Source organism: Schistocerca americana, chromosome 2 (genome assembly GCF_021461395.2).
Source record: "Schistocerca americana isolate TAMUIC-IGC-003095 chromosome 2, iqSchAmer2.1, whole genome shotgun sequence".
NCBI lineage: Eukaryota > Metazoa > Arthropoda > Insecta > Orthoptera > Acrididae > Schistocerca > Schistocerca americana.
This window is the reverse complement of record NC_060120.1, coordinates 473,629,439-473,701,527: the sequence shown is the minus strand read 5'-3', so window position 1 is coordinate 473,701,527 and position 72,089 is coordinate 473,629,439. Positions and strand designations below refer to the sequence as shown.

The following is a 72,089-nucleotide window of genomic DNA, read 5'->3' as shown; positions in this document are numbered from 1 at the left end:
TCGAACACTTTCTGTTTCCAGAAAGGCCCTTACTGGACCTGCAACATGTGGTTGTGCATTATCCTGCTGAAATATAGGGTTTCGTGGGGATTGAATGAAGGGTAGAGCCACGGGTCGTAACACATCTGAAATGTAACATCCACTGTTCAAAGTGCCATCAATGTGAACAAGAGGTGACAGAGACGTGTAACCAATGGCACCCCATGCCATCACGCCAGGTGATATGCCAGTATGGCGATGACGAATACACGCTTCCAATATGCGTTCACCGTGATGTCGGATGCGGCCATCATGATGCTGTGAACAGAACTTGGATTCATGCGTAAAAACGATGTTGAATACACCATCGCAGGCCCTCCTGTCTGTGATGCAGTGTCAAGGGTAACCGCAGCCATGGTCTCCGAGCTGATAGTCCAAGCTGCTGCAAACATCGTCAAACTGTTCGTGCAGATGGTTGTTGTCTTGCAAACATCCCCATCTGTTGACTCAGGGATCGAGACGTGGCTGCACGATCTGTTACAGCCATGCAGATAAGTTGCCTGTCATCTCGAGGCCGTTGGGATCCAGCGGCGTTCTGTATTACCCTCCTGAACCCACCGATTCCATATTCTGCTAACAGTCATTGGATCTCGACCAACGCAAGCAGCAATGTCGCAATACGATAAACCGCAATCGCGATAGGCTACAATCCGACCTTTATCAAAGTCGGAAACGTGATGGTACGCATTTCTCCTCCTTACATGAGGCATCACAACAACGTTTCACCAGGCAACGCCGATCAACTGCTGTTTGTGTATGAGAAATCGGTTGGAAACCTTCCTCATGTCAGCACATTGTAGGTGTTGCCACCAGAGCCAACCTTGTGTGAATGCTCTGAAAAGTTAATCATTTATCACAGCATCTTCTTCCTGTCGGTTAAATTTCGCGTCTGTAGCACGTCATCTTCGTCGTGTAGCAATTTTAATGGCCAGTAGTGTACATACACAAGTTTTCTCTCCTAATAAAGTGCTTGCTGTAGCCCCATTGTTGTAAATCAGCATCTGCACAGTGTTTAGCTTACGAAGCATGCATATGCAGCTCAACGTCCGTTATCATCCCAGTTCACACTCACATGTTCAATGTGAGGCCAGAGTGTCCATGTCGTCCATTTACAGTAGCTTTCACTGCACAAATTCATGAAGCTCGTGTTCAGTGGCATGATCCTTTGTGAAATCTTCAATGTGGTGACAACTGGTTTCCATATCGGCGGCCTGAGGAATTTATTTCACCTTGTCGCTCTCACTTATTTAGTAGGGACACCAGCTGTACATCTGACATCTGTCGACAAAGTAATTTTCTTGCAGCTTATACGACATTTTCAAACACAGAAAATTCTTGTCTTTATGACATTGTCGAGCACAGAAACTTCATGTTTTTACAGGGTTGTCGAGCACAGAAAATTCATGTTACATGAAGTATTGCCATCTTTAGTTTATCGTGCACACCCACATATATCACATGCACACTGAACACTTTGCAGCCAGGTTTTTTTTATCTTTTTGCACTTTGTTTTGGAGCATCTTTCATTCAGTTGCATTACATAAAGTTTGTGTAGTGTCCTTTCCACATACCATATACATAATAAAAAAAATTACAAATACAATTACAAAATACACTTGTCCTATTCATTTGCTGACATGCCATTATCGTCGCCTATATACATTATAGTCTGTAACATATTCTGTCCCCTTTCTATATACATATTTTCATTGGTTGTCATTTTGTTTTAGTGTATTTTATTAAATTTCAATTTTGTTACATTATTTGATTCCAATTATACGAGTACACGTATTACTCTCGTTTGGTTATACATTCTTCATATAACATTCATACAATAATAGATTCTGCTTTCCGTTATGGCATGAATTGACACACATTTCATTTCAGTTTACAAGGATTTCTTGTTGGAGCATATTTATCAATTCCAAAGAATTAAAGAACCAAACAATACTCACTACAATAGATACTACGCGCAGCTCAAATAGCTATGCATTGCCTCGCCCCTCTAACATTCTCCAGGAAGGATCAAGTGTTGGGGAATCTTCACAGAAAGGCATTTATGTGCTGTTACGTTAATAGACTTAGCTGTGATCCCAAGAACAAAATAGGTTGTTGTTTATAAACACAATTCAAAGTGCAGCTCAATATCTACTTGTTATATTCATTGTATAAAGGATAACCATTTCATATGCTGAGCTATACAGAGTTGTATCATCAATATGACATGTTATATACAATGAGTGTAAAACAGTGATTACATAAGTAACAAACGTGCATAAAAATTTCAATGTAAACCAGGTGTTTGACACTTTCATGAGTAGTCGACGCTCACAGTAATTAGGGTACAGCCCCTTAATTATTTCGTAGTGCTCGTTAGTTGAGCGTCATAATATGTGACGTAATGCAACTGTTTTCTTTGTCACACGCTTTCACACTACCACATTCATGTGTATCATAAACTTATAACTATATTTATCTGTCACTGCAGTCCTTTCTTGTGTTTATGTGGTACCCAACACTCTACAAGCATTTATCTTTCTTCACTCTCTTTCGATGCATCATTCCCTGGAAAAGAAAAACTTTATACCAACTTAAAACCAAGTCTTCATAGAAAAGTGTATAGTGGATTGGTGGCTACTAATACCTTTTTGACATATTTAGCCATATATTCATTCACTTCAGTATGCAGTCAGCGGCGTGATCCTTTTTGAAATCTTCGATGTATTTTATGTTGTGTGTGTCTCTGCTTACCTTATAAATCTGAAAGATAGACCTTTTATTCAGTTTGCCGCTTTAATGCACTCGCTTGTTTACCTGCAGCAAGACTTTTCTCGTCCATCAAGTATAATAGGTGTGTGCACTTCCAACACTTAAATTTGTAAATATTGTACATATATAGATATAATGTATACGGTAGCACAGCTGAAGTAAATATCTCGATGTTTAGCGACCCTTCCCTGTGTATATAATTCCTTAACATATGTTTGTATGTGTTGATTGTGCAGATAGTCGTAGTTGTAGCACAGACTCATCCTTAATTTTCTATGTCCCTGTTTATGCAATAGGCTTTACTAATGCTAGTGCGGGCTGTAGCTTGTGAAGTTAGTTTGTTTTGGGGGCTCCAACACTTTCAGCTGCACCTGTCTGGTGTGCACGTGCTTGCAGTTTGTTGACTAGCTTGCTCCCCAATGCACAATCACTGTGTCACTCCGGTACCACTTATGACGCGGTCAGTTGTGTACTGCATTGCAAGCTACTGTGTTTTTCACAAGTTTATTTATTGTTTACAACTGAGCTATGCACAGTGTGAAGCATTGGGCTTGGAGTATCGTTGTCTCTTGACATATAAAAGTAAAATTTTTCCTTGTTACAACCACTCATCTTATCGTTTACACATTTGACATATAAGAAAAAATACAAACAAAAATTGTCCTTATCAACTAATAACATAAATTCTGGAATGTGACTTTCCAGCATCCTAAATGTAATATTATTATACATATATACAACTTAGGCAGTATACAGCCCTTCTTCAGTATATAAATTTTCTCAGGTCTTTGTGTGGCTAACAGCCTTTATCTTTACCCTTGTTCTTGTGTGTCTATCTGTTTGCCAGTGGGTAGGGGATTTTGGTAATTATTTATGGTCTGGTGTAAAGTAATTGCCACTTACGGTTCAGTTTTCGAATTTTTGGGGATTTGGGATGTCTTCTAAGTAACACCTTTCGTCCTATATAAAATGGTGGTGTATGTTTCAGCTTTCTGTCATAAATTCCTGTGCTATATTTAGCCCAGGTTTCAAGGTTGATTACTGCTTGTCATATTTTATCATCCAGTGATAATTCTGGTATCGGTATCTTGGGGAGTGGTTTCTCCCACTTGTCTACTTGTTTGCAATTGAACATCAGCTCATTTGGTGTAAATCTAGTTGATGTATAGGAAAGGTTGTTAGAAACTTGCAAGAAGGAAGTAACATATTCAATCCGAACAGTAATACTTGAAATTCAAAGTTCCAGCCACCACATATAAAGGCAGTACACTTCTGACTTTCTTCATGTAGTTTTATTTGCCAATATGAAGACCTCAGGTCGATTGTAGTACGAAATTTAGCATCATGGAATTTAATATGCTGTTCCTCTAAATTGTCTGGATGTGTTCAGACTGGTACAATAATCATATTAATGTTACGTGTGTCAAGGACCAAGCACACCTTGCCATCTGGCTTTCTCATGGGCGAAATAGGACTACAATAAGGGGAAAAAGATGGTTGTATTATGCCGCATTCAATCATCCTGTTAATCTCTTTTCTTACTGCTTCCCTCTTTGTCCATGGTACAGGGTATGAAGTAGAACAAAAAGCTTCAAGAGGATATAGTTCCATTTTGTACACAAAATCCTTAATGGTACCTGGTCTTTTATCAAATACATATATATAAGCAAGTATCAGTTCCCTAAGTTCCACTTGGTGTTCTTGAGACAAGCACTTTGATTCACTTACCTATGTGTGTTACTTTGCTGTCCGAATCCTGCTGTCAGTGGATTATTCGGCTGCCTGGTATTTTTTCGTGTTTGCCAAGCGATCAGCTGATTATTTCCGGTAGCTGGTGTCTGTACATATAGTACAGGCTGGCCATATGCTACATGCCCATTGTAGTTACTTTTGTTACATTTTTGCCCATTTCTTTTATATCTGCCCTTGAATTTACAACTTTCTCCATTGCCGTTGTGATTACCACTAACCAGTGAAAGTATTTAACTTCTCTAAAAGCATGCATTTGTTTTCTGTCAAATGTTGTTTTGGAATATAAGTAGTTTTAACAATACTGCCTTGTAACTTGGCAAATTTTGACTCTAAACTTAACTGTTCTACTCTTAGACTTAACTTTTGTACTTCTGTAAGTAAGTTTTTGCATATGTCTTGCAGTTCACTGACTGCATTCGTCACATTTTTTACTGATGCATCCACTTGGGATTGCGTCTCCTGAATTTAAGAATATGCTTCACTAAGGTTTCATAACTCACCTACCAGTTGTTCCTGTTTATCATCTATGGATGATACTTTTTTTGTTAATGTATTTATATTGCGGGCTATGTTGGTAATTATTTCTTGTTTTAGTTGTTTACCTAGCTCTGTCAATTTCCAGGATAGTTCGTCGGGTAGTTCAATGCTTATTATCACCTTCTTGGTCACTCATAAAACGGTATTTGGTAAATATTAACTACAATGCTTTTGTATCACAGTTCATGAGTATTTTCAGTGAGTGCTTACTCTTCACAATATGTAGAGAACCGAGCGAGGTGGCGCAGTGGTTAGACACTGGACTCGCATTCGGGAGGACGACGGTTCAATCCCGCGTCCGGCCATCCCGATTTAGGTTTTCCGTGATTTCCCTAAATCGCTCCAGGCAAATGCCGGGATGGTTCCTTTCAAAGGGTACGGCCGACTTCCTTCCCTGTCCTTCCCTAATCCGATGAGACCGATGACCTCGCTGTCTGGTCTCCTTCCTCAAACCAACCAACCAACCAACCACAATATGTAGAAAGTGTCTCATAGTCAGGAGATCATAAGATTGCCTAAGTATTAATATTTACTAGTTCATTTAATGTTGTGCAGAGTGCATGTGTAGACTTGTGCTACAGATGTGAATTACCTTTACACCTTGACAATAAACTTGCCAAAAGAAAACTCAACAGTCAGTTTGAAAACACTGCACTTGCTTGCAGTAAAAGACCGAAGTACCTGCGGGAAATACTTGATAGTCTTTCAGAGAGCATCTAACAAAAACAGCCACAAAACTGAGCAACAAACGGCATCATTCAAAAGAAATTTGGTGCAACATGGAGAGTATCCACACCCACCATATGTGGTTCTGCTCTGTGTCTTGTCTTCTCAGCTGTTAAATACTGTGCCCCAGTTGCGTTAAATAGACCATTAGCACTAAAGATAGATGCCTGACCAAAAGAAAGCCATTGAAATGATTGCTGGCATTATCAAATCAACGCCTATGGAATGGCTGCCAGTACTATGCCACATTCCACCCCCTTAGCTATAAGGTATAAATGCTCTCTTGAATGAGTGCAAAAACATCATAGATAATAAAAAACTAAAATAAAAAATCTACCAATCTGGATTTGAATGTCTGTGTGGTTGTCTGTATGAAAGTATGTACTCTTACTAGAAAAAGACAGAGAGCTCAAAAGTTAGTGTTAACTGTTTTCTGTTATGTATTTCTGTGTGCCACACACCAGTCCTTTATATGTAGCTGATTGCCTTTCCCTTATTTTATGTATTTTATCAATCCATCAACATGTTGATAATGCAAACTGTTAGTGACTCTGCTCTAGATGAGCACCAACAATAACAGCAACGCTTGCTGGCGGAGATGAGTTCAATCTTACCAATCAACTAAAGAATGGACTGGACAAGAAAATAATAATATGTCATCTATCACCCAAAAACTACCAAGATTTGACTTGCCCCACAAAATGTGGTTAAAGCTAAACAGAACTAGAACCCAACATGGCAGATGTAGATTTTTTTTACACAATTAGGGTAAGCAACCCCCCCCCCCCCCCACTTGTGATTGTGGAGACCCACAGATCATCAGAAACATCAAAGAAGAATGCCTCACAAGATCATACAATGGTAAACCAGAAGACTTCTTGCTGGTGACTCTTGAGTTAATAGATTACATAAATGCCCTAGACATTTATTTATAAGATTTTATATTGTAAATATTATGCTCTACACTCAGTGTAGTTTCTTCAGTGTGTCAAAAAGCCATACAATACAAAATAAATAAGAGTACATGACAAATACGGTAAACGAAATTCATGGATAAATGAAGGCATCAGGATCTCTAGTATTAGAAAGAGGAAGCTGTACATGGAAGCAAAGGAAACCATAATGTGGAATGTCTCATGCACATAAACAAACAAAAGAATATTTGGCAGAGTAGTTAAATAGACAATACAAATGGCAAACAGTACAGTCATTTCAAATGCCATACATAAATCAAAAGCTGAATGGCAGATGTCAAGACTGAAGAAGGTGATAAGAAAACTAATCATTTTAAACCTAAATTAGAAATTTATGGAGAAACTATAACAATCTCCAGACATATCTGTGAAGAATTCAACAGGTATTTTATAACTTCCAGTGAAATGGATGACTTCTCATATCACATAAATCCCATTATAATGCAACAAAGATCTGGAGAATTTAAATTTACTCATGTATAATACCCTGAAGTGGTTAGCATTATAAATTCCTTTATAAAATCTTAAATCTGAAGGCTGGGATGAAATTCTGTCAAAAATAATAAGACCAGGTTGTCATAATATTGCACCCAAACTCGGCCTCATAATAAATCAATCATTTGATGAGGGCTGCTTTTCTAACAGGCAGGAATATGTGAGAGTCCACCCTATTCAGGAAAGGGGCAGACAAAACAAGACAGAAAATTTCTCCTGGTGTCAATATTATCAATTTTTTCTGAAATATTCGAGTGAACAATGAGTAATCAGTTAGAAAAATATAACAAAAAACATAACATTATTCTAAATAATCAGTTTGTATTTAGGAAGGAGCAAAGTACTCTGCCTGTGCATGTGCATGCTATTAACAAAGCTATCACTGCAATAGGCAAATGCCTTGATATCAAGCTGTGTGTATCCAGTATCTTTTGTGACCTCACTAATTTACTAAATATGGTAAACCATAAGCTGCTGCTTCACAGAATGGCTGTTCAGGTTTCCATGGAAAACCTTTAAGATGGTTCTCATTCTGTTTCAAAAATAGTGGGTAGTTATACAGCAAAAAGGCGAAAGACTGTGCTAGTTGGAAGGAGATACAAGTAGGTGCACCCCAAGGATCCATGCTAGGCCTGTTACTGTTCCTGTATTACGTAAAAAACATCTCATGCACTAGGTTGTTGCATAAGTCTACATCTACATCAATACTCTGCAAATCATACTTAAGTGCCTGGCAGAGGTTTCATTGAACCACCTTTACAATAATTCTCTATTATCCCACTCTTGAAGAGTGCACAGAAAATACAAACACCTGTGTCTTTCTGTGCAAGCTCTGGTTTCCCTTTTTTTATTATGACGATTGTTTCTCCCTATGTAGATTAGATTAATACTTGTTCCATAGATCATGAATACCAACACTTCGTAATGATGTGGAACGTGTCAGGTTAATAAAAGATGTCTGTACAAGGTATTAAATTACACAAAATAGTGCATGACACTAATATTTAAGTTGTCCCCCCCCCCCCCCCCCATTAATTTATATCTATAAATTCAGCCAATGAGTAGAAGGAGTTGTCATCTAGAAATTCTTTTAATTTATTTTTAAATGTTAGTTGGCTATCTGTCAGGCTTTTGATGCTGTTTGGTAGGTGGCCAAAGACTTTTGTGGCAGCATAATTTACCCCTTTCTGTGCCAAAGTCAGATTTAACCCTGCATAGTGAATATCATCCTTTCTCCTGGTGTTATAGCTATGCACGCTGCTATTACTTTTGAACTGGGTTGGATTATTAACAACAAATTTAATAAGTGAATATATATACTGTGAGGATCCCTAGATCCTTAAGTAGATGTCTGCAAGATGACCGTGGGTGGGCTCCAGCAATTATTCTGATTACACGTTTTTGAGCAATGAATACTTTTCTACTCAACGATGAATTACCCCAGAATATATATGATGCCATATGAAAACAGTGAATGAAAGTAGGCATAGTAAGCTAATTTACTGAGATTCTTATCACCAAAATTTGCAATAACCCTAATAGCGTACGTAGCTGAACTGAGACGTTTCAGCACTCTATCAATGTGTTGCTTCCAGTTTAACCTGTCATCAATGGACACACCTAAAAAATTTTGAAAATTCTACCTTAGCTACAGACTTCTGTTCAAAGTCTTTATTTATTACTGGAGTTGTGCCATTTACTGTACGGAACTGTATATACTGTGTTTTATCAAAATTAAAGGGAGTCTGTTTGCTGAGAACCACTTAATAATTTTGTGAAAAACATCATTTACAATTACATCACTTAGTTCTTGGTTTTTGGATGTTATTACTATACTTGTATCATCAGCAAAAAGAACTAACTTTGCATCTTCATCAATGTGGAATGGTAAGTCATTAATGTATATCAAGAACAGTAAAGGACCTAAGACCGAACCCTGTGGGACCCCGTACTTGATAGCCCCCCAGTTTGAGGAATCAGCTGTTGTTTTAACATTACATGAACCACTTGTTTCAACTTTCTGCATTCTTCCAGTTAAATATGAATTAAACCATTTGTGCACTGCCCCACTCAAACCATAATGATTTAGCTTATCTAAAAGAATTCCATGATTTACACAATCAAAGGCCTTTGAGAGATCACAAAAAATACCAATGGGTGATGTCCGGTTATTCAGAGCATTTAATATTTGATCAGTGAAAGCGTATATAGCATTTTCTGTTGAAAAGCCTTTCTGAAAACCAAACTGACATTTTGTTAGTACTTTATTTTTACAAATATGGGGGGCTACTCTTGAATACATTACTTTCTCAAAAATTTTTGATAGAGCTGTCAGAAGAGAGATTGGGCGGTAGTTGTTGACATCCGACGTATCCCCCTTTTTATGCAATGCTTTTACAATGGCATATTTCAGTCTATCGGGGAAAACACCCTGCTCCAAAGAGCTATTACATACGTGGCTGAGAATCCTACTTATCTGTGGGGAACAAGCTTTAAGTACCTTGCCGGAAATGCCATCAATTCCGTAAGAGCTTTTACTTTTCAGTGAGTTTATTATTTTACTGATTTCAGAAGGAGAGGTTGGTGGAATTACAGTTGTTTCAAACGGCACAGGTATGGCCTGTTCTATTAGTAGCCTTGCCTCTTCTAGTGAAGATCTAGATCCTATTTTCTCCACAACATTTAAAAAATGATTATTGAAAATATTTTCAATTTCTGATTGTTTGTTAGTACACTTGTCAGCATCAATAAAATACACTCCTGGAAATTGAAATAAGAACACCGTGAATTCATTGTCCCAGGAAGGGGAAACTTTATTGACACATTCCTGGGGTCAGATACATCACATGATCACACTGACAGAACCACAGGCACATAGACACGGGCAACAGAGCATGCACAATGTCGGCACTAGTACAGTGTATATCCGCCTTTCGCAGCAATGCAGGCTGCTATTCTCCCATGGAGACGATCGTAGAGATGCTGGATGTAGTCCTGTGGAACGGCTTGCCATGCCATTTCCACCTGGTGCCTCAGTTGGACCAGCGTTCGTGCTGGACGTGCGGACCGCGTGAGACGACGCTTCATCCAGTCCCAAACATGCTCAATGGGGGACAGATCCGGAGATCTTGCTGGCCAGGGTAGTTGACTTACACCATCTAGAGCACGTTGGGTGGCACGGGATACATGCGGACGTGCATTGTCCTGTTGGAACAGCAAGTTCCCTTGCCGGTCTAGGAATGGTAGAACGATGGGTTCGATGACGGTTTGGATGTACCGTGCACTATTCAGTGTCCCCTCGACGATCACCAGTGGTGTACGGCCAGTGTAGGAGATCGCTCCCCAAACCATGATGCCGGGTGTTGGCCCTGTGTGCCTCGGTCGTATGCAGTCCTGATTGTGGCGCTCACCTGCACGGTGCCAAACACGCATACGACCATCATTGGCACCAAGGCAGAAGCGACTCTCATCGCTGAAGACGACACGTCTCCATTCGTCCCTCCATTCACGCCTGTCGCGACACCACTGGAGGCGGGCTGCACGATGTTGGGGCGTGAGCGGAAGACGGCCTAACGGTGTGCGGGACCGTAGCCCAGCTTCATGGAGACGGTTGCAAATGGTCCTCGCCGATACCCCAGGAGCAACAGTGTCCCTAATTTGCTGGGAAGTGGCGGTGCGGTCCCCTACGGCACTGCGTAGGATCCTACGGTCTTGGCGTGCATCCGTGCATCGCTGCGGTCCGGTCCCAGGTCGACGGGCACGTGCACCTTCCGCCGACTACTGGCGACAACATCGATGTACTGTGGAGACCTTACGCCCCACGTGTTGAGCAATTCGGCGGTACGTCCACCCGGCCTCCCGCATGCCCACTATACGCCCTCGCTCAAAGTCCGTCAACTGCACATACGGTTCACGTCCACGCTGTCGCGGCATGCTACCAGTGTTAAAGACTGCGATGGAGCTCCGTATGCCACGGCAAACTGGCTGACACTGACGGCGGCGGTGCACAAATGCTGCGCAGCTAGCGCCATTCGACGGCCAACACCGCGGTTCCTGGTGTGTCCGCTGTGCCGTGCGTGTGATCATTGCTTGTACAGCCCTCTCGCAGTGTCCGGAGCAAGTATGGTGGGTCTGACACACCGGTGTCAATGTGTTCTTTTTTCCATTTCCAGGAGTGTATTTTAGCATTCAGAAATTTTGTGAAAAGATTCCGCCACAACAAAAAATGCCTTTATTTTAATGGAGTCCATCCCAAATTCTGTATCATGTCCATGACATTCTCTTCCCTATTTTGTCATAATACAAAATGTGCTGCTCTTTGAACTTTCTCAATGTACTCTGTTAATCCTATCTGATAAGGATCCCAGACAGTGCAGCAGCACTCCAAAAGAGGGTGGACAAGCAAAGTGTAGGCAGTCTCTTTAGTAGATCTGTTATATTTTCTATGTGTTCTGCCAGCAAAATACATAAACACAACAGGTACGCATAATAGAGACTTTAGTCATCGATAATATATTCTCCTTCACAATTTACAACAGCCTGCCAATGCTGCAGTAACTTTTCAATTCCAGGACTGTAGAAATCATGTCATTTTGAGACGAAGAACTTGTTGAGCCATGTTTTGAGCACATTTTCATCCAGAAAGAAAGTTCCTTGAAGGTTGTTCAATAAAGAGCACAGGCAGTGAAAATCTGAGGGTGCAAGTTCATGTGAACAAGGGGTTGCGGAGTGACATCCCAACACAGCTGTTGTATAGTATCTTGTGTCAGTCTAGCAGAATCCTGGTGGGCTTTCTTGTGGAGTAGCATCGCTTCACACAGTCTTCCTGGTTGTTGTTCTTGGATTGCATCTGCAAGACATCTCAGTTGTTGTCAATAAATGTCAGTAGGGATGGTTATACCACGGTGAACAACTCATAGTACACCACACCATTGCTGTTCCACCAGATGTGTAACATTACCTTTTGTGGATACATGCAGGTCTTTGTACGGGGAGTTGCTGCTTTGTTTGGTCTCAACCATTCGTTTGTTTTCCTCATGTGAGCATAAAGATAACATTTCTTGTCACCAGTAATAATGTAGGATAGGACTGGTTGGTGTTGTTTGCAAGCCAGTTGATGATGAGGAAGCAGACATGGCGATTTTTGTGATCTTGACTTGGAGCATGCACCCAATTTTTGAACCTTCCCCACTGCATACAAATTTCACATGATGGTGCAGTGATTACATTTTGTCATATTTGCCAGTTTTCGAATACACTGATGTGAATCATTGTGGATTAATGCATTAAATGATCTTCCTCAAACCCTGAAGGTCTTTCTGAATATGGAGAATCTAAACAATCCTCCTTAAAATGAGAAAACCATTTGCTTGGCATGCTCCATCTATACATGGTGCAAATATTTCTGCTGCATTCGCTGGTGTCACACTTCTACTGAACTGGAACAGAAGAATAGGTTAGACATGTTCCAATTTTTCACTTGGCACTCCATTTTCTAGCGCCCTCAGCTCCACTCACTATCTACAAATGACAAGATGTAAACTTAAACAGCAGCACTGAAATATGAATTAAACATGCTGTTGTTGTTGTGGTCTTCAGTCCTGAGACTGGTTTGATGCAGCTCTCCATGCTACCCTATCCCGTGCAAGCTTCTTCATCTCCCAGTACTTGCTGCAACCCACATCCTTCTGCATCTGCTTAGTGTATTCATCTTTTGGTCTCCCTCTACGATTTTTACCCTCCACGCTGCCCTCCAATGCTAAATTTGTGATCCCTTGATGCCTCAGAACATGTCCTACTAACCGGTCCCTTCTTTTTGTCAAGTTGTGCCACATACTCCTCCCCAATTCTATTCAATACTTCACCATTAGTTATGTGATCTACCCATCTAATCTTCAGCATTCTTCTGTAGCACCACATTTCGAAAGCTTCTATTCTCTTCTTGTCCAAACTATTTATCGTCCATGTTTCACTTCCATACATGGCTACACTCCATATAAATACTTTCAGAAACGACTTCCTGTCACTTAAATCTATACTCAATGTTAACAAATTTCTCTTCTTCAGAAGTGATTTCCTTGCCATTGCCAGTCTACATTTTATATCTTCTCTACTTCGACCATCATCAGTTATTTTGCTCCACCTTTACTACTTTAAGTGCCTCATTTCCTAATCTAATTCCCTCAGCATCACCCGACTTAATTCGACTACATTCCATTATCCTCGTTTTGCTTTTGTTGATGTTCATCTTATATTCTCCTTTCAAGACACTGTCCATTCCTTTCAACTGCTCTTCCAAGTCCTTTGCTGTTTCTGATAGAATTACAATGTCATCGGCGAACCTCAAAGTTTTTATTTCTTCTCCATGGATTTTAATACCTATTCCGAATTTTTCTTTTGTTTCCTTTACTGCTTGCTCAATATAGAGATTGAATAACATCGGGGAGAGGCTACAACCCTGTCTCACTCCCTTTCCAACCACTGCTTTCCTTTCATGTCCCTCGACTCTTATAACTGCCATCTGGTTTCTGTACAAATTGTAAATAGCCTTCGCTCCCTATTTTTTACACCTGCCACCTTTAGAATTTGAAAGAGAGTATTCCAGTCAACATTGTCAAAAGCTTTCTCTAAGTCTACAAATGCTAGAAACGTAGGTCTGCCTTTCCTTAATCTTTCTTCTAAGATAAGTCGTAAGGTCAGTATTGCCTCACGTGTTCCAATATTTCTATGGAATCCAAACTGATCTTCCCCGAGGTCGGCTTCTACTAGTTTTTCCATTCGTCTGTAAAGAGTTCGCATTAGTATTTTGCAGCTTTGACTTATTAAACTGATAGTTCGGTAATTTTCACATCTGTCAACACCTGCTTTCTTTGGGATTGGAATTATGATATTCTTCTTGAAGTCTGAGGGTATTTCGCCTGTCTCATACATCTTGCTCACCAGATGGTAGAGTTTTGTCAGGACTGGCTCTCCCAAGGCCATCAGTAGTTCTAATGGAATGTTGTCTACTCCCAGGGCCTTGTTTCGACTCAGGTCTTTCAGTGCTCTGTCAAACTCTTCACGCAGTATCGTATCTCCCATTTCATCTTCATCTACATCCTTTCCCATTTCCGTAATATTGTCCTCAAGTACATCGCCCTTGTATAGACCCTCTATATACTCCTTCCACCTTTCTGCTTTCCCTTCTTTGCTTAGAACTGGGTTTCCATCTGAGCTCTTGATATTCATACAAACCTTTTTGAAACATGACAATTGATAAATAAACCCATAGGAAAAGGAATACCAACATGCAAAACAGAAAGAATTAATGCATCAGTCTAATAAGATAACCTCAGAAACAGTTTTTATGCAAACAATTAAACAACAGTAGTTTGCAGTAAAAACAACAAAGAACTAGTACAGGATATAAAACAAACTCTTCACGCACTTGAAGCTTGAATAAGTAACAATGCTATGAAATTAGACCTTACAAAAGCACAAATTATACATTTCAGGTCCAAACAAACTGCTGAATATATGTTGCAGTTAAATTATGAGGGTAAAAACTGATCACTGCAAAAACTTGCTGTGGGCTCACAACATGGATTGCTTAGTGAAGCGATTAAACTGTTTTGTTCATGCTGTTAGATGACCCTGGGATTGTCACCCATGGAGAGTGACATGGAATGCAAGAACAACAGTAAACTTGTTTAATTAACCTCTTTATTCCAGCCCTTGGCGATAGTACAGCAGGAACAGGTTGGTGGAAGTGTACAGTTGCCTAATGCAAAACAATAGACGTCTGGCATTGCTGACGGTGCAAAGGGCAGGGCTGAGCATGGTGTCACTTGAATGCAGCTGTTAGTGATGTCTCTGGCTGCAACCATGATGACAGCATGGCAGCACAGCTGACAATTCCATGGGAGCAGCCTTGGCCTCCCTCCAGCGAGCGGGCGGCTCTCTGCTCCAGCGGCGGCTGCTTTCATGACTCAGGGCAGGCTGCCCTGTCCCGTGGTCGAACAGCGGACCCTGTACTTCATTCTAGGATGTTGATCTGGACATCACAGACTTGTTTGTAGCCTGTGAAACTGAGAAGAGAATATTTTAGTACATAAATGGCTGAGTACTTATATGCTCCAGACTATGTTCATTTAAGGCTTAAGGCAAGTGAGGAAAGGCTTCTGTTGTTCCACTAGTGTGTTGTAGCATTGGCTGTTGTTATACCATGCTGGCTCTCTTCGTGATGCCTGTCAGCTGTGTTTTGCTTCGTAATGCATAACACTCCTGCCTGCCTGCAGCTAGCTCTGTTGCAAAAATCAAATGGCTCGGAGTACTATGGGACTTAACATCTATGGTCATAAGTCCCCTAGAGCTTAGAACTACTTAAACCTAACTAACCTAAGGACATCACACAACACCCAGTCATCACGAGGCATAGAAAATCCCTGACCCCACCGGGAATTGAACCCAGGCGCGGGAAGCGAGAACGCTACCGCATGACCACGAGCTGCGGACAGCTCTGTTACAGCTCACTTCTAGTTTGGTGTTCTATTTGTGACTGAACATGGTTGATACTCTATATTGCCCTCTTGTTTATCAAGACCTGGCTCCTTGGGTCGACCAAACTAGATTATCCTTTACACTATAGTTAGTGGCAACCACCCCTTCTGGCTCTGTTTTGCCTCTTAATTATTATTCGGGTTCTCCTTAAACCTGTCACTTAATCTTAGACATAGGACCGATGACCATCGCAGTCTCGTCCCTTTAATCCCCCAAACCAACCAACCAATCTTAGACATATCTACAGGTCGCCTTGCTCTGCTCCTTAATTCAAAACACTGTGGAATTCTCTATTCTAAACTTACAAGCTAAAATGAATCAATTGTCCTTAATACCACTCACCTGTGGGTTCATCTTCCTTCTGCTGTTTTTATGCTCAGAGTATCCAGTAGATTGGAATCTGAACCATGGCTGGGTACATACTCAGTCTTGTGGTTTGTCTTCTTCATACCAAAACAAGGACTGTGCTTAGCAGAACAAGTGCTGCTGTGATGGTTGGTATGTCAATAGTCAGTGTTGTCTCTTTCCAGTACGGATTTTCCTGATATAAATTTACAAACTGCAATAAGGTTTCCAGGGAGACTCATCCCTCCTGCTAGCTCAGAATTGTGTTTATAGACTGCATTAATTCTGGCCATAGAGTTTGATTTAAGCTGGTTAGATTTGCAGCAGGTAGCACTTCCATGGGCTCCTCTGGCCAATACAAGCAAGGCTGCCAAGTATTAAGGTGAGTTATCCCTGAAATTGTGGCGGGCACATGGAACGTATGCCTGACTGCATTGCAGGCTGTTCCATTTAATAACAAACCATGCTCATTTAATTCTAGCATCTTTGCTGATGTAAGCTTCTCCTGCTCAGAAAAACTAACTATTGCTTCCATCTTGTCAAAGGTAGAGTACAACAAATATGCCTTGACCTGCTGAAAGTGCAGTTCTGACTCGATCACTTATTTATTGCATTTTCTTACCTCGTCCTGTCTATTAGCAATTTCACTGTGTAGGAATCCTGCCCCTCTCGTATTACCATATTTGGACAGACTGTGGTTTCCCCTTGGTAGCATTTTTGTAACTTTGTTTCCTGCATTTCTACATATCTTCCCTTATCTTTTGCAATTAATAATCACTGTGTTTTTGATCTTACAAATTTCTTCAATATCCCTCACTTGACAGGATATGGATGAATTCTGTAGTGCTCGTGACATGCTTGTTTCCCTGCCACTGGTACAGAAAGGGAAATGCAAACTTCCGCTCCATCAGTTCTCACAGGTACTGTGGCTACCTTGAAATGAAAAGGTAAGTTTTTGTACTCAGGTTCTAAAACCAACCCCAGCTCCCATGGTAGTTCCTTCTGTACTTTCCTTAGACCATTTAAATACTGCTCTGATGACATCACAACATCACTACACTGGCAGTGGCTTCACCTAACAGAAACATTTTTTTTCATCACGTTCTGTCCTTTGTTGCCAAAAATCAATTATGGCACAATGCTGATAAAAGAAATCTAACCCTAAAATCATGTCATAGCCCTCACTCACATGTGGCACAATCTGTACACATTGTTTAAATCGAACCTGATCCAGGCAATAGTCTGTTTCCACCGATCCTAATGGTGTGACATCTTTATCCCCCACTCCAGGCAGTTTGTATCATGGTGGATCCCATTGCTTATGTTTCCCACCACTACTGGCAACCGACACATGCACCCCTGTTTCCAATAATAACTTGCAGTCCTTATTTCCTACTATTCCTTTTATGGCACAGTCCACCTCTGCATAGATGCATAGCATCTAATCTTACTGGGAATGATCGTAGGTGAACCTGGGGTTTCCATTGGTGTTTAACAGCTTATTCTTCTCCGATCCTCTACCTCTAAGATTATTACTTCCTCTTACTTCATCCATATTACCCTGAGGCTGGTGACACTGCTGCCTCACATGCCCCATTTGTCCACACCTTAAACATTTTATATTTGCTACAAACACTGTCTGTTTACCCTGCATTCTAGTCAACAAATCGATCTCCTCATTCTCTATAGCTAGCCAAACTGTTGCGCACAAATCCATCAGACACTCTGTCCACATGCGTCTTGACATTTCTGTTTGCAACCCTCTTAAAAAAGCATTAAGCGCCCTCTGCTTAACTTCTTGTAAAACAATTTCACTAACTGCAGCATCCTGTCCTCATTCATAAGTGTAGCTATTAATTTTCCTTATCCTATCTGCAAACTGTTCCACAGTTTCCACATTTCTCTTAATTATTACCTGTAATTGTTTCTTATAGTGTCTTGCACTATTTCATTTCGTGTACCTCTGAACTAATGCTTCTTTAAGTTTTTTCAATGTTGTGGCTCCGTTAAGAGCTCCTGTATTCCCTACATAAGTTTCTGCTTCCCCTGTTACTCCATTTTTCAACACTCAATAATTATGTATCAGACCAACCTTCCATCTTGGCAAGATTTCCAAGATCTCTCACAAAGGCCTGCACATCCTTGGTGCCTTACCAGAAATAGCAACAAATAAACTTGTGACTGACACATCTCCACCCCATTGTGACAATTGTGATGATTCTACCAGTCTATTTGAGAACTAACACTCACAAGACAAGAAAACAAAATACATTAACTTAATTCCTACATCTAATCATGAGCCATCTCAACTCCAGGCATTGCCTAGTCATATGTTCCCAACAATTACATGTGCTAATTTAACAATGAAACCAATCAAGTTTTGACAAAATAATTTAACTGGATAGATAAGAAATCTACTCATCAAGTGACACCAGAACACACACATAAAGATAGAGTTGTAATTAGGCAAGATTTCAGAGCCAGTGGCTCTTTCTTCAAGCAGAAGGGTTGAAGGAGAACAAAGAGGTGCGAAGGAAAAGGACTGGAGAGGTCTAGGAAAGGGGGTAGATTTTGGGAAAGTCTCCCAGAACTGCAGGTCAGAGGAGACTTACCGCACAGGTTGAGAAGGAGAGACCGATTGTTGGGGACTACATAAGATGAGATTTGAAAACCTGAGATCTTAAAGATTGAAGGCAGGGCAATACACAAGACAGAGATTACTGCTTAAACAACATGCATGAATTGATAAGAGTGAAGAGGTAAGATCATTGTACGTAACAGAGGTGGGAGGGGGCAGTGAAAAATAGACAGGTAAGACAATGAAACATGTAGAAAACAAAAGCGGAGTGAAGAAATGAGTAATTACTGTGACAAAATGCTGACATGGAAGAAATTAATGTAAAGTAAGGCCAGGTGGTTGTCAAGAATGAAGGACATGTTGTACCACTAGTTCCCACCTTGGGATTTCTGAGAAACTGGTGTCTGAGGGAAGAGAATCCAGATGGCATGTGTGGTGAAACAGGCACTCAGGTCATGATTGTAATGTTGTAGATCATTCTCTGCAACAGGATATTGAGTGTTGCCCTCTGCCTATCCCATTTCATCCTAATTGATAATTTGGTGGTAGTCATGCCAATGTAAAAGGCCAAACAGTGTTTACATAACAGCTGGTATATGATGTTTTGTTTCACAGGTGGCTCTTCTTTTGATTGTATATGTTTTGCAAGTTACAGAGTTGTTATAGGTAGTGGTAGAGGGTGCATAGGACAAGTCTTTCAGTGGGACAGTCACCTGGGTAGGAGCCATAGGGTAGGGAGATAGGGGAAGAAGGAGCATAGGGTCTGACAATAATATTGCAAAGATTGGGAGGGCAAAGAAAAGCTATTCTAGGTATGGTGGGTACGATTTAAGACAAAATGGCTCTCAATTCAGGGCACAATTTTAGGAAGTCATGGCCCTCGAAGTAGCTGATTAATACATTTCAGACCAGGATAATACCGAGTCACCAGTGGTATGCTTTGAAGTTGTTTTTGGAGGGATCAGCGGTGCCAGGATTGGATGTGATGGCCTGGGAAATCTGCTTTTGAGCTAGGCATGGTCAGGTAATTATGTACAGTGAAGGCTGAAGTGAGAATGATGGTGTAATTGCTGTAAAGAGTCTGCATCCGATCAAATATGCTTGCCTTGAATGCCAAGGCTGTATGGGATGGAAAGGATACAGCCATAGAGCATTAGAAATAAGGAAGACAAGTAGCAAATCTATATTTCTTTACATTATAATCCCTGCTGATTATTATAGTGTTAACAATTTAAGAAAGAGGAAGACATGTAGCATCTATTTATGTTCTTATGTTGTAACATGCATGTGTGTGCATGTACATACTTTCTTTTAACATTTGTGTGTATTGCTTTATTATATCTCTGTGTAGGCATAAAGCTGTATTCATTGATAAGTCACCAATGATTCAATCAAATGATTGTAAATGATATGCCAAGTGACAATAAAAATTATTTTCTATTCATGAAATATCATCTGATGTAGAAAATGATGACTCTAGTTCCTACATGGAGAATAGGCTAGTGTGAACTTAATTATTTGTGTAACTGAAGTCCCAAACACCACTCTCTGTAATCATGGTAGTGACAGTTAGAGGATCTGATGATTCATGCAAAATGCTCTGTCATGTTGTAGCTAACATCTTGTCTGATCACAAGACTCATTGCTTATTAGATCATTAACAGAGCATCTCTGATGTCTACCTGAAATCCATTTGTTGGCCACCCATGCATCTGTTGGTATCACAGAAAGATTGACACAATTCAGTAACTGAAACTTCCTGGCAGATTAAAACTGTGTGCCGGACTGAGACTTGAACTTGGTAGAGCACTTGCCCGCGAAAGGCAATGGTCCCGAGTTCGAGTCTTGGTCCGGCACACAGTTTTAATCTGCCAGGAAGTTTCATATCAGCTCACACTCCGCTGTAGAGTGAAAATTTCATTCTAGAGACAATTCAGTAACTGTTGTCTTTATCTCATCTTCCTCACCTGAAGAATACTTTTACCTTAGCCACCCAAAATAATCCGAGATTCTCTGTGGATAGTCCGTATGTGTACTTCCCACACTGGCCCCTGATTGCAGAATAAACTCCTCATTGGACTAGAGAAAAGCTTCCTTTTAAACTGTCCTCAAGTCTTTGTTGGGGAGGCTAAGATCATGTTGATCATGTGATCCATCCTATCCTAGATACTGCCTCTACAATAAAACATAGCACAGTGTCCGTGCAGCATTTAGTTTCACTTAGTGCATCCATTTGGGCAGTATCCTTTGAACACTGTTCTGCCCTTAAAGTATATCCAGACTCATGTTGTCACTGAAGTGCAGGTCATGGAGAACTTCCTACAGAGTAGGAAGCCCTTACACACGAAAAGGGCTGGAGAGCATAATGAAATATTGATGATAGGGTATGGATCAGTAGAGTGTTAAAGTGTGTGCAATGTCACACTTTTCTGACAAGAACCTGTCAACATTTCATCTCTGAAAACAGAGCAGCAAAGGATTAGAGTTCACTGAAAAACCCACAGAAGGGAAAGGGATACAGATCTCTGACTAGGTTAGTGAGAGCTTCCTGGTCTACTAATTCATGAGGTGGCTGATAGAGAGAACATTTAGTGCCGCTAAAACAGTTACAGCAACTATCTGCAAGTTGACAGTGAATGGTAGAAGCAAAAGTAAGGGATATGAGGAATAATCTGGCAGGGTCAAGGATTATTATGTAGTATAAACAAACCTTACTACTCTGCCTTTAGCTCACTTCCCAATGATGTTATCCTTTCTAGAAGCTATGAAATGTGTCACTTGTAAATACGAGCGAAAGGGCATACCCTGTTGTATATCCTGCAACCATTTATGTTCCCCTGTAGGATGGTAGTCATCTTAACTGTAAGAGTTTGTGCTAATCTAGTACCTATTATCTATCCTTTGAAGTGGGCAAATGCCAACACACTGGGGGCTCATGGACTTCTCAGTTTCCTAGAGTGAGCTTTAATCTAGTGTTGGTCTTTTAATGATAGTAAGAAATTCCTTGTATAATGCAAATAATCTAAAAGTAAAAGAGATCACTCACCAAATAGCAGAAGCATTGAATCATCAACAGGCACGCACAATAGAAAAAGAAAACTAGATAGCTTTCAGAGTAAATCCTTTGTCAATCTAGAGTACAAATACACGCACACGCACACGCACACACACACACACACACACACACACACACACACACACACACACACACACGAACACATGCTGGTACCCCTATATGGTGTAAACTGTATACGCATTGCAGTTCAGCATGTGGACTAGGGTGGGGTAGGGATTTGTCAGGTGCGATGGTAGAGCACGAGAGAAGCAGGAGGCAGGAAGCATGATTGAGAGTGGGAAGTCAGCAGCTTAGAGGGACCAGCCAATTTGCTGGCTAGGAATATGGGAGGGAGGGCTGGCAGTTGGATGGGCTAGACATGTGACACACGGGTACAAGAGCCAGTGGGGAGCAGTACATGATGAAGATGACATGGCAACATGGATTAGGAGGGGGTGACAAGATGGAGAAAAGGGAAACTGTTGGGTGGAGGGTGTGTGGACTGAGGCCAGGAGGGTTGCAGGAGCAAAGAATGTGTGGCGAGGATAACTATCATCTGCATGGTTTAGAAAAGCTGGTGGTGCAGTACCTGCATTTCAACAGTTGTCACCCCTTTCACATAAACAATTGCTCCCACCATGCAGCCTGGCCACCTGTTATGGTGTATCTGCAGTGACAAGAACTCCCTTGCCCAGTAAACTGAAAATCTCACGAGAGCCCTTACAGATAAGAATTACCAATCAAACCTAGTCTGCAAATGGATTTCCCATGCCATATCCTCACACATCCCTAATCCTCCAACCAACCAGCTACAATGAGTGCCCTACTTACTACCCATTAACACCCTGAACTGGAACAACTGGTAGAACCATATCCTTTGCCAAGGCTTTGATTATCCATCCTCAAGCCCTGAAATAACATGCATCGCACACTATCCCTGTGGAAGGCCCAGTGCAAGACCTGTGAAATCCACCTATCCAGCACTTCCTACTCCAGCCTTGTCGCAGGGTTATCCTAATCCATCAGAGGCAGGGCCATTTGTCAAAGCAGCCATATCATATACCAACTCTGCTGCAACCACTGCACAACTTTTTATGTTGGTATGACAACAAACCAGCTATCCACCAGAATGAATGGGCATCGCCAACCCTTGGCCAAGAACAAAGTTGACTACCCAGTGCCACAACTTGCAGCTGAGCATAGTATGATCAATTTCAATAGCAACTTCACAACCTGGGTCATTTTGATCTTTTCCTCTACCACCAGCTTTTCTGAACCACTCACACAGGAGTTATCCTTGCAATAGATCCTTCACACTCGTAACCCTCCTGACTTCATTCTCCATTAACCCACTGCCCCACAACCTCTATGCAACGGTTTCCCTTTCCTCTGTCTCGTCACACCCCCTCAATCCATGCCACCTTCATCATGTGCCGCTCCACTCACTCCAGTACCTGTGCATGATATGCCCAGCCTGTGCACCAGCCATCCCTCCCTCCTACACACCTAGCCTGAAAACTGGTTGCTTCTTTCCGAGCTGCTAGCTACCCACCTCTCACCCCGCTTCCTGTCTCCTGCTTCTCTCTCCCTGTACCCATCTCACCTGACACAATCCACATCCCACCCTAGCCCCTAGTTCACCAACTGAACTGCAGTCCCAGTGCCGTGCATCCAGACAGCACGGTGCAGGGGCACAGGTGTGTGTGTGTGTGTGTGTGTGTGTGTGTGTGTGTGTGTGTACTCTAGCTCAGTGAAGGATATATTCCAAAAGCTAGTAAGTTTTCTTTCTTTACGTGTGTGCTTGGCAACTACCCAATACGTCTGCTCTTTGGTGACTGATCTTGTATTGAGTAAGGTAAGTGAAACGTGGTCAGGTGACCTTGACCAGATGGTTTGACATTCTGTTGCTTTCTATAGCATTTATTTTCTTTTTTGGTAATGTTGACATATATGTTGGTGGGATGAATCTATTTGTCACTTTCTGTATGCATGTGTAGCTTACATGTTAAGCCTTGTTGAACCACTGACGCTAATTGTTGTAGCCGGTCGGTGTGGCTGAGTGGTTCTAGGCGCTTCAGTCTGGAACCACGCGACCGCTACGGTCGCAGGTTCGAATCCTGCCTCGGGCATGCATGTGTGTGATGTTCTTAGGTTAGCTAGGTTTAAGTAGTTCCCATAGTGCTCAGAGCCATTTGAACCGTTTTCAAATTGTTGTGTCTAGGAAGCCTGCATACTTGATTTGATAGACAAATAATCGGATGACTCGTATTAATGAGTTTTATCACAATAAGATAAGATACTTCACTTTGATATATATCGCAAGCAAAGGGCGATATGTAATAACATCAGTCTTCTTCAGAATGGACAAATAAAAGCCTGTGCTACATACAGATTCCTAACAAAGTCGCTAACGCTGATGCTGCTATTGAAGTGGCTAACACTGAAGCTGCAATCTAAGTGGCCGTCACCAGTCGGGTGTGGCACTTATGTCCTCTTCATGTAGGGGCCGCTGCTGTCGTGTTGTTGTCCAGGAAAGGAGGTTGGTCAGCGTGTGATTGGCTGACTTCTTCTCAAGGCCTTCTCTTCCCTGGCATTCCTGATTGGCATGCTGGCGCAGACTTTATGCTGTAATATTGCTACCCCCCAAAGGGACAGAATCGTTGTCTCATATGAAACACGACAATGGGGGTGAAGGCAGGAGCAAGGGTATGCATCCACCTCCTGAGGCCCATAGCAAGATGTAGAAGGTGTCGGCTGCTGCAGTCTGGGTGGGTCCATCTCCATCGGTAGGAGGACAGGAGGTGGAGGAGGTGTGGGTGGGTTCAGCTCCATTGGTAGGACGAGAGGAGGTAGAGGTTCCGTCTCCATGTGGTCATCCCGCAGTGTCATGATATGCTCTCTGGTGGCTGCATCGTCCTTGGGATCCATGAATCGGGGCGGGGAGGGGGGGGTGGGGGGAAGAGATACAGAAGGATCACTGTGCAGGCGACAATGAAACTGGTCCATAGTTTTTAATGCTTTCTGCATTAGCTTCATTTAGCAAGGGCACCTCTCATGCATGCTTTAGGTATTCTGGATGAACACTTGGACTAATAGATTCATTTATTATGTTTGTTGACAGGAACCTCATCAATGCCTGCTGACTTCTTATTTTTTAATTATTGAACTGTCTTACTAACTTAAAGCTCTGTTGTGGGAAACATATCATTGTGCTTGTCATGTAAGTCTTTGTGGGTTCTATATGTGTTTATCCTCTGTGGACCTACTTAGCGATCACAGTGTGACACACAAACCAAATGCAAAGGTGGGAGATGAGATACTGGTGCAAGCAAAGCTGTGAGAGCAGGTCATGAGATGAGCTTGGATTGCATAGTCGATCAGCATTTGCCCACGCAAGGCAAAGGTCCCAGGTATGAGTCCTGGTCTGGCATCTGCCAGGAAGCTACGTATCAGTGCACACTATACTACAGAGTCAAAATTCATTCTGGATGCATAAAATTACAGAGCAGGGAGATACTAACTGAAATGTACCTTTCTATCAAATGAGCAATGTGTGAAGCTCTCACTGACTAACATAGTTGAATTTTAATATTATGAGAAGGAAAGTTGATACTCAACCATACAGTGGAGATGCTGAGTCGCAGATAGGCACAACAAAAAGACTCTCACAATCATCATTTGCCTGTACAGAAGTCCAAACTCAAACATAAAAATATTCTTTAACCAACTTGAAGATAGTCTTGACAGTATCAGGGACCTAAACAAAACATTTATAATATGTGGAGACTTTAACAAAGTTTCAAAAGATAGAGATGATCTTATGGCTATTTGTGCAACATACAACCTGTTCCCAATTGTAGATTCCCCTACCAGAGTTACAAGTGTATCCAGCACCACTATTAATATGATACTGATAAACAAGGAAAGCCATGAATATGCAGCTAGAAACTTCAACACAGGTTTCAGTGACCACTGTGCACAGCTTCTTGAATTATCTTCAATGCTGAACTTATGTAAACAAACAGAAACAATAAAAATAGGAAGAACCTTCACTGGAAATTGAAATAAGAACACCGTGAATTCATTGTCCCAGGAAGGGGAAACTTTATTGACACATTCCTGGGGTCAGATACATCACATGATCACACTGACAGAACCACAGGCACATAGACACAGGCAACAGAGCATGCACAATGTCGGCACTAGTACAGTGTATATCCGCCTTTCGCAGCAATGCAGGCTGCTATTCTCCCATGGAGACGATCGTAGAGATGCTGGATGTAGTCCTGTGGAACGGCTTGCCATGCCATTTCCACCTGGCGCCTCAGTTGGACCAGCGTTCGTGCTGGACGTGCAGACCGCGTGAGACGACGCTTCATCTAGTCCCAAACATGCTCAATGGGGGCAGATCCGGAGATCTTGCTGGCCAGGGTAGTTGACTTACACCTTCTAGAGCACGTTGGGTGGCACGGGATACATGCGGACGTGCATTGTCCTGTTGGAACAGCAAGTTCCCTTGCCGGTCTAGGAATGGTAGAACGATGGGTTCGATGACGGTTTGGATGTACCGTGCACTATTCAGTGTCCCCTCGACGATCACCAGTGGTGTACGGCCAGTGTAGGAGATCGCTCCCCACACCATGATGCCGGGTGTTGGCCCTGTGTGCCTTGGTCGTATGCAGTCCTGATTGTGGCGCTCACCTGCACGGCGCCAAACACGCATACGACCATCATTGGCACCAAGGCAGAAGCGACTCTCATCGCTGAAGACGACACGTCTCCATTCGTCCCTCCATTCACGCCTGTCGCGACACCACTGGAGGCGGGCTGTACGATGTTGGGGCGTGAGCGGAAGACGGCCTAACGGTGTGCGGGACCGTAGCCCAGCTTCATGGAGACGGTTGCAAATGGTCCTCGCCGATACCCCAGGAGCAACAGTGTCCCTAATTTGCTGGGAAGTGGCGGTGCGGTCCCCTACGGTACTGCGTAGGATCCTACGGTCTTGGCGTGCATCCGTGCGTCGCTGCGGTCCGGTCTCAGGTCGACGGGCACGTGCACCTTCCGCCGACCACTGGCGACAACATCGATGTACTGTGGAGACCTCACGCCCCACGTGTTGAGCAATTCGGCGGTACGTCCACCCGGCCTCCCGCATGCCCACTATACGCCCTCGCTCAAAGTCCGTCAACTGCACATACGGTTCACGTCCACGCTGTCGCGGCATGCTACCAGTGTTAAGGACTGCGATGGAGCTCCGTATGCCACGGCAAACTGGCTGACACTGACGGCGGCGGTGCACAAATGCTGCGCAGCTAGCGCCATTCGACGGCCAACACCGCGGTTCCTGGTGTGTCCGCTGTGCCGTGCGTGTGATCATTGCTTGTACAGCCCTCTCGCAGTGTCCGGAGCAAGTATGGTGGGTCTGACACACCGGTGTCAATGTGTTCTTTTTTCCATTTCCAGGAGTGTATTTATGGATATATTTACACATTATTATAATGTCATTTCCAGCTAAAAATCAGAAAATCAAGTGTAGTAGGCTTAACAGAAAAAATTGCTGGTTGACAACAGGTATAAAAAAGTCATGCTGAAAAACAAAGATTATATGAGATCTCCAAGTCTTGCATATATCCAATGAATTCATTGCAGATTTCAAGAATTATAAAATGAAACTTAAAAAAGTGATCAAAGAAGCTAAAGTAAAATGGCAAATGACTGCTATATAAATAACTCCAACAACAAAATGAAAGCTGTATGGAGTAAAATGATACAGCAAACTGACAATGTTTCTCCTCAAAATTCCAATATTAAATTGAATTGTAATGGCAAATAAATTAATAATCCTAAAGAAATAGCAAATGTGTTCAATACTTATTTTAACAATATAAGTGAGCAATTAATTACTGAAATCAAACCTTGCAATACAAACTGCCCAGTATCATCTGTAAATACCAACATAAATCCTACTTCACTGTTTCAACCCAGAAAGAAGTCCTGTCATTTTTCAGAACTTTGAAAGTGAGTAATTTCACTGGAATAGATGGCATCCCAGACAGCCTTGTTAAAAAAATGTGGAGATCATATTATTGAATCATTAGCTCACCTTTTGTAATAGTTCCTTTCAAACCGGAATTTTCCCATCACGTCTAAAAACAGCTAAGCTCAAACCACTATTCAAAAATTGTAAAAAGTATGAAGTGGCTAACTACAGGCCCATTGCTCTACTATCTGTATTCTTAAAAATCATAGAAAAAAATTTTCAAAGAAGAGTAATAGATTTTCTGGAAGAGCACAAAATACTATCTACAGCACAACATGGTTTCAGGAAAGGCCGATCAACTGATACAGCAATTTTTGAACTATTAAGTGAAGTACTTCAGAAACTAGATAATGGCGAAAATGTCATTGGAATATGTCTAGATGTCTCTAAGGCTTTTGATATCATAGATCACACAAAACTATTGCCTAAGCTTGACAGCATGGGGATTAGAGGAACATCTGACAACTGGATAAAGTCATACCAAAGTGGTCGAAAACAAGTAGTTGAAGTGCAACATCAAAATTTCATCAAACTTATCTATTTCTGTTATATGTGAATGACCTAAACAAATTCTGCGAGAACATCATCCAGTTTGCTGACAATACAAGTGTCCAAGTGAGTGGGAAAGAAATGGAAATGCTTCAGAATTCTACAACAGAGACATTGAACAATATTGAAAACTGGTTCAGTCACAACAAATTGGTAATAAATGCAAGTAAGACAGTGACACTAATTTTTAATAATGTGATAAAAGGTGAGCAAACTGTTGAGATTCAGATATCTGACAAAGACCTTCAGAATGTAGACAACATTAAATTCTTGGGAGTATGGCTTCAAGATAATCTTAAATGGGGGACGCATATTAAAAAAGTCTGTAAGAAATTAAGCACTACATGCTACTTAATGAGAATATTAGAGAGATTCTGCAACAAGGATTCTCTGAAAACTGTGTATTATGCCTATATATACTCACAACTGAAATGTGGAATTATTTTCTGGGCTAACTCTTCTCTTAGCCAAAAGCTCTTTAGGCAACAAAAAAGAATTATAAGGATAATGGAAGGTGTAAAATGGAACAAAACATGTAGACCACTCTTTAATAGCTAGAAATCCTCCCACTTCCATGTATATATATGTATGAGATAACTGTGTTTGTGAAAAAGTATTCAATGGAAAATAAAACTCTCTTCCATAAAAATGAAAATATGTGCTCCTACAACACCAGGCAAGAAGGGAACTTTCATTTGGAGCCCACCAACACCACCCTGAATAAAAAAGGAACCCTGTATTATAGGAAAGTTATTTATATTAAACTTCCTCCACAAATTAAATCAATAAATGACCTGGCAAATTTCAAGTCAACTGCTAAGGCATATTTGACTCATCGCTGCTTCTATAGCCTCCACAAGTTCCTTCAGTAAGTTTACTAATGATTTTGTCTTTGCCTTAGTGATTTATCATATAAATCTTACTAGAACTTTAATGATTTACCATGTAAATGTTGCTGCAATACAGATATTAATCTGCCAGTACACTACATGCTCTTTCTCCTTTAAAATATCTACTCTTTATTTTTGTACAATATTTGCTCTGAATATTATAACTCAGTGATCATTTAATGTAGAAATAATGAAATTAATGCAAATTTAATATTATATTTTGCTACACATTGACTTGTCCTACATCAGAATGTACTATTTGTGTACTATATGATTACCAGGACCAATAAAACTCTACTCTACTCTAAAGCTTTCGGCCATTAGGCCTTTGTCAACAACACACACACACACACACACACACACACACACACACGACTACAGTCTCTGCCAACTGAAACTTGAATAGTATTGCATGATATCTCCTGAAATTGGAAAAATTTTGGTCACGTGAAGTCTACCAGGAATAAGAAAACTATGGTTAGACATTTATTGATAAGAAGTGGATTGAAACAAGTATAGCAAAATAAAAGCCAAAATGATGAATTCTATCTTCAAATAATGTATCAGAAAGGTAAATGAAGGGAAGTTGTTCCCATTTATCTGCTGTATGATAGCAAAGACAACTGATGTAGTAACTTATATCAGTGATACTCAATAGTTGCTGAAATCACCAAAAATCAACATATGAATTAGCTTCACTCTTGATCATAATTTATTGGAGATCAGTTGACCAAAGAAACATGTCCTGTGATTGGAAAAGAGCACAGATCACACACATCTATGGAAAAAAAGCCACGTAACTGATACACATACTGCAACTTTTTTTTAATATCCTACATCAGCCATGCTTATTAATGTTATTATTCTATAACTTTTTTTTGCAAGTTGAAAATAATGACTTGTCTTAAACAAACATGGATCATCAAAACACTGATTGTGCCAAATCCAGTGTTCGTAAATAACGTGATACCTCTCCAACAGACTAATGATGGAGACTAGAGCCTCCAGAAATGACCAACAGATGACATCATTAATAACACTAACAAAACAAACACTGGATAACTAACCAGAACTCCATGGGAACTCGGAGTTTTGGATGTGGACGATTTCATTACTAATGCCTTGGAAACTTGACTATATGAGATACAAATGTAACATACAATGTACAAACAGATTATAATGAGACACTTGTTTGCTTTGGCAACTCACATTTATACAGTTGCCTTCCAACCTAACAAAAGCCTTAGGCTAAGGTACAGATCAGTTTTTCATCAATGTCTACATTAAAAAAAAGAAAGAATAGCTTTCTAGCATGACACATTGGTTGCCTTTGTTAAATCACAACTGAACTATCACCTTCCAACATAACCCATACCTCAAGCAACAGTTCAGACCAGCCTCTCACCACAAACACACTTCCAAATGTGCAACACAGAACAGCAGTATTGTGATCTTTGGTACACCACCATCTCCAGTAGACCTTTATAAGATTTAAGTGACTGCCCACAATAACTAAATAATATACTGATAAAGAACATGAATGGCATTCCAACTGAAAGGAGAATTACATCACATATGAGGCCACATTAAAAGAATACATAAAGGGCTTGCACAGTTCACTGGATCTCAAAATCTAAAATGTGCCCTTCACAGAAAATGCTCTTTATGCCTCGGATAGAGATATCCAGAGGGTTTCAGTAGTTCTATACTAACAAAAAAGCTTTTGATTCAGTGCCACCCTGATTTCTATTAAGGAAAATACAATCATATAGGAAAGTTATTGCTTAAAATCCATAAAATATTGGAGGAACAGGGGGGGGGGGGTCATTGAGCATAGCCTACAGAAAAAACAGCATGAATAATCAGACTTGTTGGGCAGTGTAACAGAAATTCTGAAAAATGTTATGATTCCAGGCACTGGCTTTCAGGCAGTAACTTATGAATATTCTACAGCCCTCTAAGGTTTGACCCCCACCGACGTTGTATGGTAAATATACAGTTAAGAGTACAAACTAAATACACAGAGACAAGAAAACATTCCTCCACATTTAACTTGTCAACAGAATTAGCAGAAACCTTAATATATGGCACAATAAAATGTACTCTGCATCATACTCTTCATGGTCATTTAATGAGCATAACTGGAGATACTGATATGGTTTCCAAATGTTTTCGGATTGATAACAGGCAGTTAGAAAAACAAATAACCCATATAAAACTAAACTCCGTTCGAAAAGGCCTTGGAACGCTCAACGGAACCGGCCGACCGGCCGCCATGTCATCCTCAAAAACACGTTGGTGGATGCGGATATGAAGGGGCATGTGGTCAGCACACCACTCTCCCGGCCGTATGTCAGTTTACGAGACCGAAATAACCCATATGCTATCTATAAAGGAGACACGGTGTCGATATCAGTTATGATAGATACAGGTCATTTGAGTGAGAAAAATGATGTACGTTAGAAAATTAATTTCTTGGCGGGATTCATTCTTTGTGTGTGGACCTAAAACTGCAACAATATGCTGACAATCTAGTTACTTCAATTAGATACAGGCCCACTACAAGGTTTTCATTATTGTTGTGGTTAAACACATCCTTTTAATTACAGCAAAATATCCGTGACCGGTATTTTAATTCTGCACATACTTAAACACTATAAGTTCAGAAAATAATACAATATTACCCGGGACAATTTTTAGTCTTAACTGTCCTAGCTAATAGCCCGACCATATTACAGTCGCCTAATAATTGTTCCCACTATTTTTATTTATTTATTTTCATTTTTGGCCTGAGGACCATACAGCCAATGATTCTCACTACGTAACATAGGCGATATAAAATATTTAAAATAAAATTTTCCACTACTGCAACTTTGAAATATCGTTAAAGCCAATAATGTACAGTAGTTATTTTAAATGTTATGGATGTCTTACACAAAGATCGAATATGTATCGGAACAGCGTGCGTAAAACATGTGCCGATTATATGGCGTTGCCAACACGGAATTCGTGACATGATTATGTATTTGTACTTGATAAATTGTTATATTGTAGCCTAGATACTCAGTTCACAAAAGTGGCGTGAAAAAGTTACTTTTTCTTGCACAACAGGCATCATTATTTTGATGGGAAAAATCATCCAAATAGTAAATTTGAAAAGCCTCTTTTACACACCGCATTTAATACATGCAGTCAAGTGCAAACTATGGTAATTCACTGACTGATGAAGAACGTTACTGTTATTAGTCACAAACGCTAAGTAAAAACCAGTTATTTCCGACACAAATTTGAAGTCCCACGCTTTACAGTAACTTCTATTTGACCAATCAAGAACAACGTTATTCTGACCAATAACAGTTCGTCCTTTGGAGGGGCACAACCAATGACGATGTGCCTTATTTTGACCAATAGCGAACAGACCTCGAGATGACGCTGTCCAATAAGACGTCATCGTTCCCATAGCGTCGGTTAGTCTTGCTGAGTAAGTAGTGTGTGTGTGTTCGTTAGTCGTGAGTGTTGGATATTGGTGCTGGTGTTGAGAGAATAGGTATGACACAATATTGTGTGTAGTTTTCAATTCTTGGCGTTTTTCACGTTATGTAAAGTGGATGTGGACATTGGTAGTGCTTATACTGTTTGAGTAGTGTGAAATCGTGATGTATTTTCGACTTGTATTATTTATCAACTGACGCCATTGTTTTCCATTTTGCGACATAATTCGTTTTTCCGTATTATATGGAATTCACAGTTGACTTGTTAATAGCATTAATGTGATAAATTTTGCAGTAGAAAATGGCACGTACGAAGCAAACCGCGCGTAAGTCTACTGGTGGAAAAGCGCCAAGGAAGCAGTTGGCGACAAAAGCAGCTCGTAAAAGTGCACCTTCAACTGGAGGTGTGAAGAAACCTCATCGTTACAGGTATGTGATACAGACCATATAATTTCAACTTCCACTTGTGCAAGTGCAACGAGGATGTGGGAGTGTTCTGGACTGTGACAGTACAGTTGTTGCTAGTTGGTGTTAAGGGGTGTGGGGATATAGCATCATTGGCACTCGTTTTACTCTTGTTTCATAAAGTAATATGGACTGCAAAGGGATGGTCACGATTACGTTTTTTGGTGTTTATTCATCTCGTTCTGACACTTGAGTATGGAGTCTAATTTGCAATTAGAACCGAATTAACTTTGTGCTGAACGTAGTGTTTATGAAACTTTAATCTATTGGACTGTAGGAATTTTACGTCAAACTAAAGTCAGACGTCACATTGACATTTGTGGTTGTTTGCTTGGGTTCACAACCTTTTAAATAGTTCTGTTTCTTGAGAATTGTATTGTTCATAGTCGGCCATTTTGTGGGTGCACCTTTGATTTTGTAGGATGCCATGTTGTAAATGACGAAATCATTCCTAGAAATTTTTGTTCACCGTCATTCGAAGAAATTTTCATTTTGACAGTACAGTTGACATCTACGTATTTAGGATCTAAAAGTGCTTCTAAGGTTCTACTTGCTACATGTGAAACAGTTCCTGCTCCTTTCCTACGACGGAAGAGGTCGGTTCGTGACAGGTTGTAGAGGTGGTTTTTGGCGGGAGATCGTTCATGTTTTTCTTTTGGGCATTTGATTACAACCAAGTGCTTTTAATGTGTAGCGTATTTTCTAGAAGTATGTTAGTCTTCAATACTCATTCGCTATTATAGAGCACATGTGTTGCTATGATAAAACTTACTTTTAGTTTAGTAGACATTAGTATAGTGGACTGTTTTTCGCAGGCCTGGAACTGTGGCATTGCGAGAAATCAGACGTTATCAGAAGTCAACTGAGTTGCTGATCCGCAAATTGCCATTCCAGCGTTTGGTGAGAGAAATTGCTCAGGATTTCAAGACGGACTTGCGCTTTCAGAGCGCTGCAATTGGAGCTCTTCAGGTATGCATTGTTGATGCCAGCTGTGATTGTCTAGCATTTGCTTTGGAAGTTGAAATCCCGATTTGCAAAATTGCCTCTCGTGTGAATCAATTATATGTTCATCTGTGTTATAACATGGGAGACTTATAAAATTTTTGTAATTTTGACTAGCTTTACTCGGGCGACTGGTAAACAAGTTAGGCTTGTAGCATATCTGCAGGCATTATGTTAAATGTAATGTGGAAATGCTTTCTCTGATTTGTCACAATTAGATTGTGGGCTTATTTAAGTCTTGTCACAATGTTGATTGCAATCCTGTTACAAATTCTAATTGCAATCGTTTTTGAATTAACTGATTGCAGTAACTTGACTTTTGGCATTAGTGAAATTAAGTGATCAATCAGCTGTAATATTGCTCAGTCTATATTCGAGCATAGAGATCACCCACTTGCCTGTCTTATATGAACTGGACATGGGTTTTGGAAGTGTCTAGAAATTTGGAAGGTTGTGTGTTTTGGAAGTGTCTAGAAATTTGGAAGGTTTTGTGTGTGTGTGTGTGGGGGGGGGGGGGGGGTGTATATATAGTGCGATTCTTTTTTTTTTTTTTTTTTTTTTTTTTTTTTTTTTTTTTTTTTTCCACCTAGTGACAAGGGCAATAAGAATACTGACTAGTGATGCCATTGTTGGAGCCAGTTGAATTATCTTGAATTAGAAGAACCTGCTAGTGATTAGTCTGTGTGATCAAATGGTACATGTTTGTACTTGTGTATGTGTTGGGTATTTGCTTTACACTCTTCGTTGCAGTTTCTTCGTTTTGTGTACTGGATTAGAAAGGGAAATCGAAACATTTCGTGCAAGGTAAGATTGATTCATTCAATAGATGTGGAGGCTGTGTAGGTCGCATTGTAGATTATAAACTAAAACCAGTGAGTTAGAAGTGTGACATACATTGTGTAAAGGGTACATTAGAAAAGGATATGTAGTGTTTTCTGAAAGGCAAGTCTTCAGAATGATTAAGCTTTCCTCGAATCCCACTTGTCATTACAGTTCATTTTCCATGATGCTATTGTGGAGATGGTTTCCATGGTATTAATTCCAACATTTCATTTTGGTGCCAAGATAAAATCATATGTAGTGTAATACTTCATATAAAGATGAGATGACTCACAATCTTGGTTGGGTTATGTATACCCACAAGTGTTAGTGCAATATACAGTAATACTGGAGTAGTACTGAGCAAGCTTGACAAGTAGTTGCCAGTGTTGTGCAGAACATTTTGGGGCTGTGCCATAACTGTTCTTGTCATATTAAACGTGTTTCTCATGATGCAAGTGCTGTTGCGAGGTAAATGTCGAGGAATCATTCCTACAGTGGGCAAGTGAGTGTTTCATACATAGACATGTTAAGAGCTATGGAATGTCACCAACACAAGATCACAGCCAGTCATACTGCAGTGAACTGTAACTGTACTCTGCATCTTGCATTACTTTACATAAAAACTGCATTTTTTTGTTCGTAGTGGATATGAAGTGAAATGGCTTCACTTAAGTTCAAGACTTTCACAAAGTATTGCCAAGTTGTGGAACTGAGGGAATTTTGATTGTGCTGAAGTGGTACAGCCAATTTTTGAATGTATTACCAGTAGCAATAAGATAGTAGTCTGGTTGTAACTTGTATACAATTATTAAAATTGGAGTTGCTTTAATTTGCGTTGTAAAATATTAAGATGAGATGAACATAAACATACTTTGTGTTTACAGGAAGCAAGTGAAGCCTACCTGGTGGGTCTCTTTGAAGATACAAACCTTTGTGCCATCCATGCAAAACGTGTGACCATTATGCCTAAAGATATTCAGCTTGCTCGGCGCATCCGTGGTGAACGTGCTTAAATGAAGCATGATGGCATTGTGGAAGTGCCACATTCCAACCCTGGCAAATTACATTACCAGCTGGTTTTGACTGTCCTAATGTTGAACATAAACCCTTATAACACTGCCAAGTTTGAAGACATTTTACTGTGCACTTCATTTAAAGCTGTAGTGGCTGAAGTTAATGTATTGCTGCAAGTGAAGAAGCCACTATATTTTGTGTCCATTTAGGGTGTTTTGTAAAATGGTCTTGCTGAAGTGCATAAAAGTTCTCTAGAACATGTAATTTCACTAATTGTTAAAGCACAATTTGTGTGTAGTTCTATTTAAGTGACATTGTGTAGTTTGTGGTCTAAACTGTGACTTGTGTAGTAGATGTTAGAATTAAGGCATTTAAGTTTTTCTTGTAGTTCTTATGGTCTTGTGGAGATCTAACTAGATGTAGACGAGGAGTTTGTCTGAGCTCGAGTATATGCATATGTATTTTGAATCTTTATGATCTTTTTACTTTCATATTTTTCTCCAAAATAGTATGTGGTTTACATGTTGACAGTTTGGCTTATTTTTCAGCAGTTTGGAATAAAGCATTAGTATGTACTGAACTCTTGTTTTATTGACATGACAGTTGGTACTTAAAATTTTTTAAAATATAATCTAATAAGGTGGATAACAATCTAACATGACAGCAATGTGTTCTGCTCCTGCTTTTTGAGTGGATTGTCTATACAATTTGTACTTCTGTTACTTAGACAATGTACAACATGTTATTTATTGAACAAAATACACTCTCCAATACGTACTATAAAATATTCCTACTATGCTTGATAAAAATGCATGGGGATTAATTTCCCAAACATTCACAGAATGCTTGTATTGCATTCAGTGAACTTTATACCACTTCATGTGTGGATATGTGGAATAAAGCTAAGTTGCAGATCTTGGGAATAGGCTTCATGCTCGTGTAACTGAAGTATATACATTTAAAAACTGGGTTAAAGGCTTTGTAAATAAGTCTTTGTGGCTACTGTCAGTCTTCACATGTAAACTCAGAATATTGGTTGGCTGCATTTATAAAAATGAAGTGGTAGTGATGAAACTTCTCTAAGCAGCAGCAAAAGGTCATGCTTCTAGTGGCATTTTCTTACGGATACAGCTTCTAGCAAGAATTTATTGCGATTAAATTATGGGGAGAATAAGCAGACTTGGGCTTAATAGTTGGATGGTAAGAAAGGGAGGCAGTAATGGATTGTTTGAAAATCACCCAAAGCAATAAACTTAAAGTGCAAGGGAATTAGTTTAAGAAACAAGGTACACTTATCAGAATGGAGCTCTCAAAAAGATTAAAGTGGTGCAATTTATTTGGTGAGAGAACTGGTTAGGAAATGATAAAAAGTACTGCAAAAGGGTTGCTGCTCGTGCTTTAAAAATCAATAGCAGTGTAGACTTCAATAGCATGTCTACACTTTGGGAAAAGGTTTTAACATAAGGCTGCCAGTAACCACAATTCTCATGGCCTGTTGGAGAAACATCACTATATAAAAGACCAAGCATGTTGTCTGTCCTGAAATTGTTTAGGGTGTTTGTTTTTAAGGGAGTGAAGCAGTTTCACAGCTTAAGATTGAGTGGTTATAATCAGATGGTTAGTGACCAAGCTGAATTTACTTGGAGAGAGAATAGTAATATATGAAATGAGCACTGCACATGACCAGCAGCAAGTATGCTGTTGCATGTCTTTTCCCAGACAAAATTTTGAGATGGCAATAAGTGTTCCTTCAGATGCAGGGTTAGGCATTTAGAGGAAAAGGTATCTTCAGAGGTAGGTATACTACTTATATTGCTGAATTTACATAATGTAAGATTTAATACTGCAGCCTGATTTGGCATATGGCCATAGGTTGAGATGTGCATGTAGTGTTGAATAACTAGATAGTTTACAAAACCTTTACTTAAAATCCTATTTTGAGATAAGTTTTTTACAGAATGACTCATTGAAGGGAAGGTTTTGGTGGTAAAGTGCTATCCCACAAGACCACTTTCTCATATTGTAGGCTTCAATTAAAATTGGTCAAAAGCTTTAAGTGCAATTTATGTAGTCCATATTTCTAAAGGTATATAGTGTACTTTACTGGCATGTGTATGTGGGATTAGCAGTTTCCCAACCTTGTCAGTTTTGTTTGAAAAACTGATTAAAGTAAGTTCAAAGAAATCTTCATGGGCTTCATTCCTAAGAGAATTTGGGGTAAGGCTGGTTTGGACTATGTTTAACATTACACCCTATAATTGCACTTTCTTAAAGTCCTGTTACCAATATCAAGACTTTTTATTACAGGCATGTGTCCAGCAATAGGTGGTAGCTTCATGGCATTGGGTTCCCAATTTATCAAGATCAGTTTTCTTGAAATGAGAGTTGTGTTTAGCAGAAATTAATAGTGCCAGCATCAATGACCCAGAACACAGGAAGATACAAGCCTATTGGAAAAAATGGAGTATGTGTACAAACATGTTTATTTGCTGGCCTTGCAATTTGTAAGCACATTACCCAGTTTTCCATTATATACTTGGCTGTAGTGCTGTAGAAGTGAAACATGAATAGGCAGTTGGTTCCCCACCACCACACACACAGCATCATTTTATGAGCTGACAACACATGGACACAAAGAGTTTTCGCACCCAGAACTAGTTTATTTCCTGTTGATGCTGAGTGCTTTAAAGAAAAGTTCCATCACTGTTGATGCATTTGTCCTGGCTTTCTCAATGTGTTTGGTTGTTTGTTACAGTGAGCTTAAATGGGAATTGGCATGCCATATCTTGCCATTGTTAAATTTACTACCTTTATGTAGCTTTTACTCTGAAGCTTTACACATAGGAAGCTGAAATTTGACAACTATTTTCAGTGTGTGTTTTAACTCATTGAACTAGAATCAGTTCATTTTTTGTTAGTATATTAATGAATTTTTATCCTTGAGAATTTTTAATTAGGGAAAATTTCATGTAAATCTGTTTCAGAGAATAAACCATTAGGTCATGGTTCTGTTCTAGTTCAGTGGCATCTTGTAACTATTTTTATAGCAGTCCTGAAAATCTGAATGTTATTAGTGTTTTGAGAGATATAGGTAGAAGTAGCACTGAATTTATCAAATCCCAGGAAGTGTGAGTAGTCATGAAAATTCAAATATTTTCTCAAAAATGTCTGGCAGAGTAAACAGAATCATATTCTTGTTCTCCTTGCTTTCTTTGTATTGAATTAAGTTGCATACTGAGTAATGCTTACTCACAATTTGTCCAGAAGCTGAAGACTTTTGTTCGTGTTAACATCATGAATAATGTTGAAACTTTCCACGACCTTTAATCCGCCCGTATGGCCATTATTGAATGAAATAATAAATCACTAACTCCCAATTTGTTTTCATCCCAACAAATACATTCTCAGGAACACTAGATCACGTGAGGTGGTTGAATGACATTTGATTCTTAGTATAACAAAGATGACATGTAAGATGAGCAGGGTGCCCCAGGTCTCTAGATATTGGTTTAATTGCTACCATAACAGCCACTGGAATAGAATTCTTGTGGTAAGGGACTCCACTGGGCAGCTATTATGGGGGCTTGTCTGTACTGTGACCAATAATAAATTCCAAGTCACTGACTTGAAAAGTGTAAATTGAATCCTGCAGAAAGTATTTAAAAAAATCATGCACTCCTAGGTGTTGTAAAAACATGTACCAAAAAAAAGGCGAACTAACCACAACAAAACTGCTCACAGATTGAAAACTGAACTGTAGCTACAGCTATGTAGTGATACCAACTGAAAGATCAGTATCGATGCGAAAGTTTGATTATGAACACAAGTTACTCGCAAACCACAAATTACCCATGGGTTGTGTGATCACAAGGAAAATGTTCAGTACTTTAAGGTTTATTATAAAAATGGAATCAAATACAGAAGCAGTTAATTGCATGATGGATTTTGACACTAAGAATGAAAAAGATGTGTTCTTACAGGTACAAACTGAAAGTATTGCCATAAAAAGACGAAGAGGAAGGAAAGACGAGTCTCGTACTAGAGCAGTATTATGTTACAGATTCACAAGCAGATAGATGTGTTTAAGAAAGCCTACCTCAGTGTTTATTGTGTTACTGAATCCAGGGTGAAGATATTGTGTAAGTTGCTGCTTCTTGGCAAGTCTCCTAAAGACCAACGTGGAAGAACGAAACCAGGGAATGCAAAAGAGGCTGATACACTTGCTTCTATTCATGCACATATTGCGTCATTTCCAACTAAGCAAACCCTCTATGGAAAAAACAGATATTTTCTACTTAAACAGTGAAAGCTACACATGAAGTGTTTCTTGTCAAATATCCTGATAATGATTGTGTCTTTCCACTATTATCACAGATATTTCTGTTTGAGATTTGGTAGGCCCAGTGTAGACACATGCATTAGGTGAGAAGAACTGAATGTTAAAGTGAAAAGCAGAGCACTTAATGATTGTGCTAAACGTGTAGCTGCAGCAGAACTAGTTCACAAACGTTGCAGCAAAAAGTTCTACAAAACTCTAGAAGATGCAACCCAGTTACGCACAGAGAGGATTTTCTTGCTTTAACAGTTGACTACATGCGAAATTTATGCTTACCTCAGATACCAGTTCAGGACATGTATTATTATCGTCAGCTGACAATTCTAGTTTTCTCCATGCATAACATGAAAACTAATTCAGTATCCTTCTATATCTACCATGAGGGGCAAGCTGAGAGAAGTCCAAATGAGGTATGCAGTTTTCTCCTCCATTATTTCAATACCTGTGTCTCATCTAGTGTTAAAGAACTCTGGTTGTTTTGTGACAGCTGTCCAGGCCAGAATACGAACAACACTCTCACCACATGGCTATAAGTGCTCAGAGGCGCCTTTTGAACATCAGACTTCTTTTCCCTATCAGACACTCCTTTCCGCCAAATGATAGGGACTTCACAGTAGTGAAAAGACGACCGTGTGAACAGACTGCACAATGAAGGACGTGCGTCAACAGTCAGCTCTAGTGCTAAAGCAAATTTACAGTTACAATCGTTGAAAGTGAGGATGTTTATGATTACAACAAATGGTGGCGACATTATTACAAAAGAAATGCCAATTCCATAGAGACGTCTGTTAAGGACATTCCTGGAGATAAAAAGGTGTCATTCACGGTTTCAACTTTTATATTCACGGTTTCAACTTTTATGGAATTCTGCTTTTCTGCAGAACAGATTGGAATAGTTGTGGCAAAACCATTCATAGGAGGAATAATTCAACATTCTTTCATCCTTGGCCAACAAATCCACACGTCCCTGAACTACCACAGAAACATGCTTATCCAAATGGTGTGTGTCCAATCAATGAAAATAAAATTAAAGGTATATGTAAAATGCTTAAGTACATTCCCGACTGTAATGAATCCAAAGCATTTTATGAGAAAATTGCAGCTTAGGAAACAAAGACAAATGGAAACTGCAATTTCATTTTGTCCTGTATGTTTATTTCCCTGGATGATTTACTATTCCATGTATTCTGAATATGTTTTTCAATAAAGAAAATACATTATTGTGTGTTTATATGCCAGAATTTTATTACATAAGAAGCAAAACTGAAGTTAATTTGAAGAACTACTCAAAGTCCTTTTTTAAACCAAAATTTTAACTTAAGGAATACAAGATCATACTTGTGTAATGACAGTCTTATGTAGTTTCGATGTATGTAACATATAATACAATAATTGCTTCAGTAAGATAATAGACAGGTTTTGGTTGTTTCTGAAAGTGTACCTCTAGGGACTTAAGTCGTTCTGCAAATTCACGATTCAAATATGGTAACCAGTGCCAGGCTGTGGGTGTCAAAAGCCAAATTGAACTTGTTCAGAGTTTCATTACAGTTTGCGGCCATGTTACAGATGGAAATGCTATGTGCTTTATATTGAGCATTTTTCTTGTTTTGTGGAACCTGCCTCAAAATGAGAATGGCTTGTAAAAATCTCATGTGCTGTGACATCCAATATATCTGTCGCTAGGTAAACCTAAGAAAAGCATAAGTTTTTCTGCAGTGTGAAATAACATTTGTAATTACAGGTACCTAGCAAATTGAACTGTGGGTATGCGGAGCGATATCCAAACAGTACGCTAAGATTCCCTCTCTACTTTTGAGCTGATGATTGTAGTTGGTTAATGATTCTGGAACTGTGGGGTGACAAAAACATACAATGAGACTGAAAGCCAATTTTGTTTGATATTTTATTTATTGGTGAAATTCTTCTCAATCAAATAAACCACCAATGGGTAATGATGCTTGTAGCACAAGGTAACAACTTTTCCAAGCTATGTTTATTACTATTGAAATGTGACTTACACACGCATAGCCACAGTGACATCTTGAAGACTGAAACATTTGTGGTGCTGCACCTACATACTCAACAGTTACTGTAATTGGGGTGCACTTTACAGAAAGGTAATATGTGAAATGTGTTTGACCTTAATCATCAGCACACTGCGATTATTATTCTATTACTGCATAAGTAGATCATATTTTATCATAACAAAGAATGTATGACATTTGGTTTCATTACATTGATATTGTGTGCCTTTCAAGAACTCTGAAGTCAGAAAAAAAATGTATTTTATATTAGTCAACCGCATTCCTCATGATTAAAATTTGCATTTCTGCTTGTCTTCCATATTTTGTGGAACTCATTCTTCTCTTCTCATTTTTCTACAGTGGCTGTTTCTCCAGGTGCATTGCTATTCTTATATTTTCCTGTCCTATTTTATACTATCAGAAAACTTGCCACACTTAATTAACACAATGATTGCTGTGTGGTTGCTGGCAGCCATTCCGGGCTGCACTGCCAGTGGCCTCATGGCAGTCACTTCGTTCAGCACTACACAGGTGCAGTCTTTTCTGGCAACCAAGTTAGGGTCAAGTTAGCTTTCCATAAAATATTGGTCTTTCGACTGCTTAAAACCATTACATGTGTTTGAATATGAGTCTTCACGCAGCTGCGAAGTTTACCACTGTTGCAGTCAATGACGTACAAAATTCTCTCTACGTAATGAATTACAGCAGCACCACCAAAAACAAGCAACAATTCACAGAAAAACATGTTCCTTAATACTGCAGAAATCCATTTGTATTGGAAGTTCTATCTATTCATCATGTGAATTCACCTGATTCTTCAGCTGATTTAGTCTGGTTTCAATCTCTCTTGTATCCATTCCTCTTTCCTTGTAGTATTTTAGTGTTACATTGAGTTGCTGTTCCTCTAGGCCTGGAACACGATCATACAAAGACTTTCCAAGCTCTTCGTCCATGTCATTTTCCTCTCTCAGGATGCAGAAGTATATGAGGAAAATTCCCAAACTTGCTGAAATGACTATGCCTTGATACCATGGTCTATCATCTTCCTCTCCTCCCCTAGCCTGCACTGCTTTCCACGCTGCCGCTTCACTTGACGTGTATTTTATTGGGTGGTCTTCTGGATTTCTGCTTGAGTTATGATGAGATGAGTACTGTGCGAGTTGCTGAACTGCTGATAACCTGAAACACACCCAAGTTTTATAGATTACGTAGTACAGCGGGTACTGAGCTCCCAGAATCAAACAGTAATCCCCTGGAAGACAATACACTGTGAATAGTACACTGTCGCATTAGTTACCTCAAATTTTACGTGTACTTCCTGAGAGCCGGTAGATGCAGCTTACAAGTTCAAATGTGTTGATCAATCACATGACAACTGCTACGAGTTATTCAGATGAATCGGCTGAAGATGCAATGATGTCTTAAACACACCCTTGAAAATACGCTGGGATAAAAAACAAAAATGCGTGTATGTGGAAAAAGTCTTAACACAATGTGATCCCTGTAAATGTGCAACACTAAGAATGTTTACATTCATATCTGTCCAATGGCTTTTGAAGAATCTGAAGGTGAATATCATCAAACAGCTATTATTCACACTGTTTGAGCAATTAACCTACTTTTAAGCAACTGTGTGTCACATACTTTCATTTGCTATAAATGAGAAAGACTAACCGCACTGTGGTGGCAAACATGTTTTTGTTCAAGGCCCAGCTCACTACAGCTGTCTATTCCTCTTGGAGGAAGAAGCATGTCCAAATGACACCATCTTACTCAACTTGTCACATACTAGGATTACGACACTTATTTATTTCCTCTACAGCATATCATTTTGACTTCTGATTGAGTTTAAGTTATTCTCTTCTTTAACAGTACAGTAACTTATTTGTAACAATTCTCCTGCAACAAATCTATGTTAGTTACATGCTCCATGGATCATTTTCCAAGATAGATCATAATGATGTGGAATGACGCATTTTACATTCACAACTCAAATTAATTTGTACATATGGTTAAATCATTCTTAAGAATATATATGAGTTAGTAATTCCCACCCACCAACCATGACACGTTACAGTAATAACAATTCCTCTGCAGAACAGGAGTTGTCAAGGAGAAACTTTCTCAAGTTTGTTTCTAAATTGTGCTTCGCTGTCTGTCAGACATTTTATATCACTGGGTAAGTGATCAACAATTTTTGTTGCAACATTGTGCACCCCTTTCTGTGCTAAAGGTAACCTTAATGTAGAGTAATGGATGTAATTTTTCCTTCTGGTATCATAATTACGTTAACTGTGGTTCCTTTTGAACTGCAGTGGATTATTTACAACAAACTTCATGAAGGAATAAAAATACTGCGATGTGGTCAGAATAGCAGACTCCTGAAACAGATGTCTACAAGACAATCGTAAATCAGCACCACATAATATTCTTATAGCACTTTTTGCCCAATGAAGACTTAATTTTTTAAAGATGAGTTACCCCTGAACGTTACGCCATAATGACGTCACTGAATGGAAATATGTCAATTTCATGATTTGTCTCTCTCTCAAATTTCAATATTCTAAGTGTAAATATGGCCGAACTCAGTTGTTTTAGAATGCAAAATGGTGCTTTTTCCCATTTAAATTCTCATCAATATGGACGTCTAAGACGGAAATACGGAAGCGTCCGATCCCGCCAGTCTGCTTTGACCCATGACGTCACAAATATGGCGCAAACAAAAACAAAAACACTTTCCACAAGAAGCCTAATGACACTAACGGGACAAGCGCAGGAAATGGGGTGTTTTGGGTGGGGGGCAAACGAAATATAAACAAATTTAGACGCCTTGCGTAGCTACAACGTGTAAGTGAAGACAGCCATGCATGAATACCCACCCACCTCCCCAGGGGTCGTAACCCCTGTAACCCATAGAAGATAAAGATGCTTCAGTAGCTGATTAGTGTTTTTTGCCTTTTTTTAAAAAAAAATCTCATGGGATAGAACGAACAGATCAGAAAAGTAAATAAAATAAGATAAAACAGAACTGGAGACAGCCACACTCAAACCAAACTCCGCGCCGTCATGACGTCACACACGACAACACCCTTATGTCACGGGTCAAAGCCGACGCGTGGGATCGGACGCTTCTGTCGACCCTCTATGACTTTTGAAGTTTCCACCCTATTTATTATTTCACCATCTGCTACACTTATCACTAATGTAGTACCCCTAGATGTGCAGAACTGAATATGTTATGTCTTTTTTTAAAGTTGAAGGTGAGAGCATTTGCCGAAAGCCAGTTAGTGATTCTTTCAACAACTCTGTACCATTTTTTCTGTTTCTGTAGGTATACTTGGATTGATTACAATACTAATGTCATCTACAAAAAGGACTAATTCTTTGCACATCTTCTGCAAAAAATATTGACCTGGAGCTAACTAATTATTGTCATAGTGTACTGTAGGTGTAAACAGAGATTATAGTAACCTATGGCTTTCAGCTGTTCTATAACTTCTAATACACACTTAGGCTCATATCAACTGAATCGTGTGGTAATAAAACAAAACACAGAGAAATTATGAACGTACAGGTCAGAAGAGGACTAGGCATAGATTTGGACCACTTTTTAACAGAAATAAAAGCCAAATTTCAACCAAAAAAAACCAAACCCCAAAATTAAAGAAGCTCCTACAATCGACAAAAAATTTCTGCCAGACAACAGGGACAAATTTGTTAACAAGCATCAGGAGGTGGGAAATAGGGACGAAATCAGAGAAGCAATGACAGAAACAGTGAAAGAACTAGAACAACCATGAAGGGGACGAAGTAATAGGGCATAGACTAATAGCTTAGAAGAAATGGAACTCCAGTAAAAAGGAAAGAGACAAGGAGCAGTAAAGAGGCATCAAAACTTATTTAAACACAGAAATGGAAATATGAAAAAAATAGAAGAAATAGGTACAATATTTCAGACAGAACAACGCATGGGACTTGTACAAAGTTTTCAAAGAAGAAATAACATGGTACAAGCCGATGAGCCTACACTGCACAGATTTAACAAGCAAACTGATTACCAACAACAAGTCAACTGAAAATGCATTGGGAAGCTGAAAAATGACAGAACACCACATGAAGGCAGGATATTAGCGGAGATGTACAAACTGGGAGGAAAGCAGGTAGCTGGAACCATTTATGAGGTTATTACATATTGCTGGGAGAAAGGAAGAACGCATGAGGACTGGAAACGAATCCTAATCCATCCACTACTTAAGACTGGTGACAGGACAAGTACCAACAATTACTGAGTCATATCTCTTCCAGTCACCAACAAAATTATATCCAAAGCTCTACTGAATGAGACAGAAGATAAAGCAGAGCACACAATTGGTGAGTACCAAGTGGAGTTCAGAAAAAATAGATTTTGCCCAGAGCCAATTTTTAACTTGAAATCTATCTTCAGGATCAGGAATATGCAGAACCTTAACACAGTTCTTACATTCTTTGATTTTTTTAAAAAAAAGTTTACAATTCTGTAGACAGGTAGTATTCCTAGCACTGGAAGAAGCAGGTAACGACAAAACCACGAGACAATTAGACGAACAGACAATCTCGGAGAAAACTTCAAAATTTAAGTTCCTAGGGGAAGTTTCTGAACCCTACAAAATTAACACAGGTTAATGGGCATGACAATGGGCTCTCACCGATTCTCTTCAATGTAGTCTTAGAAAAACTGTTGAGAGAGTGAGATGCAAAATTTCGAGAGAAAAATGTTGAAGGAATCCATCTAGGATGAGGATCTGTGGTGAAATGTGTTGGTTTTGCTGACAATATTACAGTAATTTCTAAGGATAAACCAGATGTAAAGATAATGATAGAAACACTTCATGAAATTTCTTCTAAAACCGGATTGCATTGGACATAAAATCAACAGAGAAAAACATATACAAACACAACACAGAAACATGAAAAGAGTTGGTAAGTTTAAGTATTTGGGAGATTGGATACAGTCACATAGGTTATTTAACACCAAGATTAAAGGAAGATCAAATAAAATGCAATTAGCATACAAACTCACTCAAAACCAATACAATAAAATATCGGTATCATTTCAGGCAAAAATTAAGCACTGCGCAATAGTAATTAAACTGGAAGCACTTTACAGATCTGAATGCCTAACACTAAATAAAATGGGTAGTCAAGAAGAACTGGATAAAAGGAAAGGACCACAACAGAACAAATATAACAAATGGACAAACAGGAGAAATGATCTATACAGAAACATCAAAACAATCACAGACACAATAAGAAAAAGGAGATTAAAGTTTTATGGTCATATTTACACAATGAATGACAATATGCAAATGATGAAAATTTTTCATTTCATCTCAGCATTAAAAAACACCATGGGATGGCTGGAAGAGACAAGAAGGAACTTTGGAGAACTTGACATCATAGAAGACACCATACAGGACGGGAACGTTTCAGGCTACTGATTAATACTGCACAATTTCCTGTCCAACAACAAAATTCACAATCTAGGAGAGTGATGTCAAAAGAATAAAGGCAGGCCATCAGTCAACTCTACTCTAAATAATAAGTTCTGGGAGGATAAGAAGGAAAAAATAGTACCTTAGGTTCTAAGTGATATATACTTAGTCAAATTTATTGGACATCTTAAATCCCATTAATACCATAACAATGAGTTAGTAATGGGTGTGCTCATCAGAACTTATTTTGTTGCAAACACAGAACAAGGTATGTGTGTGTCTATAAAATGGAAGGGGGGGGGGGAGGTGGAGGATGACCATGCATACATTTGATCATTTAATTCTGCCCTGAGTTTAGCCTGGAGGGGGGGAGAAAAAATATACCTCATCTCATATCTTGTCAAAAGATTTAAACACTACAAGTTTTGAGGTTAAATAATGTGTTTTGTCTGATTCTGTCCACTTAGGATATTTGCATGTCTTTCATACTAATGGTCACTTTATCTAAATGCGAATAAAAATGCTAATCTTGGAACTGAAGTAAAATTCCGTCAAATAATGTTCACTCCACTGATATTGTTATAGAAATAAAGGGTCGACAGAAGTGTCCGATCCCACGCGTCGGCTTTGACCCGTGACGTAAGGATGTTGTCGTTTGTGACATCATGGCGGCGCAGAGTTTGGTTTGTGAGTTTAGCGTGTTTGTGGATGTCGTCGTGTTGTGGTCTGTTGTGCTCTCCGGTGGTATGTTCAGGGTTTTCGTTTGTGAGCTGTAATGGGCTCAGTTTGCATTTGCTCATTATCCAGAGTTTTGCGATTGTTGGCTGTGTTTGTAGTGGAATTCGTTTCAGTGAGTTAACGATTTTGTGTGAAGGTTTATTTAATGCTGTTACTGTACATCGTATGGTAATTTTAGTAAAATTAATCGGTTGTTGTTTTTGTTCAGGAATGGAGGGTAAAAATTGTAGAGGGAGACCAAGAGATGAATACACTAAGCAGATTCAGAGGGATGTAGGTTGCAGTAGGTACTGGGAGATGATGAAGCTTGCACAGGATAGAGTAGCATGGAGAGCTGCATCAAACCAGTCTCAGGACTGAAGACCACAACAACAACAACAACAACTGCAAATTTATGCTGAGGTCACTTATACTGTAGTTTCCAAGTCAAATGAGTAAGTTTTCATCTTCCAGTGAGTAAGTTCTCATCTCCTAATGAAGACTAGTGCATAGAATTACGATGATTTTGATAATATGCTCTGCTTGGATCTAATATAGCAATAAATTCATGCTTTGGTAATAGTCAAAATTGTAGGGTTGATTGCAAGCAATACAAGTATGTGCAACAGAATGATTTATATTGGATTATTTGCTTTCTGGTTATGTTACATTCATTACTTAAAATTAAATTTTACTGTTACATTCAAATATGGAGAAAAACGAGAATGTTTTTACTCTCTGTAATGTTCTGCTACAGATAATGCTGACACAGCAATAAGTAGTCGTTTCTAACACACTAAGGCAGAATACCACACTTCCTGTGAAATTTGCTAGTAAAGTAGTACACTGGTTGAGGAGCAGAAATCTTTATGGAGAACAGCGACATTCAATTCCTCGTCTGCCCATTGTGAATTAGGTTTTCCTAGGTTTCTGTAAATCACTTCAGTTTATTGTGGGGGAGTTTCCTTTACAAAGACTTTCCTCCATCTATGTCTAAACAACCTCGCAGTCCATTCTGCATCTGGAAAGTGTTAAATGTTGCCTTATTGTTAGCGGAAGGGCACACACTTCTCAAAATGTAAACTGATTTCTGGTGAAAATCTTTCTCCCAGGTTACAACAATTTTCAAGTAGGAAAAGTAGAAACCAAGGGTGTAAACAATAGTTTCAAGATAGGTGACGACTTTAGATAAAGGACAAGCTAATTGACTCTGCTATGTAACCAAAGAATATTGTCATTATTTCATCCTGGATTTTCCATTTTTTGAATGTCGTAATAAGGCATTTTTTACTCTGGAAATCAACAAATGCCCCCATAAGATACATTCAGATTATAATGCAGAGTTATTAGTTATAGCAAACAGAAGCATCTGCTTTGACACATGACATAATGGTGTTGTGGAGAGTGACGCTGCTATGGCGCAAAGTTTTTGAGTTAGTTGTGTTTGTAGGCATCATGTTGTGTTTGATGGTGCCCTCTGCTGCTGGATTTGGACATGCCGAGTCTAACGTGTGGTATTGGGGTTCACCTGAGTGGTTTTGAATGTAGGTAGTTGGTGTGGTACCATTGGTTGTGAAAGTGTCTTCAGTGAGTCATTAAGGTCTTTTTGTTTGTGTGTTTGGTGTTTTTAATAGGTCTGATTAGTATGGTGTTAATCATGCAGAAATAAGTCAATTTTGTTATCGCTTTTTTGTTAGGTACAGATATGACAGTGTAGTTAACAAGTGTGTATATTATGTTCTGAGATGGCTGATGATATGATGTCTGTCATGCACCTTCTGCAGATGTTCAGTCTTACTGCTGAATATGCCATGTTTGACGAGAGTGTTGGCAGCTTGGACTAGGGACATGTATCTCTCTCTCTCTCTCTCTCTCTCTCTCTCTCTCTCTCTCTCTCCCTCTCCCCGTGTGTGTGTTTGTGTGTGTGTGTGTGTGTGTGTGTGTGTGTTTTGGCCACCTAGGTGGTATTGCCACAGGCTTTTGTTTGTAAGTAATGTTTGTTTTGGTTTAATTCTATAGTGTTTGTGATGTTTTGTGCATTGTATATTTATGGCAGGTTGGTCGTGTTACAATTGATGTAGTAAATATGGGGTATTCGGGTTTTTGAGTTGTTGGGGTTTTCGTCCCACATTTTGGAGTTGTAGGTGTTGGTATTTTGGTATTGATAGCTGTGATTGAGCTATATAGGTCAAGGGAAATGTTTTAAATAAGTGGAATATTTCACTTTTTGGTGTTGTAGGCATTGGTTTTTTGGTATCAATAGCTGTGATTGAGCCACATAGGTCAAAGGAAATATCCGATTCCTATCGTTTTGTTGGTGTAATGGGATGTTGTAATGTAAAATTGTTTTGGATATTATTTGTTTTGGGATGGTTTGGTGTTTTTTTATTGTTGCATATTTAGCTCATCCCTGCCCTAAACCCCCCAATTTTCTGTGACCGTCCCGTCAGTTTCTTTATTTTTGGAGTGAGACGTTATTGTCGTTTTTATTTTTGTTCGCATTTGGTGGCATGTGTATGTAGTGACGTTATTGTCGTCTTTTTGTATATTCTGGTAGTAGCCATTTCCACCATACTGACAATGTCATGGGTCAAAGCAGGCAGGTGGAATCAGATGCTTCTGTAATGCCTAAGTGTTAATGGGCACTGTTTACAACCTAATGCGGACCTTTTATCATTCTTTGTAGAAAATTGAAACCGAATGTTTTAAGTACCTGTGAGTACTGATTGACTGAGGGAGAAGGTGATTATTACAGATATGTTGAAAATCTAGATATGGTAAATGCATGATGTTGAACTATTGCAACTCATGGTGGTGTAACTGTGTATACAAACAAAAATCATTGTTCACAGGAAACTGGTTTACAAAACATTTGTACAGATCTGGATCTTGGACTGGCTAAAAAAAACACTGTTTACAAGTTCTGACCTCATTGTTACCTATGTATACCATACACCACAGAGTAACGTTGTAAACTTCATTACGCAGATGGAGAACTGTTTGTCTTACTTTGTATGACTTATACCTAAAATTGCACTGTGTTGAGGCATCAACATGTGTATAGGTGGTGGAATTACTAAAGACAGGAAATTCTTGAGCTTAATAAACAGCTATGGGCTGTTTGTAGCAAACCAACTCTGAACAAAGGGTGATGCCTGTCTAAACATTGTTATCACTAACCTCCTCAATACTTGAGATAATAATATCGGTGTAGCTAAACGAATGATTGCAGATCAAAGTACATTACAAATGGAACTCAATATGGGCAGCAGGAATGAACTGCAACCAAGCACACAGCATTCACATTACAGATTCAGCAGAAAGACTATTAAAGAAGAGAGACTACATGACCTGAAAGCAGCTCTGTCTGGTTGCAGACAGCAGCAGAAAATTACACAAAATCAGGCAAGTGAGTCATTTGTCTGCTCCAAACCTTGAGAACAAAATTTCATGACATGTTCCTAATAATACCCAAAAAGAATCTTCTAGGTGAAGCACAAGGAAGGGGAAAACCTATTAAAGGGAAGATGCGGTATACTCTTGAGCTACTTAGATTAAAATGCATTCCCATAATGTTCAGGGACCGAATGAAAATGGGTAAGATCTTGCAACTAAAGAACTACTTCATTGTAATTACTTAAGAGCCAAGAGAATTTACAGAAAGGTAGTGAATGATGCAAAAAAAATAAAAAAATAGATTAATAATAATAATAATAATAATGAAAGGTTTATCAAAGTAGTTCATGATCAATGTAAAGTAGTTCGGAATCTGACAGGCCCTAAATGATCATAGGAAGAAGTCTATCTCTGCCTTAAATTCATGTAGCCCTGATGTCTTCAATTACTTTGTTAGAGTAGTAAAAAATACTGTAAGCGAAATACGAAGCTCAGGTTTAGATCCTATAGCTCATATAAAAAGTGTAAGCTGTTTCACTATTACAAACTGAAATGAAGTGCGCCCTAAGGACATTGTAAAATAGTCACTTCACACAAGCATTCAGAGAGTGCAGATATCTATGGTAAGCCTTGTACAGTTCTGAGAAAATTATTTCGGAGGCTGTAGTAATCAACAAATGTTTATCCTACAGTGTCTTCGTAGAATTCCTGCAATGGGCTTGGGCAGTCTACAGAAATCATGTGAAGTTCCAGTATTAGACCAATTTCGATAATCTCAATTATGGCTAAACTTATGGAGTCTGTGATGAAACATCAGATATTAAGTTACTTTGAACACGATAAACTCTTCCAGGACACCCAGCACAGTTCTTGTAAAAGAAAGCTAATGGTTACAGCAGCACTGAATTCAATTACAAAGATAATGCAGGAGTGTAAGGGCAGATAAAGTGTGGCATCTGATATCTCACACAAGATACTGCACCCCAAACTGAAGTGTTATGGAAGTGGAGGCGCTGTTCTTGCAACTCTTGAATAGTATCTCGAAAACCAAACGAAGGTAGTATGGTCCAGAACATATATTGTGGCATGTCATGCATACCTCTGGGATCCTTCATAAGACCTCTCCTGTTTCTTATTTATGTCAATGATATAGGTTGTAACAACCACATTTCACAGTTTGCTGATGACACCACTCCTTTTGCCAAAGAAAAAGCTGGCCCACACACTCTAGAAGCAATGCACGTGCTCTTTGAAAACATTAACGAGTGGTAACTGTGTTGTGTGTGTGTGTGTGTGTGTGTGTGTGTGTGTGTGAACTGACCAGCTCCTAATAATGCTGTATTATGCAAGATTTTATCCACATTAATTATGACCTGCTGTTATGAAGACACACTTCAGGTTGTAAGGACAAGTCACTGCTACCAAAAAGCAGTCAAGAAAAAGACTGGAACACTGCAAGCCCAGTTAGTAGTAACAACCATTTTCAGCCAGGATCTGTTATTGCACCTCATCAGTGTAAAAGAAAACCAAATGACTTTCAGCACATAGCAAGACATACATAATCATAGTAGCCATAACAAGAGAAACACTGAGATAGCAAGATCTCCAGAGCATAAGACAGGTTTCCAATGGTTGCTCTAAACATGCTCAAGGGTCATTCCATGTCAAGTCACCCAGGCCTTGACACCAACCATGTCAGATTTTGATGAAACTTGCTACAATTACTTCTTTTATCATCCTGAAAGCACTGGTAAAATTTTTTTGCTCTATCTCTTATATTCTTTTTTTTATAAATTTTTAAAGTTTTTAGATTTGGCGTTGTTTCAGCAGTCGGAAATCGTAACTTAAATGTGTCCTCACAACTAAAAAAATTTGTATATTAAAGAATACTCAAGATATCAGTATGAAATTTTGGAATAAGTTTGTGTATTATATCTAAATGTTAAAAAAAATTACCATAAAGATTTATTAAAACCTTTCAAATGAATAAAAATTTACAAGTTTTTTTTTTAGATAACGGATGTTTAGTTTTACAAAAATTGCAATATCTAGAGTCTCAGACCTGATAGAAAGCTCAAATTTGTTTTAAAATACTCTTAATTGTATAGGCTATTAGATAAAAGAAAAATTATGTTGGCTTTTTAACCTGTTTAATAGTTATCTAATTTTTAAAATAATATTAATTATATTTTAAAAATAAAAAGTACCAAGTGACTTAGACACCGAAAATAAGTTTTTGTCTTCTTCGAATAACAATGTACGCTTGGATTTTGTTTTGTTACTCCTGTGTTTTGAAGTAAAAAATTATTACAGTGTTAAATAGTGCTTGGATAGTATTTTATTAAGTTTATTCGAACTTTCAGTAAGTACTGTTACTTAGTTTACAGAGATTCTTTTCCAATATCCTATAAAAGTAACCAGAACAGTAATCAGACCAAAAGTGAAATCAGTATGTCAGCTATTCAAACCTGTAGCGTAGGGTTATTTAAAAAATCTGACTGTTTCCAAACAACCTACACACCTTCAAAACAGTTACAGCCGGTATCTGAATTGAGCGAGGAAGAAAAAGATTTGATCCACTTACGATCTGGAATTAATCTGTGTGAATTTAAGAATATATGTTCATATCACAGCTACTACTTTTTAAGCGTTTTTGAAAAGTATCAAACAACATGTGTAGACCCACTAAAAAAACACAAAAAGCCCATCAAAAAATCATTGAAAAGTGTAGGCTTGGATCTTTCTAAACAATTACTGACAAAAAATATTAGCATAAAACCTGGACAAAAGTTTTGCTCACCATGCCGTAGCTTTTGTGAGGAAAAATAAAGAGTTGAAGTCAATGAAAGTGAAACAGATGATGAAGTCATGGTTGAATTAGAATCACAGGAATCCAGAAATGAATTCCTCGTACAAACAAACATTACTCTTGATAATTTAGGTTTAACATCGATAGAGCTTCATGGCTTGTCAGAACAAAGTAAAGGGTCTTATTTTAAAAGGAAGGTTAGCAGTATTGAAAAGACTGCAAAAAAGGCGGTTTCAAAAGCATTAAAATATGATGCACCAAGTTCTGATGATGACGAAGAAGATACAAGTGTGGTTGAGAAAGCAGAGGATTTTGATGTAATGATTTCTCTTATGAAAGAGAAGATTTCATCTGTTGGGAGGTCTAGAAAAATCCAGATTCTGACCTTGGCTCCAGATTCTTGGAGTCAAAATAAAGTGATGAAAGAATTTTATGTACGTGAGTACATGGTGCGACAAGCTAGAAAGCTAAAATCTGAAAAGGGTATTTTGGAAACTCCTGGTCCAAAAAAAGGTAAAACTCTTTCTGAAAATACAGTAAGACTTGTAACAGATTTTTATGAAAAGGATGAAAGTTCCAGAGTGCTACCTGGAACAAAAGACAAAGTAAGTGTTCAAAAAAATGTGTACATGCATAAAAGACTCATTTTGTGTAACTAGAGAGAACTCTATTATTCTTTCCAATGGGAGAATCCCGTGGTAGAAGTAGGATTTTCAAAATTTTGTTTCTTGAGACCTAAATGGTGTATCCTTGCTGGTGCTGCAGGCACACACCGTGTATGTGTATGCAGTATCCACCAGAATGTTAAACTATTACTGGATGCTGTGAAAATTGAAGAATCTTATAAAGACCTAATTAAGATGCTTGTGTGCAACACGGAAAACCAAAACTGCATGCTATGTCATTGCGACAGCTGTACTGCAAATACTGCACTAACTGAGTGCTTATATGAAAACTAAGTGAAGATTATGATTTAGAAGAAGAAATTGTAATCAGTCAGTGGGTTAACAAAGACAAGGCAGAAATGATCAAACAGTCGTATCAGTGTTGAAGACTACATTTCTTTATTGGTTAGGTCATTGGAAAAGCTCACCCCGCACTCGTTTATAGCAAAATCCCAATCAGCAGCCTTTAAAAGATTGAAAGAAGACCCACCACCCAAAACAGCAATTATTGTGATGGGTTTCAGTGAAAATTATTCCTTTGTTATACAAAATGAGATCCAAAGTTACCACTGGAATAGAGGTGGTTGTACTCTACACCCAGTTGGAGTTTTTCTAAGAAATGAGGAAAACAATGTTTTTGTTTCCAACCAATGTTTTATTAGTAATGACCAAGAACGTGATACTGGTTTTGTTAACTTTGTACAAAGAGAAATTACAAAGTGGCTGTCATCACATCATACTGACATTGACTCAGTTCACTACTTTACAGATGGTTGTGCTGGGCAGTACAAAAATAGAAACAGTTTTAAAAATTTGACTGAACACTTGAAAGACTTTAATTTGAAGGCCCAACACTCTTTTTTTGCAACAAGTCATGGAAAGTCAATTTGTGATGACCTAGGAGGAACTATTAAAAGAATGTTAAGGAAAGCTAGTCTACAGCTTTCAGACAAAGAAAAAATAATGACAGTAATCCATGTGTGTTCATTTTCACTTTATTGACAAAAAAGAAGCTGATTTGCTACGGTTAAAACTAGAAAACCGTTTTTCAGCAACCCGAACCATTCCTGGAACAACAAGTTTTCGTAACTTCAAACCACTTCCAACAAACAAGCTTGAAATTAGAAGGACTACAGATAGTGTAAAACCATCCTTACTCTTTTCTTTCCATTCACCTTCTGATTGGGTTCGTGTTGAACCATCCATAAATAGCTATGTGGCTGTAAATTATGATGGTAACTGGTACTTTGGACTGGTAAAAACAATATTCAATGATGAAGAAGATGCAGAAATTCTATTTCTACATCCTTGAAGACCAGCTGCATCATTTTATTGGCCTGAAAGAGAAGATTCTTGCATAGTGCCTTTGGAGCACATAGTCTGTGTAGTAGACGCACCTCAATCAAGCGGCACTGGAAGAATGTATTACTTCAATAAAGACTGTATCAAAAGAACTGAAAGCTCTTGGATGAAGTGGAAAAACAAGTTGAATCAGCATTAATGTTTATTAAAAAGACAAAATTACTCAAAAAATTCAATGTTTCAAGCAATCAGTTGGGTTATACATATGTGTCGTAAGTACACTATCTTTGTACATAATTCTAATGTAATCTACTATAGTTAATAAACATGTTAAAAAGCCATCATTACTTTTGTTTTATCAAGTAGCCTATATGTTTAAGAGTAAATTAAAACAAATTTGAGCATTCTATCAGGTCTGAGACTCTAGATATTGCAATTCTTATAAAACAAAACATCCGTTAAAAAAAAGAAAAGAAAAAAATACACATATATATTTTTTCATAGAAAATATTAATATATTTTAATAGTATCATTTTTATCTTCAAATATGTATAATAAATAAACTTGCTGCGAAAATTCATGATGTTATCTAGAAGAGTTTTTAAGATAAGCAATTTTAAAGTTTTGAATACAAATTAAATTTATCATTTCGGAAGGTTCGGAAAACACAAAACATAAAAACTTAAAAAATTTATAAAAAAAACTATAAGAGATACAGCAAAAAAATTTTGCAGGTGTTGTCAGGATGGTATTAGAACCATTTGAGCCAAATTTCATGAAAATCTAAGGAGGTGGGTGTAAAATTTATTTTTTATTGGGTGATTTGATGTGGAATGACCCTCAACATAATGCGTTGCAAAATGCAAATGCTTGGTGCCATGGGCATTCAAAAGAATAATGGCACAAGACTTGAAACAGCACCCTTTATACTCTGAGAATTTTTCCACCAGTGACCAAAGTGAATGGACGAGATAATATTGTCTTCATCTGTTATGTGTCCTTATTGCGAACAATTTTTTTATATGTTCAATGAAAAATTGTACATACTTGAATGTATATGTATGTAATCTTGAAGCAGTCCGTCCAGTTCCGACTGGTAAACGACGCAGATCAGTAATAAATTTTCTACTGTCGAAAACAAGTTTATCCTACCTCGCATTTGCCTAGTACTGAAGATCAGAAATTAATATGGTACAGTTTATCGCAATGTGAAATGCGGTCATATTTTGTTACGTCCTTTTTAATTACGTTGTTTTCGTTACATTTTCCTTATTTGAAGTCTAATTGTCTTTATAACTCGTAACTTTGAGGTTTCAGTTATCGGTGACTGCAATTGCATCATGTGATTGTTTCATGGTTATTGTAGTGTTAGGAATTGTGATATGAACATGTCTGCAAGTAAGAAGAAAATCTGAGTTTACTGTCAGCACGTAGAACACACATGTAAATAGCCAACTGCCAAGGATTCAGATATATTTAAATCTCTGTTATATAATATTCTGAGTACCGTACAGAAATGTTCTGTACTGTGTTTTGTTTTTTTCACTGAAATTATATCGCACTGCAGCTCGGCTCAATTGGGCACCAATAACTATACATTTTACTTCAGTAAGAAGAGAGTTACGAGGTTTCTTTAATTGTTTAATGTGTTAAGGCAAGAAACTCTTAGCATATAATCACCTCCATCGCTGTTTCACACAACGAATTAAATTTAATTCCAATGCTGTTAACACAACTTTACTCGCCATTCTTCATTTGTTACTAGTCCAGACACAACTTTACTCCACAGTCTGAAACTCTGAAAATACTGCGCGACTGTGGAATTGGGATAGTTTACACTTTAGTGTGTTGATGTTATGAAGTCGACAACACAAGTCAAAGCTACCGTCAGGTATCGACATGTGGTGAGATCGACCAGTTTCTTTTTTTAAAAAAAATATTTATCACTGTGCTATAGAGATGGGCAAACTGAAACACGTAACTGTTTCGAAACAAATGAAACAGTACAATGTAACGTTCCGATACGTTGTTTCGAAACAGTGAAACAGTTTGTGTTTTGTATTCTAATAAACTACACATTTTATCATCTTGAATGTCTACTGTATAAGTATGTCCATATAAACACAAATGAGGTGCGAGAGCGCTAATCATGTCGCAGAAAGTATGAAACTATCACTTAGGCGTCTTGGCAGTTTCGTATTTCCTGCAGCAAATGCGCTGCTTTCGTGTCGCGTGACTTTCATTCTTTTCAATTGGCTAAGGACAGCCATAGCCGAAGACAGAAGAACCACCACGAACGGAACTGGAGGTATGAGCAAACTGCAGAAACACACATTCCGTTAGTATGGGTAATATGCCCATCCTGCTAATTTCCATCTACACAAGGGGAATCATTGCGGATAATAGGCACAGTGACTATAGACTCACAAATAACGTCAAATAATTCGAATAAATAACAAAATATAACAGAAAATTTTTTTGTCTTTCAAGGTGTTTCGAACCGTTACTATAAATTCACCATGCTTCCCAGCCCTACCTGTACACCATTACACTATCAGTGATTTGTCAAACAGATTTATGTACATGTCTAATAACTGTCACTCTACGCCTTTTTTCATTCAAAATGTTGTAGGCTTACTTGATTTTTTTAATATGATTACTGTACATGAACAGAGAAGCGTATGTTATAAAAAAAGTGTAATTTAACTGAATGATTTTCACATATTTATTATTTTGAATGTGAATAGTATGCGTTGTTTTATTGTTTGGTTAGTGTTTATAAAGCAGATGTTACGCCATTTCGAAACAGGACAGTCAGCTAGAAACGAAGCTTTATTTTCGGATATCTTAAGCTTCATGCTATTGCTTGTCAAAAAGATTTCGACACTCTTGAAAGAGTTTCATGAAGTGGTATGTTGTGTTTCAGTACCTGTGCCGAGCCCGAATCTCGTCCGACACAGAGTGGAATGAAACATCACAGTTTCGATACAATTAGTCCGTTCCAGGCACAGGTGGACTGAAACAGCCTTATTTTGAAACAACGATACAGTTTCTGTGTCTGGCTCGAGATCGAATCTGGTCCGAGACAGGGGCGGAATGAAACACCACTGTTTCGAAACAGTGAACCACAACCGTTCCGAAACACTGAAACAGTTCCATGTATCGATACACTGTATCGAAACATAGAAACAGTGGCCAAGTCTACTGTGCTATTACCATAGCTACATCTTTCGTCAATCACCAGTCAAGATTAGATTAGATTAGATTAATACTAGTTCCATGGATCATGAATACGATATTTCGTAATGATGTGGAACGAGTCGAATTTTCCAATACATGACATAATTAGGTTAATTTAACAACATACTTAAGTTAATATAACAACTTTATTTTTTGTGTTTTTTGTTTTTCTTTATTTTTTATTTTTATTTTATTTTTTATTTTTTTTTAAATATTTTTTTTTCTTAATTTATATCTAAAAATTCCTCTATGGAGTATAAGGAGTTGTCATTCAGAAATTCTTTTAATTTCTTCTTAAATACTTGTTGGTTATGTGTCAGACTTTTGATACTATTTGGTAAGTGACCAAAGACTTTAGTGCCAGTATCATTCACCCCTTTCTGTGCCAAAGTTAGATTTAATCTTGAATAGTGAAGATCGTCCTTTCTCCTGGTATTGTAGTTATGCACACTGCTATTACTTTTGAATTGGGTTTGGTTGTTAATAAGAAATTTCATAAGAGAGTATATATACTGAGAAGCTACTGTGAATATCCCTAGATCCTTAAATAAATGTCTGCAGGATGATCTTGGGTGGACTCCAGCTATTATTCTGATTACACGCCTTTGTGCAATAAATACTTTATTCCTCAGTGATGAATTACCCCAAAATATGATGCCATATGAAAGCAATGAGTGAAAATAGGCGTAGTAAGCTAATTTACTAAGATGTATATCACCAAAATTTGCAATGACCCTTATTGCATAAGTAGCTGAACTCAAACGTTTCAGCAGATCATCAATGTGTTTCTTCCAATTTAATCTCTCGTCAATGGTCATACCTAAAAATTTGGAATATTCTACCTTAGCTATATGCTTCTGATTAAGGTCTATATTTATTAATGGCATCATACCATTCACTGTACAGAACTGTATGTACTGTGTCTTATCAAAATTCAGTGAGAGTCCGTTTACAAGGAACCACTTAGTAATTTTCTGAAACACAGTATTGACAATTTCATCAGTTAATTCTTGTTTCTGAGGTGTGATTACTATACTTGTATCATCAGCAAAGAGAACTAACTTTGCCTCTTCATGAATATAGAATGGCAAGTCATTAATATATAATAAGAACAACAAAGGACCCAAGACTGACCCTTGTGGAACCCCATTCTTGATAGTTCCCCAGTTTGAGGAATGTGCTGATCTTTGCGTGTTACGAGAACTACTTATTTCAACTTTCTGCACTCTTCCAGTTAGGTACGAATTAAACCATTTGTGCACTGTCCCACTCATGCCACAATACTTGAGCTTGTCTAGCAGAATTTCATGATTTACACAATCAAAAGCCTTTGAGAGATCACAAAAAATCCCAATGGGTGGTGTTCGGTTATTCAGATCATTCAAAATTTGACTGGTGAAAGCAAATATGGCATTTTCTGTTGAAAAACCTTTCTGGAAACCAAACTGACATTTTGTTAGTACTTCATTTTTACAGATAGTGAAGCTACTCTTGAATACATTACTTTCTCAAAAATTTTGGATAAAGCTGTTAGAAGGGAGATTGGACGGTAATTGTTGACATCAAATCTATCCCCCTTTTTATGAAAAGGTATAACAATAGCATATTTCAGTCTATCAGGGAAAATGCCCTGTTCCAGAGAGCTATTACACTGGATAGACTGCTTCAATTTCACATATTTAAAATTACACAAGCATTTCAATACAAGAGCAAATTAGCATAAGTATGCATAATAACGCAAGAACAATGTGGCATAACACTGAATGACATATAGAGTGAGAACTTTAGAACAAGTACATGTTCACTTCATTTCATATGGTGGTGCATTGTTTATGCTGTCCAATTTCCTGTTTCATTGTGAATGAAACTGTACAATGGTTTCTCACATAGATTTTTTGATGCCTTTCCTCAAAATTTCACCAGTTGCATGGACTTCATTTTAATAATTATACGGTTCAACATTTTAATAGCTACTGTCAGAAAATTGCCCCGTGTCATGGAGAGTCGAGAGAGACTGGGATGTTTATGTTTTCCTTATTGTGTGTGTTATAATTATGGACGTCAGTTCGGTGGTGAATGTTTCACAATGTTCCTTGACATACACGAGTCAGGTGAAGGCATACTGACTGAAAATTGTCATACTTCCTGTACATGCGAAGTTGGTTTTGGACTTGTCCAGTTTTCTGATTGATGTTATGATTATTATTGCATCTTTTGTAGTAGTAGTACTTTCTTGCAGCCTTTAGAGTGACCCCATAGTAACAGACCATGGCTGATAAGCAGACACTGATCAGTTACCACATGCTTCAGTTTCTTCAAGAGGTATTTGACTGGTGAGAGTTTGTCACACATACATGCAGTGTGTTCATGACAAGTGAGTTTGCTATGAACCCCAGGAGTTTCACAATACCTGCACTGTTTAGGTATCCTTTGTCACTGACTCTATATACCAATTTTTGCGTTTTTTCTTTTCATTTACCTTCATTTTGTTTATAACAAACTATCACTTTGTAGCATTGAACAAAACATGTACTTTGTGCTGAGTCTTGCCGTCAGCAATTCCTTTCGAGTACAGTATTGTTTCATCTCTGAATTGCAATTACTGTTCATGAGAGCTTAAATAATTTACAATAGTTAGTAATCGGAAGGGGCCCTTTACCAATCCCTATGGCATGCTGTGTTCTAACTTATGTTGACATGGTAGTACTCCTTGAACTGATACAATTTTCCTTCTGTTTTCCAAGTAAGATTTGAGGGTTGCCACAACAGTGCCTTCAACTTCATTCTTATTGAGGTTGTTTAGGAGTACCTTATGAGGAATGCACTCATACACGTTACTAAGGTCACAGAGTGTCAGTGCTACATGTTCTTTTTTCTCAAAACTGTGTTTTACCTTGGTAACCAGATGTAATGCTGCTGTTGTAGATGTGCCTTTCCTGAAACCATGCTGAGCCTCGTAGAAGAGTTCATTAATCTCAAAGTAATTTGATGTTTGGTCTTTCATTGCAGCTTCAATCACTTTACTGCAGACTGGAATTATTGAGATTGATCTGAAGTTTGTTATCATGGCTGGACCATTTTTATAACCTGACACTGTCCATGTAAGTTTCAGAAAGTCTGGAAATGCACAGCAGTGAAACATTAATTACCATAGGTAATGATTCAGAAATTTCATAGATAATTTCCTTGAGGACATTAGTGGATATCCTGTATATATCCTATCGGAAGGTTTATAAGATTTTACAGCTCCTGTCATTTCATCTTTTGGACTTCCATTGCATTCACATGGTGCATCTTTCGTCATTTATTACAGCAGCTGCAGGATCTATATTGAGGCCTGGGATTGTCCTTACAGTGTTTTCCATAATGTCAATCAAATAACTATTAAAGTCATCTGGACTACACAAATTTAAGGGAGAAGTGATTTTCTTATTGTGTTCATTGATCAGGACTCATGCTGCCCTTTTCATTGGTTGTGAGCTCCTTCAGTGAACCTATAATTGCTTTACTTTTTGACGTCTTCTACATCCATTATATAATGTCTTTTTGCTTGTAAATGTGTGCTGTAGAGCACTTCCTTTGCACTGGGAGCTGTAACTGTTTAGTAATGATTATGTAATAACAGTACTATCCATTTTCATTTTTTAAGTTCATCAGTATACCACATTTTTTTTCTTTCAACACTTGGCTGTTTTGTGATATGCTTGCAGGACATTTTTTGGTCTTCTGTGGATAAATATAGTCAAATTTGGCCTCTTTGAATGCATAAGTTGCTGCCACTTCATGCAATCCAGGCGCCACTTTACTGCAGACAATGCTTTCTGAAAAGCATTGTATGTTTCCTTTTTTATGACCCTATTTTTGAATACATAAGTAGAATGCCAGGTAACAGTTTGTTGATTTTTATATCTCCATAACTAATGCACTGTGGGTGGAGATCATTGGGTCGACTAAATTCATCTACAGTCATGGTCCCAAGTATTTTGATTTGTGATAACATCATCAAGGCTGGCATCACCTCTAATTGGTAGATGGGTTACTAGAAATAGCCCATTACTGGCTATGAGGTTAAGAAATTCTTTCTCCTTACTGTAAACTGAAATCACCACACAATGCAATTTTCAGTAGCACAAGCAAGATTCCATTTGGCTGAGAAAATTTTAAGAGATCCCATTTGGAGAGAATGGAATGTTGAGACAACAATTATATTAAGATTTAATAACTCCAAAACAGCTTACTCTGAATCTAGGTCCATGAAGTAGATTTTTAAATCAGTTTATTAATATTGAATTTTCTGCTAGCATGTGGTATGACAAACAAGTATTTGACTGAAAGGACACAAGGTCTACTCTGTGCTGCAGTCTAAAATTGGTCTGTCGCCCCATAACTATAAAAGGGTCACTTGTGATGACGGCATTGAAACTCTCCCATACACACTCTGTTCACTTGTAGTGAAGGAATGGGTGGGAGACTCTGATTAAGTGACAGGGGGAAAATGATGGAGAGACAGACAGAGAGAGATGGAGAGAGGGATGGAGAGTCTCTCCTGAGTAGTAGTAGTAGTATGTCCCTTTTACCATAGTATAGGTAATTTTGTGTGTGTGTGTGTGTGTGTGTGTGTGTGTGTGTGTGTGTGTGTGTGTGTGTGTGTGTGTGTGTGTGTGCTGTAAAAGAAGAAGTACAGGAAGTTTAAAAAATGTTAAAAAGCTTAAACAAGTATGTGTGATCTAGATATTTATTTATTCATACACGGCATAAGTGTACAAGGTACAAATATGTGAATATATCTATGCACCATGTGCATCATGTAAATAGAATAGTTTTTTAGCTTCATCTGCTGCCCAAGACTGATTAGTTTTGAAGTGTAAATAGTTCACATCCACCAGAATTACTGTTCAACCTATTGGGACTGTGGAATTTAGCTGTAGCAAAAAAGTATTACTGCATTGGTTTTTGGCGTAGATTTATAAAAATTCTAAAATAATCTCATTCAGTGCTACCGGAAAAAATTGTAGAAACATTCTCAACCAGTGTTACTGTTGGGAGTTTGTTTATCTAGTTAATAGTAGCAGGGTGTAAGTTAAAAGTATTTGTGCACTGAAATATCAGGGTCAAATTGTATCTCAAGAACTGAACTGCACCTCAAGAACTGATTTGTGCCTCACGAACTAAATTGTGATATCAAGAATTATATTGTACTTCAAGAACTGATCTGTACCTCAATAACTGAATTGTATCTCAGGAACTGAACTGTATCTCAAAAATCAGACTATCTGTGTGAATTGAGTAAAAGAAAAAATTCGTTGCATTACGTCTTTGTTTTTGTTGTTTACAAAAAACCTATCCTATTTTGCATTGTGCATATAAAGGATGTACAGGGCACAAATTACATTAGTTTTGAATATGAAGGTGAAGTTTAAAATGGAAAATAAGAAAATATATAGTACGGTTGCATGGGATTACACCCACTGTGTTGCACATATTGGCTTGACAGTACCCACTTCCAAAGACATATAACAAACATGTCTAAAATTATATCACAGTACTTGAAGAAAACCACAGACATAGTCTCTGGTAAAACTGTATACTGCCAAAGTGAGAAAAGGATGAAGAGAAATCATACAAAAATTGTAAGGTAAAAAAATCATTTATTTTTCATTCAACTTAAAAGTAATTTTACATGTTCATAAGCAGACTCGACAACACTATTTTCACACATTTTCTTCTTTGTCTTGCGTCTATGGCAAACAGGACACCAGTAGTAGCATCCCAGATCTTGAATAGCAGCATACTTGAAGATTCGATGCATCCATGTGGTCGAATAATTGAAGTGATATCACAATATATTTGTTGGGTATGCATGGATCATTCCAGTGAATTCCATAGTAGAAGTGTGTTATCCAGTTTGCACTCCTCCGTGTTTTAGCACACTTCACATCCTTGAAAGATGTCAGTGATGCAATGTATACTGAGAATGTCTCTATTACACCAGCCTCTTTTGTGTACACTATGAATGCAATGTCTTTAAATATGAACTGTCTACGTTTATAATTATAGAAATCTCGAGCATCAGCAGTAATGTTCACACCTAGAGATACCATTGTGGGATGCTCTGGGTATCGTGCAGAACCTGTTCATTTATACTGCTCATTGTGCAACACCAGTGAGAAGGCAGTAGTTAATCACATGGTCACATAGAACTAAAGCATAGGCTGCATTGTGTTCTGGGAAATTTGCCAAAGATTCATATTCAATTTATACCTTTATAGGTCCAGATTTAATTATCTCATTCTGTTATGAGCAGTCTGTTACGATGATTAGTGCCAGCTCATTGAATATCCGTGGACTGAGTAGGTATCTATCCTCTTCATAGTATGAAGCACAGAACCTCGCATACATGTCACTGCTAGACTGTATACATTTTCGTCCCACTGCAGGTGAAAATTATCATACAGGTAGACTCTGTCATTAGTTAACTTGCAATTGTCTAATTTGGTGGAATTATTTATTATATTTCCTCTTCTATTGGTTTGACCTACTGATTTAAGAAAATCGTAGTTTGCAATGTTATCGTCTTGCTGTTCTGTTGTGAAGTGTCTCGCTGAGTGTTGTGCAGCTTGACAATACGGGACTGTTGCAATCTCTGACTGGTTGAAGCTCGCTGCTGACGCTTTCGGTGTTGTGAGTTAAAGGTCGCTGCTTCTACCTAGAACAAGTCCTGGGTGGTTGGAGGCCACCGCCGCTCTAGGTGTCTGCGTGTTCAAGGTCACTGCTGGTTCTGCTTTAGATGCAGATTTACAATGATTTCCTCACTGCGAAAATCGACAAGTTGATTATCCTAGTTCACAATACACAGCTCCACATAGTCCAAAGCCTGAACTGTTACTGGGAAGTAAATAGACTTGGTAGGAATCTCGGAGATCTTATACAGTATGTGATCAAAAGTATACAGACACCTGTCTGAAAACGACTTAGAAGTACTTGGCGCCATCCATCGGTAATGCTGGAATTCAATACTGTACTGGCCCACCCTTAGCCTTGATGACAGCTCCCACTCTTGCAGGCATACATTCAATCAGGTTATGGAAGGTTTCTTGGGGAATGGCAGCCAATTCTTCACGGAGTGCTACTCTGAGGAGAGGTATTAATGTTGGTCGGTGAGGCCTGGCACGAAGTCGGCATTCCAAGACATCCCAAAGGTGTTCTTCAGGATCCAGGTCAGGACTCTGTGCAGGCCAGTCTATTACAGGAATGTTATTGCCATGTAACCACTCCGTCACAGGCCGCGTATTATGAACACGTGCTCGATCGTGTTGAAAGACGTAGTCGACATCCTCAAATTGCTCTTCAACAGTGGGAAGCAAGAAGGTGCTTAAAACATCGATGTATGCCTGTGCCGTGATAGTGCCACACAAAACAACAATGGGTGCAAGCCCCCGCCATGAAAAACACGTCCACACCATAACAATACCGTCTCCGAATTTTACTGTTGGCACTACACACGCTGGCAGATGACGTTCACTGGGCATTTGCCATACCAACATCCTGCCATCGCATCGCCCATTGTGTAGCGTGATTCGTCACTCCTCACAACGTTTTTCCACTGTTCAATCGTCCAAGTTTATACTCCTTATACCAAGCGAGGCGTCGTTCGGCGTTTACCGGAGTGATGTGTGGCTTGTAAGCAGCTAATCGACCATGAAATCCAAGTTTTCTCACCTTCCACCTAACTATCATAGTACTTGCAGTGGATCCTGATGCAGTTTAGACATCCTGTGTGATGGTCTGGATGGATGTCTGCCTATTACACATTACGACCCTCTTCAAGTGTCAGTCAACAGACAAGGTCGGCCAGTACGCTTTTGTGCTGTACGTATCCCTTCATGTTTCCACTTCACTGTCACGTCGGGAACAGTGGACCTAGGGATGTTTAGGAGTGTGGAAATCTCGTGTACAGACGTATGACACAAGTGACACCCAATCACCTGACCAAGTTCGAAGTCCTTGAATTCTGCGGAGCGCCCCATTATGCTCTCTCACGATGTCTAATGACTACTGAGGTCGCTGATATGGAGTACCTGGCAGTTGGTGGCAGTACACTGCACCTAATATGAAACACGTGTTTTGGCTGTGTCCGGATACTTTTGATCAAATAGTGTACCTTGTCCTCACCGATGAGAAGAATCCGTAAATTCTATGAATCAATATGTTGTTGAGATGAGAGTTTGTTGCAATGTTACAATCGACATGGATTGTACTGACGGGGAGTATATTCACTGACTGGTAGGATCTCCAGAATTTATTAGAGTCCTTCTTCAAAACTTGTTCTTTTGTGAAACCTACTAACCGCTCTATTGAATCTTTCTGGTTAAAGTAAAGCGTTGAATCGGTACTCGTTGTCTTTACTGCAGATGGATTGACGGAGTGCATCGAGAAAGTTCAAAGAAGAGCAGTACGTTTTGTATTATCGCGAAATAGGTAAGAGAGTGTCTCTGAAATGATACAGGATTTGGGATGGACATCATTAAAAGAAAGGCGTTTATCATTGTGGAGTAATCTTCTCATGAAATTACAATCACCGACTGTCTCCACCGAACGTGAAAATAATTTGTTGACGCCGACCTACAAAGGGAGAAACAATCACCACGATAAAATAAGGGAAATCAGAGGTCATACGGAAAGATCTAGGTGTTCTAATATATAAGAAACTATCAGCCTCGATTGCGGTAATGAAACCAACCTTCAACTGACTTGTGGATGCTTAATGCATATCCTTATATATATATATATATATGCTTCTTCCTAAATGTTAGGAGGAACATAATGCACAGATGCCCGCATAAGTAGGTGTTATAGTCTTGGTAGCGGTGAAAATTGTAGAACACACGTCTTCTGTCGGTGAAATAGCGTTGTAACTCTTCTGGCGACTGCAAGTCTCCAAATGAGTCGAAATGGTGGACGTTATTTCTATTTTTCTTAACTTATGCTTCCCAGCAACGTCTAAATTCATGATTCCACATTCTCCAGATTTCCACATGGTCTTCGGTAACGTATCTCACATAAACACAACACGCAATCTTGGAATGCTGATTTTTTTCCTAGCAAAGTTAAACAGATCTGCATCTGCAAGCAGTCTATCCAGCAGGATAACAAATGGACTTTTTTAGTTTATGAAGAGATTTAGTTCTTTCTTGTTTGGTTTAGGCATAGTTATTTTCTGATTGCTGCTCCTTCTGTCATGCAGTTATGTCTTCTTGCTTCCTCTAGCTGCTCCTGAGAGATCTGTGCGTTCTTCACTCTTCTTGCAATAACTGCAGCACCACCAGCCAGTGAACCCATCGCTGAGAGGCCTGTGAGGGCAGGATTGAGGAATTCCGCCTGATATCTTGAGTATCGGCAGAACCCTGGATACCTTAACGGGTCCTTTGTGCTCCAGGCCACTTTTAGCGCCGTACATTACTGTCAGGATATAGTTTTTTTTAAACACCCCTGCCCTGACTTCTTCTTCTTCTTCAGTGCATCATGTGCAGTGTACATAACTTGCTTGGAAGTCACACCCACGCCCAGCTTAATTTTACCACGCATCATTTTATCAATTACAAATACTGCAAAGCGCTGTCCTTTACCAATATTCTTTCTCACAGGTATTGCCTTGTCTTTATCAGCTAAAAGCGTCCTCAAATTTCAGTGTCACTGCTATTCTGTAAGATGTGAATTCTGGGATTTGTTCTCTGGACTTCGGAAATTGTGAGTATCTTACTCGACCAGTTTGGGAGCCACCTACATTGAATTTCTGTTTACTTGGATCCAGCATTTTAATACAATAGCACACAATATCCATGAGTCCATTGTGACAAACATCGATTGATCTCATTTTTATTGTGCTATGTTTGGTTCGATTATGTTGTACAATTATTTCTGGGAGGATATCTGTCCATTTATATGAGAGATGAAGATAAAAATGCCTCCACATTTGAACTTTTATTGCTCTGTTCAGACATTCCACTACACTCACCTTCAGCTGGGTGAGTGTTGAACAGTGATTAATTCCATTCCGCTGCATCTCTGTCTTGAAATGCCTATTGTAAAATTCTCCACTGTGATCTGTTTGGAGGTTATCAGGGCATCGATCTGACCCCATCTGCAACAAATTCTCGGAACACATCTGCGACATTTCTCCCTGTTCTTGCTTTAATAGATAATGCCCAGCAAGTTTGGAGTATGTATCAATAACCATTAAAATATATTTGAATCCATTATTCTCATGTGACTATTCCCTCATATATACAAGATCAGTTTGCCATAAGTATACCAATACTCATTCGATTATGCCTCTCTCTGTAAACTCTGAAATTATTGACAGAACCTTATTCGAATGAGCGATAATGCCTGCAGTAGCTGATGCCATGAGCAGCTGTAGTCAATCTATTATCTCATTAGGATTGTTGTAGTTGCTCACGTGGGCACCAATGATGCCTGTCGCTTGGGTTCTGAGGCAATCCTCAGTTCGTACAGGCGGCTGGTGGATTTGGTGAAGACCGCTGGCCCAACACCTTCTAACATCAGAAGGTGTTGGCTGGCCTCGCACGCGGGGTGCAAGCAGAGAAGCGTCTCGCGGGCCCCGAGGAGTCATGACGTCATATCATGAGACATGACGTTGTCTCTCATGCTAGGCAATATCGCTGGTAGTTTTCGAACCGTAGATATTCTTTCAACCAAGGCATTCTTTGCTGATACGTTGCTTAAAAAGGCGGGTTTGAATACGTGTTATGTTTGCGATAAAACATTTCAGTTACGAAAAACTTTATATGCACACATAAGGAAAGTACAGGGTGTTTCAAAAATGACCGGTATATTTGAAACGGCAATAAAAACTAAACGAGCAGCGATAGAAATACACCGTTTGTTGCAATATGCTTGGGACAACAGTACATTTTCAGGCAGACAAACTTTCGAAATTACAGTAGTTACAATTTTCAACAACAGATGGCGCTGCGGTCTGGGAAACTCTATAGTATGATATTTTCCACATATCCACCATGCATAGCAATAATATGGCGTAGCTTCTGAATGAAATTACCCGAAACCTTTGACAACGTGTCTGGCGGAATGGCTTCACATGCAGATGAGATGTACTGCTTCAGCTGTTCAATTGTTTCTGGATTCTGGCGGTACACCTTGTCTTTCAAGAGTTCCCACAGAAAGAAGTCACAGGGGTTCATGTCTGGCGAATAGGGAGGCCAATCCACGCCGCCTCCTGTATGTTTCGGAGAGCCCAAAGCAATCACACGATCATCGAAATATTCATTCAGGAAATTAAAGACGTCGGCCGTGCGATGTGGCCGGGCACCATCTTGCATAAACCACGAGGTGTTCGCAGTGTCATCTAAGGCAGTTTGTACCGCCACAAATTCACGAAGAATGTCCAGATAGCGTGATGCAGTAATCGTTTCGGATCTTAAAAATGGGCCAATGATTCCTTTGGTAGAAATGGCGGCCCAGACCAGTACTTTTTGAGGATGCAGGGACGATGGGACTGCAACATGGGGCTTTTCGGTTCCCCATATGCGCCAGTTCTGTTTATTGACGAAGCCATCCAGGTAAAAATAAGCTTCGTCAGTAAACCAAATGCTGCCCACATGCATATCGCCGTCATCAATCCTGTGCACTATATCGTTAGCGAATGTCTCTCATGCAGCAATGTTAGCGGCGCTGAGGGGTTGCCGCATTTGAATTTTGTATGGATAGAGGTGTAAACTCTGGCGCATGAGAGGATACGTGGACGTTGGCGTCATTTGGACCGCAGCTGCAACACGGCGAACGGAAACCCGAGGCCACTGTTGGATCACCTGCTGCACTAGCTGCGCGTTGCCCTCTGTGGTTGCCGTACGCGGTCGCCCTACCTTTCCTGCACGTTCATCCGTCACGTTCCCAGTCCGTTGAAATTTTTCAAACAGATCCTTTATTGTATCGCTTTTCGGTCGTTTGGTTACATTAAACCTCCGTTGAAAACTTCGTCTTGTTGCAACAACACTGTGTTCTAAGGGG

At 39.0% G+C, this 72,089-nt stretch overlaps 2 protein-coding genes and 1 long non-coding RNA gene across 5 annotated transcripts; 1 reads left to right on the top strand and 2 right to left on the bottom strand.

The window, feature by feature from the left end:
- Positions 1 to 14,976: 14,976 nt before the first annotated feature.
- Positions 14,977 to 32,652, bottom strand: LOC124596605. 2 transcript variants are annotated; one of them, XR_006978326.1, is made up of 2 exons: positions 32,462 to 32,652; positions 14,977 to 15,358 (listed from the first exon to the last, which is right to left on the bottom strand). It is a non-coding gene; the product is annotated as an uncharacterized LOC124596605 (long non-coding RNA). The 2 variants fall into 2 exon arrangements; XR_006978325.1 differs by lacking the exon at positions 32,462 to 32,652 and adding an exon at positions 32,222 to 32,451.
- Positions 32,653 to 32,696: 44 nt separating this feature from the next.
- Positions 32,697 to 36,661, top strand: LOC124596604 (histone H3.3A). Of its 2 annotated transcripts, none has more exons than XM_047135820.1 (4): positions 32,697 to 32,834; positions 33,074 to 33,207; positions 34,059 to 34,212; positions 35,952 to 36,661. In XM_047135820.1, the coding sequence occupies exons 2-4, from the start codon at positions 33,080 to 33,082 to the stop codon at positions 36,078 to 36,080; spliced, it is 411 nt and encodes a 136-aa protein (XP_046991776.1). In that variant the 5' UTR covers positions 32,697 to 32,834; positions 33,074 to 33,079; the 3' UTR covers positions 36,081 to 36,661. The 2 variants fall into 2 exon arrangements, with proteins under 2 accessions (XP_046991776.1, XP_046991777.1); XM_047135821.1 differs by having other exon boundaries at positions 32,726 to 32,834; positions 33,077 to 33,207.
- Positions 36,662 to 42,306: 5,645 nt separating this feature from the next.
- Positions 42,307 to 58,599, bottom strand: LOC124594849. The gene is made up of 2 exons (XM_047133308.1): positions 58,482 to 58,599; positions 42,307 to 43,620 (listed from the first exon to the last, which is right to left on the bottom strand). The coding sequence occupies exons 1-2, from the start codon at positions 58,547 to 58,549 to the stop codon at positions 43,230 to 43,232; spliced, it is 459 nt and encodes a 152-aa protein (XP_046989264.1). The 5' UTR covers positions 58,550 to 58,599; the 3' UTR covers positions 42,307 to 43,229.
- Between the last annotated feature and the right edge of the window lie 13,490 nt (positions 58,600 to 72,089).

Bases quoted from the DNA above. Each gene is read 5' to 3' on its own strand.
- LOC124594849 (XM_047133308.1), bottom strand. From the start codon at position 58,549: ATGGCGAGTAAAGTTGTGTTAACAGCATTGGAATTAAATTTAATTCGT. The intron at 43,621-58,481 runs GTGATTATATGC...GGTGTGTTTCAG, and splicing joins TGTGTGAAACAGCGATGGAG to GTTATCAGCAGTTCAGCAAC.
- LOC124596604 (XM_047135820.1), top strand. From the start codon at position 33,080: ATGGCACGTACGAAGCAAACCGCGCGTAAGTCTACTGGTGGAAAAGCG. The intron at 33,208-34,058 runs GTATGTGATACA...TGTTTTTCGCAG, and splicing joins AAGAAACCTCATCGTTACAG to GCCTGGAACTGTGGCATTGC. The intron at 34,213-35,951 runs GTATGCATTGTT...TTGTGTTTACAG, and splicing joins CTGCAATTGGAGCTCTTCAG to GAAGCAAGTGAAGCCTACCT.